At 42.3% G+C, this 72,089-nt stretch overlaps 2 long non-coding RNA genes across 4 annotated transcripts in view; both read left to right on the forward strand.

Annotated features, from left to right (window-relative positions):
* The first annotated feature begins 18,397 nt into the window (after positions 1-18,397).
* Positions 18,398-50,840, forward strand: LOC143135087 (uncharacterized). Its single transcript, XR_012988792.1, has 3 exons — positions 18,398-18,488; positions 18,577-18,631; positions 50,163-50,840. It is a non-coding gene; the product is annotated as an uncharacterized LOC143135087 (long non-coding RNA).
* Positions 50,841-69,990: 19,150 nt separating this feature from the next.
* The window catches only part of LOC143135088 (uncharacterized), a 2,515-nt gene continuing 416 nt past the window's right edge, over positions 69,991-72,089 (forward strand). The window contains exons 1-5 of one of the 3 annotated variants that reach the window (XR_012988793.1): positions 69,991-70,182; positions 71,005-71,096; positions 71,210-71,339; positions 71,454-71,519; positions 71,927-72,016. This is a non-coding gene — a long non-coding RNA (uncharacterized LOC143135088). Of the gene's footprint in view, positions 70,183-70,218; positions 70,693-71,004; positions 71,097-71,209; positions 71,340-71,453; positions 71,520-71,926; positions 72,017-72,089 lie in introns of those variants that run through there. The other 2 variants (XR_012988794.1, XR_012988795.1) reach the window with 2 other exon arrangements.

Here is a 72,089-nt window from a genome sequence, read left to right on the forward strand (position 1 = left end):
GTTAACGTTACCAAAGAAGGAAAGCAATCTTGCAACTAGCATAATGTCGCCTGCCCCCGAACTCCATCATACGTTTTCTGTTTGTAATGCCAATCATGTTGATTTGATGGCCACCAAGGCTGCCCTAACGTTAGTAGTTAAAGCGAATAATTTTTCAATAGTGCCATTTAGTTGATGGAGATAATTATTCTGGCGACTACCGAAGTTCCTAGCACACACTTGCTTTACAGTTTTGCTTCTACGTCAAATATTTGGTGCCATGTCTTAAAGGGGTGGTTCAGGATTTTGGACATAAGACCTCATTTCCAAGTAAGCAAGTGTGATATTTATCAGTGGAGACCGTTTTCAACACGTTTCATCCAGTCCTTGTAATTGCAGAGTTCGCAGGTGCTAGGCTAGCGCAAGTCAACGGTATGTGCTAGCCTGCCACTAAAGACAGTCTTACCCACTCCAAAGTACACCCGAGGCAAATTCCAGACAATCGATGTAAATCTCTGTGTTGATAGAATAGTGTAAGAAATACAACTACCCTCGCATCGCGTTGCAATAGTTATACTTTTGTCCCTGAAGTTGGTAGTAGTCATTTTGCATCTCAGCAGCGGACTGATATTACCAAGGCTACTACTAAGTATCCCCATTGGAGTGCGCTTTACTGTTTACTTTTCGGCGCAGTACTACTAACCGGAGCAAGTATAATTCCGTCGTGGTAAGAAACTAGTCCCTCAAAATGTAATGCGATCGTTGAAATGCAAGGATAGAATAATGTTAGAAATAACAGTATCAATACAGACATTTACATCGATAGTCTGGCGTTATAATTTATTTGCCTCGTGTGTACTGTGGAGTGGGTAAGACTGTTTTTAGTGGCAGGCTAGCACATACCGTTGACTTGCGCTAGCCTAGCACCTGCGAACTCTGCAATTAGAAGGACTGGATGAAACGTGTTGAAAACGGTCTCCACTGATAAATATCACACTTGCTTACTTGGAAATGAGGTCTTATGTCCAAAATCCTGAACCACCCCTTTAACACACCAATAGATAGCGTTAAAGTATCGCCATGCAAGACTAGACAACAGCATGCTAGTCATTGTGGCAACTGGCAAGATTTAAGATTGATACTGTTAAACAAAACTTACCGTGATATGTTTGTTCGGAACAAAATCCTTTCGGTTGATGTTCACAATCCACTTCTGACGAACAGCTTGGTCTTCGGCTCGCCCTGGGAATCTGTGTAGTGCTTATGTATGGTGTTACACAGGGGCAGGCTGTGTAATAACGGCGGGGGAACTTATATATTTTTGTTCCATATCTGTATTTTCCCACTGCTGTTGTAACAGCCGAACACACAACAGGTTCTTCCCGACATCGTAAGACAATAAACGAAGGGGGGAAAAGACGATTTGTTCAACTCCACAGGTAGCTATCAGCTATCACAAACGTTAGCGCCGACGTGCCTAACCCGCAGTAATGGCACTGCCCCCGCCGGATTCGTCTCAGCGCATGCGCAGTCTTGATCTCGATCTATGTTTCTTTTCTCAACAAGTAATGCCTGTGAATGCGGTGATGACGTATTTTGACAGTTGAGTCACTTGTGCGAAGTCGTACTCGTACCAAAGAAAGCCTAACTGTAAAGTTTGATTTCGTACTTGTAATTTTGAATTCATATTTTTTTCCATCCGTATTCTGATGGATAAAATACACACAATATATTTTATGCACGACTGGACTCATTCGAGAATTCACAAATATTTATTTTATGCACAACTACAGACAAATACGCACGTGTATCAAATCTATGGACACGAATATTTTGACAGCTATCCCCCTCCATAGTATTCAGTCATGGCATTTGTACTCCGCAATGCGCCTGCTAGTTTCCAACGCCTGATGTGTATCGTCTTAGCGGGTGTACAGAATTGTGAGGTGTACTTGGATGATATAGTGCTACATTCGTCCTCTTGGCCCAGTCACCTTGAGCTTATCCACACTGTGTTTCATCATCTGCAGGATGCCTCTCTGACCTTGAACTTGGCCGAGTGCGAGTTTGTTAAGGCTACTGTGACCTACTTGGGCAAACAAGTAGGCCAAGGTCAGGTACGTCCTGTAGAGGCCAAGATTCAGGCCATTGTTGAGTTTTCGATTCCCAAGACTAAGCGTGAGGTGCGCCGTTTTTTAGGGATGGCCGGCTACTACCGTAGCTTTTGTAGAAATTTTTCTGATGTTGTGTTGCCTCTTACAAACTTACTTCGTACCACTGCTGAGTTTGTATGGTCTGCGGATTGTCAAGCTGCCTTTCAAAACGCTAAGACACTGTTGTGCAGCTCTTCGGTGCTTGCAGCTCCAGAATTTGAATTGCCGTTAAAGCTTGAAGTTGATGCTAGCGGAACAGGAGCGGGTGCCGTGCTCCTTCAAGAGGGATCAGATGGACTTGATCACCCTATCTGCTACTTCTTTAAAAAGTTCTTAAAACACCAACTGAACTATAGTACCATCGAGAAGGAGGCACTAGCCCTGTTGTTGGCACTTCAACACTTCGAGGTATACATCGGCTGTACCGCAGCACCTGTAGTTTTACATACAGATCATAATCCCTTGATTTTTCTCTCCAGGATGAAAAACACCAACCAGCGCATTATGCGTTCGTCACTCTACTTGCAGGGCTTCAACCTGGAGATACGGTATAAGAAGGGGTGTGATAACATTTTGCCTGACACATTGTCACGCACTTATCAGTCCACATTAGCTTAGATTTAATCCATATTAGATATGGATTTTTGGTGGTGGGGGTGTTACGACCCTGTCGGTCTTGTTGTTTATTATTTGTGTTTGTTACTTCTGTTGTGTCTTCTTCCAGGCAGATTGGTGCAGCTGAGGGGTGGTGTGAAACCATAGACTGTATATATAGAACTGGACAGTGTGCCGTCTGTTAAGAGTGATGCGAGCGTTAGTCCAGAGCCCCCTGGTGGCTGGCTGCAGTACAATGTGTAACTCCGCCCATCCCCATGTATTTCAATGGCCAAGTAGCCAACTTTCCGTGTCACTTTTCTCACCTAAAACTATTTATTCGAAAAAATAGTTTTCAAGATGCTTCAATACACACAATTTTTCTTTTCTCGCTGAAATTATTACTTTTAATGTTATATAAACAAATCTAAAAAGGGCGTGTTTACACCTATGATTGACAGCTGGCTGGCTGCAGACACGATGCTTTGTCCATTATGTTTTACCGTCTAGGCTGCAGACACTACCACGTCATCGCTCACTTATTTTAACGACACCTCATTTCGACACATAATCTAACCCAAATAAGTGTTGCTGTTATTATCATTAGGCTATATCTTATCACAGTCTGACTAAATACATATTGATAGTAGAGCCCGACCGATTTATCGGCGGGCCGATATTATCGGCCGATATTAGGCATTTTCCAAACTATCGGTATCGGCATTTATAATGGCCGATAAATGAATATTTTAAAAATAAAATAAAAACGGACGAAACACCCTTCAACCATGTCATGAGTGTTGGCGTTGTATAGTTTGTCCACCAGAGGGCACTCTACACCGTCCCTGCTGGCAACACTCGTGTATAACGCGCCACACATCCTGCAACCTGCTGATCCAGCCAGAGTCGGGCAGAGAGAACCAGTTATCCGCGAGTGAGATCATCAGTGAAGTGTGTTCATGGTGATTTGGTCACGAGACATACATTGCTTGAAATAACAATTAAAAGAACATCCCCATCAGTTCTCTTAACTCAAATAAGCATGACAAAATTCGTGAAAACAATGTCCAGTTTTGCTGCTGGTAAATAAGCCGAGAGTGAAGAGGAATTAGCTAGTAATTACGTTACTTTGTTACAGTGTAGTTGACTGTCTGTCCTTTTAACTTTTGACAATGTGACTGAAGATGTATTTCTTTAATAGCGTGACAGTTATAGTAGTGAGACGTATCATCTCTCCCCAGCCTGTTATTTTGAAAGCGTATGTTTTACAATTTGCAGTATGACGTTATCCATTGCTAAATTAGGGCTCATCATAGACTAGCTAACCACAAAGCTAGCTAATTCCATGAATATCAGTGGAAGACCGCTAACATTAACATTAATGAGCTTGGAAACCACAACGAACTTATTCTGCCTAAATAAAGTAATGATTTATTACTAGTATATCTGTAGTTACAGTCCCTGCATTGTAAAATGTAAGTTAGACGTGCAAGGAGTGAACATTTAGACATAGAGAAAAAGTATCAAACGTAGCTTGTGCATAAAAGTTAGCTTTTATTTTACACGTGTGTGAAATCCAATTACGCCAAGTGTGCGTTTCAGACTGTCGTTCAGCCGCAGCATTAACGAGTTACTGGATTTAGATCACTAAATAGTAGGTTTTAGAAGGCAGGCAGCAGGGGCGGAGCTACGTGGTGGCCAGGGGGGGCCACGGCCACCACTGGTCAAGGCTTGGCCACCCTGCTGGCCCCCCCAGCTCCGTTCAGTGAAAAGTAAAAAAAAAAGATTGCTGCCGTTTTCAACGGTACTTTGAAAGGAAGTGTAGCCTACGGTTCTAATCAAATCGTGAGTAAGCCTAGTGCAGCAGCAGCAGGGGACAATTCAAGTCATCTGTTAAAAACACTTGACAGTAGACTACTACTTACTTAACCTCAGTGACAACAGGTGAGTTGATGATGACTTGGAACATTAATGTTAATAAAATGTTAAAATGTGACACGAATCATAGCAAAGTGAGCTGCGTTGGGCTGTTCTTGTTAGGTAGGCTCTGACATTGACGTGTGAGGCTGATCAAAAATAAGCGGATGCCCGCGGTAACGCTGTTACAAACATATTTTGATAATATTCGGGTGAAATGCAAGCATATTAGGCACATATCTCCGGATGGCTCCAATAAAAGTAGGCTAATAGTGTCTAGCCTAGGCTACTTTATAAAAACATAATTTGCTGACTGCGTGTGGTTCTTGCCATAGCTGGTCAGGCAGAGCAGGCTGCTGCGTTGCCTGAGTTCTTTGTTAGCCTACATTGCTCCGGTAATTGCAACGAGATGAAACCTTAACTGCGTGACAGAGCAGAAGTGGGGCTTTCCAACGAGACTAAACACTTGTCTGTGCGATCAAGTATGAAAATACAAAAAATCATGAAATTAAATCAAATTGCATCATATTTAGTTCACCTGCGCACCCACACTCTCGTTTGAATTAGGCTACTCGCGAACCCGTGATCGCATAGATATGGCATATCAGAAGAAAGAGGAGGCACAGGGCTATCCATTGGTACCAAGTATATCAATCCTTCTGGGCTTTAAAAACAGACAACGTGACTGAAAAATAACATCATGTACAAAAACCAACGCTGCACAGCCATTACTCTTGTTTGAATTAGGCCCTACTTACGAACCCGTGATCGGATAGATATGCCACGCATGTCAGATGAAAGAGGAGACACAGAGCTATCATTTGATACCAAGTACATCCTTCTGGGTTATAAAACAGACGAGGTGACATCAAAATAATAACTTCATATAGCTCGACTTACTTACCCCACGTTTTTGTGTGTTGTTGTGGTGGCAAAGCATGTTAATAATCCAACGCTATAATGTGTTTCTCTATGGCATAGCATGTTCATAATCCGGTTTTGAGATCCTAGCAAATTCCTACATGGCATCCAATTCAAGACTCACATTGCATCCCAATTTATTCGACAAAGAAACACCTTTTTCCCTTCACTTTGTTCATGGCTCATTGTTCTTGTTTGTGTATGGCACTTACAATGACCAGGATAAATGCTTCTAACTAAAGGTAGTGAAAAAGCCCTTAAAACAGTCTAGGGTTCTAAGGGTTAATGTCTTGATTCAGAGCCATGTTACTTACAGCCAAGTACTTGGAGTGGATAACAGAAAGAAATATAGTTTTGCCATCAGTATAAGATTAAATATCTGCATACCATATTTGTAGTATTTATTATTGTTCTTTGAGTTAACATCATTTGAATATGACTGATTAAGTAAGGTGCATTATCATAATGTACTTTTTATAGCATTGGCCTATTTATGGAAAATGTGTTGGAGTGGACAACAAACTGTTCAGGTTGTCTGTGAATGGACCTGTGTATTAGTGTTGGCTTTACACAATTTATTGCCATTATTAAAACAGGGTATCCTAATCTTCAAAACTTTTGAGTAGTTTTCATATTGTAGTTTTGATTCCCAAGTGCCACCCCAATAAAAAGTCTGGACCCAGCTGGCCCCCCCTATAAAATAATCCTGGCTATGCCCCTGGCAGGCAGCAACTGATGATTGAAAATGGTTTGATGTAGCTTGAAGGAAATAATTTTAAAAGTGCAGGTAAAGGGATAAGCACGCTGACATTGTAATTATAAGGTAGCTTATAAGGCAATAGGGACTAATTATTGCACACGCACACTCAAACATTTAAGAGTGACCTTTATCTTGTTTAATGATAATACAAATGATGATCATAGTAATAATGTCATCATTATTTTTTGTAATTTTTAAGTCTTATTTCAAAGTTATATTTATGAAGCTTAAGCTAAGTCTTTTAATACTGGTAACTTTGATTTGGTTGGTTGTTGTTATTAATTAAATATTTTGTTGTAATTATTAAATAAACAAGTTTTAAATAAACAAGTTTGTTTTTTAAATGCATCATCATATTATTTTAGTCAATACTCATAAATAACTACAAATAACTAATGTTAGGGAAATCTGTTAATGTTTTGTTGCACCTTTCTGCAAAAATATATATATATCGGCCGATATATCGGAATATCGGATTTTTAAATCAACAAATATTTGTATCGGTATCGGCCTTCAAAATCCTTTATCGGTCGGGCTCTAATTGATAGTCATACATTGTGTAGTTGTTTGTAAGAGACATCGTTGTTAGTTGTGACCGATTATTTGTGAAAAAAGATATGTGCTGTTCTTTCGTAGATGCTAAGTATATTAGCTCATAGCATTCTACATCATGCTAGCATTAGCCAGTTGATAGGTAAAGTAAAAGGGCTCTGCTATATTGATCCGAAGTGACGTTAGCCATAGTCACCATCATTTACAGTCCTACTTGTTTCAAATGGTATAACGTAACCAGTGATTGCCGCCATCATCGTTGCAAATTCATTTGAATACACTTTGTCACTGGAGAAGGCGATGTTAAGTTTCATTAAGGTTAGCTAACTCTTGCTTAGTTTTGCGAATGGCAATAAACGCTACCTAGCCTGCTACGTCGACAACCTCGGTCGGGTATGCCCATTTATGAATCAGCCCGACAAATAACGTTACTTGTGTTTTAGTGAACACATTATTGGACCATAGCTTAACGTGAGGAGGGATTCAAAGTTACAAATGGCCAATTTGCTTAGTATGCTCAGAACAGCGGTATCTGAAAATGCGTTAAGGTATCGTTGTTACCTGCGATTGCACTGCTGGAGAAGCATTTTGCATTGGTATGATTTGATCAGGTCTTGCCAGTGATGTGTAAATCCTCCCGTAGATGTACATCATATCAAAATAATACGTCTAAATTGAAAACTGTGACAACTCATTGATAGGCTCTCTCAGTAAGTCTGTAATTGTATGCCTCCACCACATGCTTGCTAGTCTTTCACCAGAGAGGGTGCTCCATCAAAAATGTAATACTGCAGCCTTCATGTCAGCTGTAAAAATATGAGAACATGGACCTACTACATCAGGATACTCTGTAAACATTTTACCCATAATCAGGAAGCTACTTTGCTGTTCAGTGTGTGACGTGTTTAAAGTGGTACTACGTTTAAAGAAACATTTTTATTCTTTGTTTCAAGTGCATAAGAAAATACCACATTATGATGATGATGGTTATGGTTACCCTTAACAAATACAAAACAATATAACACTTAAAACAGGGATCAATCAATAGCCTAATGAAATAAACAATGAAAATGAGGGGGGAAGCAATAATAAATGATAATGCCCATTCAATCAATAATATAATAACACAAACATGGTAAGACTACATTAAGGAGAATATCAATAATAAACTAGAGAATGTAATTCCAGGGAATTACGAGTGCATGAAAATGACGCTAGGACAGACATGGTGGTTGCACAGCTTAATAAAAGTTGATAGTTTAAAAGTAGACAGTTTAAAAGTTGAATGTAGATTGGGAGTTGATTACACTAGTTGACTGAAAAGCCCAGGCTGCCAAACAGTTGTGGGCAGAGGACACAATTGGCAGGAGTCATAACTGATGACGACAGTTGGATTGGCTGAACAGTTAAATAGTTGGATAGTTTAAATGGTTCAAATATTTCATAGGGAATTATTGTAGTGAGGACTTTTATTTTGAAACAGCTTTGGGCAGAGGAAACAGTTGACGGGAGTCATAGTTGATGACAACTGACAGTTGGAATAGTTGAACAGTTAAAAAGTTGGATAATTTAAATGGTTAAATAATTTAATAGGGGATTATAGCAGTGAAGACTTTTATTTTGAAACAGTTGTGGGGAGAGGAAACAGTTGACTGGAGTCAAAGTTGATGACAACTGACTGTTGCTAGAGTAGTTATGGTGGTTGCTATGCTGGTTGCTAGGTTAATGATGTTGGTTGCTAGGTTTCAATGGAATGTGGTTGCTAGGCTGTTGCTAGGGTACTTGAAGTCGTTGCTAGGTTGTTACTAGGGTGTCCATGGTGGCTACTATCAGAAATAAAGGAGTTACTACAGTGGTTTGCTAGTATAATCATCTTGGTTGCTATGGAAACTGACATAGATGCTTAATTTCAATGGTTGCTAAATTGGTTGCTAGGTAGGTGGTGGTTTAATATAGTAGGCTAGAGGCATAGTTGATGATAACTGACAGTTGGAATAGTTGAACAGTTAAATAGTTGGATAGTTTAAATGGTTAAATTATTTAATAGGGAATTATTGTAGTGGAGACTTTTATTTTGAAACAGTTGTGGGCAGAGGAAACGGTTGAACAGGATCTGTAGTCTTAAGAGAGCCAGATTGTATGCTTAAAGCCTGAGACAGACAGTTGCTGGAGGTGGCCGGAACCATATGGCTCTGGCCGGAACACTTGGCATAGGATTCTAAGTGCCCTATTGTGATGCCATAATCGCCAATGTTAAGTCTATGGGGACATTTTTAATAGTTTTTAATTAATAGTTCAAAAAGTATAAAAGTTACAAATATGAAAAATACATTCCCCACCTGTCCTAAGTAAGACCTACGTAACACAGTTTGAATGACGTTTCTACATTAAACGGTTGAAGCCGCATTAAACGCAGAAAAAGCGTTAGAAGAAGAACTAGAGAATGTAATTCCAGGGAATTACGAGTGCATGAAAATGCAAAAATGTCTGCTGAATAAAATATTGTTGAATATTGTTTAAAATATAATCCAAGTAAAAAGATGGAGGTCAGATAGAGAAAAAAGTTTGGTGGGGAGTCATAGTTGATGACAACTGACAGTTGGAATGGCTGAACAGAGTAGAGTTAGCCTGGCGGGGCCATCCTATATCATTGACATGTATAGTCTGGCATCGAATCATTCACCTCGCTTAATCCAAGGGGCGGGCAGAGAATTGTCTTTCAAACTGCCTAGGCATGCAATAGGCCAGCGCTACGACCATATCCGTATCCGGTCGGCAAAACGGCAAATACATCCTTCTTCGAAAGGAATGACTTAAGTGCATTGTGTTGATCTACTTTCAAAGAAAAGCACAAGTCCAACTCCTCCAAAGTTGACGCCAACGCCGATTCAAACAACCGCTCTTCGTTTGCCATAGCCACCTTCCTTGTTGTTCACCGTCGCAGGATGTCGTTATCCTGTTAAGCCCGCCTTAAGACTCTCTAACGAAATAGAGCGCTGTGATTGGCCGTCATCCACGGTGTTAAGCCAATAGAAATTCCTATGGTTCGATACTAGACGTACAAGCTGAGCAAATTAATTTGCCGCCGCTAGGGTGCGTCTAGATTTCTAGGCTAGAGTAGAGTAGTTTAAATAGTTAAATTATTTAATAGGGAATTATTGTAGTGAGTACTTTTATTTTGAAACAGTTGTGGGCAGAGGAAACAGTTGGCGGGAGTCATGGTTGATGACAACTCACAGTTGGAATAGTTGAACAGTTAAATAGTTGGATAGTTAAAATGGTTACATTTTTAAATATAGAATTATTGTAGTGAGGACTTTTATTTTGAAACAGTTGTGGGCAGAGGAAACAGTTGGCAGGAGTCATAGTTGATGACAACTGGCAGTTTGAAAGGCTGAACAGTTAAATAGTTGGATAGTTCAAAATGGTTAAATAATTTAAAATGGAATTATTGTAGTGAGGAGTTTTATTTTGAAACAGTTGTGGGCAGAGGAAACAGTTGAAGGGAGTCAAAGTTGATGACAACTGACTGTTGCTAGAGTAGTTATGGTGGTTGCTATGCTGGTTGCTAGGTTAATGATGTTGGTTGCTAGGTTTTAACTGTGAATATGGTTGCTAGGCTGTTGCTAGGATACTTGAAGTCGTTGCTAGGTTGTTGCTAGGGTGTCCATGGTGGCTACTATCAGAAATAAAGGAGTTACTACAGTGGTTTGCTAGTATAATTGTGTTGGTTGCTATGGCAACTGACATAGATGCTTAATTTCAATGGTTGCTAAATTGGTTGCTAGGTAGGTGGTGGTTTAATATAGTAGGCTAGAGGCATATGATAACTGATATGTCTGAAGAGTCAGATGATAACTGACAGTTGGAATAGTTGAAAAGTTAAATAGTTGGATAGTTTAAATGGTTAAATTATTTAATAGGGAATTATTGTAGTGGAGACTTTTATTTTGAAACAGTTGTGGGCAGAGGAAGCAGTTGAACAGGATCTGTAGTCTTAATAGAGCCAGATTGTATGCTTAAAGCCATAGATATATATACTGACTAGATGTCGCCTTGACTACTGCTGTTCATTGGAACGAATGCGTCAATCGAGACGCCATCTTGCCGCGGTGGCCCACTCCTATAATGCATTAACGTCAATCTGAGCAAAGATCTAGTGAAAATAAAATCACCATAAATCGTCAAAATCTCAAGCAATTATCTAGTTTTTTGGGTTGTTCCAACTCACAGGTATGCATTTATGGTCGAGTCTAGAGAAAACTAAGCTTTTGACGATAATAAAGATACATTTTACCCATCTAGCCCCATAGACTCCCATTCATTCTGCACTAGCTAGCGGCGGCCCCTAGAGGAACAATGAGTGAGCTGCAACCAGGTTCGATACAATGAAAGTAAACAGGCTCTCCGTAGACAGGCTCTGGTTGAGGCCATACCTCTCGTCACGCTTACTCGTGTAAGTTGTAATCTTACCAGAAGTTGCTGTAGATCTGTAGAACATTTACTTCCGTGCTTTAACGTGGTCTGCTACTTCATACGGCAGTCGTTACTTTTTTTAATCATGAGCCAATGCTATGGGCAAACGAGATGTAGCTTAATTCACAAATGACAAAGCCATAAGAAAAGTGATTTTCTTACATTTAAACAACGAAACAGAGTTTGCCATCATTGTGAGAAGTTCCCAAATTTGTCGCTAATCGCTAAAAAGGTTTTCTGTCGCTGGGGATGGCCAAACGTCGCTAAATAGGTAACACTGACAATACGGGAGAACTAGTTTAGAGCTTTAGATCCCCGCTACAAGATGGCGGCGGTGTTGACGCATGCTGAGAAGCCGAAGGCGACATCTAGTCAGTATATATATCTATGACTTAAAGCCTGAGACAGACAGTTGCTGGAGGTGGCCGGAACACTTGGCATAAGATTCTAAGTGTCCTACTGTGATGTCATAATCGCCAATGTTAAGTCTATGGGGAAATTTTTAGTAGTTTTTAATTAATAGTTCAAAAAGTATAAAAGTTACAAAGTTGAAAAATACATAGCTGAAGTCACCTAAGTAAGACCTACGCAATGCAGTTTGAATGAAGTTTCTACGTCAAACGGTTGAAGCTGAATTAATCGCACAAATACTTAGAAGAAAAATAAGAACTAGAGAATGTAATTCCTGGGAATTACGAGTGCATGAAAATGCAAAAATGGCTGCCGAATGAAATATTGTTGAATCTTGTCTAAAATATAATCTAAGTAAAAAGATGGAGGACAGATAGAGAAAAAAGCTGGCGGGGAGTCATAGTTGATGACAACTGACAGTTGGAATGGCCGAACAGTTAAATAGTGGAGTAGTTTAAATAGTTAAATTATTTAATAGCGAATTATTGTATTGAGGACTTATTTTGAAGTTGAAGTTGAGGACAGAGGAAACAGTTGGCGGGAGTTGTAGTTGATGACGACTGACAGTTGGAATGGCTGAACAGTTAAATAGTTGCATAGTGAAAATGGTTAGGTTATTTAATAGGGAATTATTGTAGTGAGTACTTTTATTTTGAAACAGTTTTGGGCAGAGTAAACAGTTGGCGGGAGTCGTAGTTGATGACAACTGACAGTTTGAAAGGCTGAATAGTTAAATAGTTGGATAGTTAAAATGGTTAAATTATTTCAAATGGAATTATTGTAGTGAGGAGTTTTATTTTGAAACAGTTGTGGCCAGAGGAAACAGTTGACGGGAGTCAAAGTTGATGACAACTGACTGTTGCTAGAGTAGTTATGGTGGTTGCTATGCTGGTTGCTAGGTTAATGATGTTGGTTGCTAGGTTTTAACTGTGAATATGGTTGCTAGGCTGTTGCTAGGGTACTTGAAGTCTTTGCTAGGTTGTTGCTAGAGTGTCCATGGTGGCTACTATCAGAAATAAAGGAGTTACTACAGTGGCTAGTATAATCATATTGGTTGCTATGGAAACTGACATAGATGCTTAATTTCAATGGTTGCTAAATTGGTTGCTAGGTAGGTGGTGGTTTAATATAGCAGGCTAGAGGCATAGTTGATGATAACTGACAGTTGGAATAGTTGAACAGTTAAATAGTTGGATAGTTTAAATGGTTAAATTGTTTAATATAGAATTATTGTAGTGAGGACTTTTATTTTGAAACAGTTGTGGGCAGAGGAAGCAGTTGCACAGGATCTGTAGTCTTAATAGAGCCATATTGTATGCTTAAAGCCTGAGGTATGAGCTACACCAGGCGTGTAAATGAAGCGTTCCGTTCGCGACGCGTAAAATCCATTTTAGATGAATGGTCTATTTTCGAACGTACGCCCCACTGTCACGTCTGGTGTAGCTACTTCCATTGATTATAATGGAAGCTAATTGTTGCAGCAGACGCAACGCGAACGGAACGCTTCAGTTACGCGCCTGGTGTAGCTTAGCCCTGAGACAGACAGTTGCTGGAGGTGATCGGAACACTTAGCATAGGATTCTAAGTGCCCTACTGTGATGTCATAATCGCCAATGTTAAGTCTATGGGGAAATTTTAGTAGTTTTTCATTAATAGTTTAAAAAGTATGAAAGTTACAAAGTTGAAAAATACATAGCTGAAGTCACCTAAGTAAGACCTACGCAACGCAGTTTGAATGAAGTTTCTATGTTAAACGGTTGAAGCCGCATTAAACGCACAAAAAGCGTCAGCGGAATAATAATAACTAGAGAATGTAATTCCAGGGAATTACAAGTGCATGAAAATGACGCTAGGACAGACATGGTGGTTGCATAGCTTAATAAAAGTTGATAGTTTAAAAGTAGACAGTTTAAAAGTTGAATGTAGATAGTTTAAAAGTTGTTAATAGACATATTTGTAATATTGTTTTACACAGGATTGTTTTAAAACCAGTTAATCTTCAGTGTCCCACCGGCAGAATGGTTACCCACCTCTCCCCAACATTCTAAATCAATTTATTAATTACACCATATTGCTATGTAGCATAGCTTTGACTCTTGGGAATCCAAAAATGACAACTTTTTTCATGTACAATCTGTATAGTGCTTAACATTCTCAGATTAATCTTATTATGCCTCAATTAAATTTGATCCAAAATTACCCCCTCCCCCTGCTCTGCTTTTGGTGCTACCTTGACCTCTGGCTACAGTGTAGCTGCAGCACAATAAGTAGATGCAACATATTGGGTACTGAAATATTCACAAGAATCCATAGAAATTGAATCTTCATGTTGCATTATCCAATATTAGTTGTACAGATGTATAGTCTATCTTACACACTCATTGAACCAACAAAGTATAGACAAACATAGAGACTTTTTTGTAATTATTCCATATTTTGTGTAGTCAGTCTATATCAGAACACCTGACATACAATCTAAATAGTCCACAAGAAACCTCAAAGTGTTGCCTTTCATTTGAGACCAGGATTATGCTTAAAGGGGGTCATGTGCAGTAAGCATTTGATTGTCATTATGCATTTTGGTTAACCAAAAGTCCTATGGGAAGTATCCATAGGCATTTAACAACGCATGGGCATACCTTGGCAAATAATGGTCTAAAGCACTCATATTTTCATTCTATAGGCTATTGATCTACTTTTGCATACAGCTTCACAAGACATGGTGCTAGGGTTCAGTGGTGTTTCTAAGTGATATCATATCATGTTCATATTTATTCTATGCTGGTCTCTAGACTTTATTCTTGCACTGTTGCACTGTTGGACTTAGTAATTTGCACCATCACCATGACACTCACTCACACAGAGCACCTTACCTTACCTTACTTTGCACAGAGAATCACAGGCTCAGTCCCTGCCTCATTGCAAGCGCCTCTTGATTAATCACCCACTATGTGGATACTGTTTAGAATTGATTTAGATTAAGTGTTATTTAGTATAATTTGTATTTTAGTATATTTAGTATATTCTTTATCTTCTACTATCCTTAGTTGTGTTTTTTTTTATATTATATATTTTTATATTATATACTTTTAATTACTTTTTTTCTGCTGTTAGTGAATGTGTGTGTGATGTCTGTATGCTATTGAGACCTTGAATTTCCCTTGGGGATCAATAAAGTATCTATCTATCTATCTATCTATCTACCAAGTGACCTAAAGGGCTGAAATGTGGTCAGTTCAGAGATGCTTGTAATCTGGCAGAAAGGAAAAACTATATTGTAGCCTCTGTAACTCTGTGTCAGTACATCACAGTTATTTTGATTGTTTCCTACAAAAACTACAGGTTCTCAGCTTTCTATAGAGGTCCAACATTTGATGGTAGGCCCCAAAAGAGGCGGGAACAATGCCCTCATAAATAGGCACAGTGCAATTTCAGGCAAAACCTTGACATTTGTATTGTGCACCATGTGGTTAATAAATGTTGAATGTAGATGGTTTAAAATGAATTTGAATGTAGATGGTTTAAAAGTTGCTGATAGACAGATTGGTTAATAGACAGATAGTTTAATGGATATTCTCATGCACTCTAATAATAACACACACAAAAAAACTTGCAACCAGGAGGCATCTTCTTACTCTTCGTTGTCCTAAAAATATGCAAAGAAAAGAAATGGGGAAATTATTATCTATCTTTCTTGCAAAAACAGGTACACAGCATGACTACAGTGTTCAACATTTAAAAGCTACCCATATTACTTCACTCTTCAAGCATCAAGGTTGTTAGATATATATATATATATGGGCTGTCAATCGATTAAAAAAATAATCTAATTAATTACATAATCTGTGATTAATTAATCGCATGCATCCATTTTTGCTATGAACATATCTTAAAAACAAGTTTGGCAGATGAGTGAATTTAAAGTTCAACGTTTCTCTCTTTTGATGCTTTTGAGCATGATAAATGCAAATGACTGAAGTTACCACTCACTGTCAATGACGTGTGCAGAGTAGGCTACCCTAACACCAATACTAATGTGTAGTATACCCCAAATTATTTAGGCTATCCTTTTATGCCCATTCAAACATGTTGTAGATTTTTATTCACGTAATGACTAGGTTGTTGCCTTTTCTATCCAGTAGGTGGCAGTCCAGGATAAGAAATAGAGCAGTTCAAGAAATTAAACTAAACAGTAGGAAAATGAGACAAAGGGGTTGACCCCCGGTCGCTCACAATAGCCAAGACAAGTGTGAACGTAGTGTGTGAAGTTATTGGAATGGAAATAAATTTAACCACCTTCAACATACTTTTGAAGACATTTTGTTTCAAGTGTGCAACAAATGTAGTCAATTTAGGCTGGTGGCTAGCATTAATACCATCAAGAGGTGTGCTAACTCGTAGGCCTTTGGATTGTTTTGCATTGAGATGCTACAAGGCAACGGAAATTCCTTACTGTAGAAATAGTAGATTGATGCTCCTGTCAACAGTATTGGTCTGGAAGTTCTTTTTAAAACGTAGGCTAAATATTTAATTCACAGCAGTGCTTTCTTGTCTGCCTCCTTCAGTCACGATCAGACTGCACTGGGTCAAAATGTCACCATGAGATGCGATTAATCAGCCCTAAACACGTTATTTCTATAGGCCTAATTAGTTAATCGAAATGAACGTGTTATTTTGACAGCCCAAATATATATATTGTATAATGTATAATTGTATAATGTATAGAACGCATGGTCATTATCGGGTAATAGGTCCCAACAGGGCGAACCGGACCCTGATGTGCATTATGAAGAGCCGTGTATAAATAAAAAATAATTCATGGAAACTGTGATGGCATAGCCTTACAGGGAAGAGCTCCCGTGGGTTTGCCACCAAGTCTCCTCTTAATTGAAGTGGCACTGTAAGTGGCAGGCGGCACACAAATTGATCCAGGGTGCCTCTCCACTCAGTCGCATTGACTTTGACTTCGGCCCCTGTTTCAAGGTACAGGAGGAACATTTCTTCCTCCTCCCACGCCGCCAGGATGGTACAGTCTACCACGGCTGGTGAGGCTGATACAGGCTATAAGAGAGCAGAACAACATTACTATTACAGAAAGAAAAAAAAAACAAGAAAAAGAATATGAAAAAGAAAAAGAAAAAGAATTTATTCCATACTCCGGGTTGTTGGTGGCCCTTAAGTGGCTGATGGCCACCCAATCCCCAACGCTGACTGGAGAGAGGAGGGTAGCCTCTCTCCAGAGCACCACTGGCAGGGTAATGCCACCCTGAGTTATTGTCAGGTCTTTTATTGGCACACCTGTTCCGCCCACCTTTACCTGCCTTGGCATGTCAACCTGGTAAAGAGATGACAGACAAATTAAACCTATTAAAAAATCTACCTTCCCTTACGCAACAAAACTATATTCTCAATATATGACGTGACAATATATTGACAATATTTTTCATGTGTCTTCATATATTTGTGATATTGACATAGTAATATATATCATAGATATATTATATTATATATATATGTCAGTTATATATTGCAGAATACAGTTTCAGGTGTAGAAAAGGTGGCACAGATCTGGTACCCACAGTGATTACAAAATAGCAATTTAAATACACTCACAGATGCCACCTGTCCCTCCACAGTAATAAGGCCTTTAGCATGCCTTGCCTCATCAACACAATTTTTTTGGCTTGGTGGATCTAGGAGCTCCTCTGCTGCTGTGAGGAGCTCAGGCCTGATGGCTCCTAAATCATATGATTTATATATCTTGGTGTTTTGGTTCCAAAATGCTTTTTTTTCCCTAAGAGCTAAATTGCGGAAGACATATGTTCCGGACAATTCGACTGAATTCTTTTTGTCCTCTGGGACATTCAGTAAAAAAATATTTTGTGCATCACAGAGAACTCTCTGCTGCGTTTCCTTCCATTCCGCTGTTATTGTTTCAGCAAATGTGAAAGATGTTGCACACAATTTCTCCTTTGCTGCCACACATTTGCATCGGACCGCACAGTCATAAGGTGAAGTTCTTTTCTCCATCTGAAAAAAAGCATATAACAGAGTAAAATACATGAGTACTTAAATCAGAATTTAACTAAAGATCAATGTGATTTCAATCGATATTAAACCACAGGAAACCACTAATAATGTGGTCAAATATTTGGGAAAATCATATCATCCTTGATTGTGATTGGCTGAATCGCGTTCGATGCCATTGTAAAATGCAGCACCCAGGGATGGACAGTATTTCTAATACATGTATTTAAAATATGTATTTCAAATACAAAATACTATTTTGTAATTTGTATTTTATTGAGATGATGAAAGTGCCTTTGTATTTTGTATCAAAATACTTCAGTGTTGTGTAATTGTGTTTAGCCTAGGCCTGCTAATGGTCAGGGATGGGCAGTATTTCTAATACATGTTAATACAATCAACATGCGATGACTTTCAAATTTCACGAGTCAATGTTTCATTCTCAATAAAACATAGACAACATATGAAGTTTTGAAACTCTACAAGTATATGGGATCTACAGACTTTTGGGGCAATGATTACTTGCAATGATTTCAATGGGGATTCATGTGATTGGTAGTTTAAAAACATGACGTCACCTAAACGTCAATCGAGTAGCCTACGTCGTTCAAATTTCTTCTCATTCCCACGAAAGTTTCACGGTGGACAGCAACAGAACTACTAAGCTGTGGTCGATTTTGCTGGACATCCTCAACAATGTAAGTTTAAACTACCGTTGGTGGCATAACGTTATATTCTATAGACAGAGGAACTCATAACTAACCAAATGCTTATAAATTCTTGCAGTTTGGTAACCGGTTTGACAGAGTTCAAGAAGACATGGTGAGGAACGGAAGCTAAGGTATGTGCAAAGCGATTTACTGGTAATGTAGCACACATTCGATAGCATGGACCGACATGTCCTGTGACCAAGTCCGATATAGCCAATTGGTCACTTGATCGCCGTTACTATGCTAGCTCTGAAATTATCGTAGGGCTAGGCTACTGCTAGCTGCTTTACAGGTCTCGGCAACTTTTATTTTATTTAGCTGCTGAGTCCATTATTTGTGTTATTTGTGCACTGCGTAGATCAACGTTTTTCGCGCCACCACGTTCTAACCTCGTGTACCATTAGCACTAGCTGCTAGCATGCTAGATCCAAGTCAAGAGCATGCGACAAGAACGTTAACGTTAGGAGCCTTCTTTATCAAGTTGCCAGTTTAACGGTAGCAGCTAATGTTAGCACTAGTTTGACATGGATATGGTTATGGATACGCTTTTGTCCAAAGCGACTTAACAAATACAAAACAATATAATACTTCAATTTAACAGGCAACAAATTAGAATGTTGGTCAAACTATAATAAGGAGAATAGCAATAATAAACAACAATGTCAATTAAATCAATAGCCTAATAAAATAAACAATGACAATGAGGGGGGGAAAGTAATACGTTTAGTCAATTGTTACAAGTTATTTCACCATTAATGTCAGGATAGCCAACTGTTATAACGTTAGTCTTACAGGGTCTAGGCAACTTCTTTTTATTTTAATTTACTGTGTCCATTATTGGCATTATTAATTTTAGATTCATTGTTTGCTGGGCGCTGTGTCGTCAACGTTTTTTCGCGCCACAACTTTAAAGCTTGTGTTGCAGGTTAAACATCACTGTTGATTAATGGGTACATAAAGCACTCAATATATGTATATCATTTTAAAAATGTCTCCAAATGGTGTTAAATGCCAGTTTTTGTTGTTTTTAGCATTAGCGGGTTTTTTGTACGCAATTCGGTGATGACGTCACTTTGGGGACTACTTAATCTGCACTTCATTCATTTCAATGCATTTCAATGGACATCGCGGTTACACTTTCAACATAAAGTTTGTATATTTACACTTCGAATTTCGTCACAGCATTTATATCACAGCTACTCTATGATCTACCAATGGTAATAACGGTGCCTGATATCAATTTAGTATTTTTTTTTAATTTCGGGAGGTCTCGTTTTGGAGGGTATATGTTTTACATTAATTCCTATTGGAAACGGTCGCGGTTACACTTTCAACATAAAGTTTGTATATTTACACTTCGAATTTCGTCACAGCATTTATATCACAGCTACCCTATGATCTACCAATGGTAATAACGGTGCCTGATATCAATTTAGTATTTTTTCTGAATTTCGGGAGGTCTCGTTTTGGAGGGTATATGTTTTACATTCATTCCTATGGGAAACGGTCGCGGTTACACTTTCAACATAAAGTTTGTATATTTACACTTCGAATTTCGTTACAGCATTTATATGACAACGACCCTATGGTCTAACAAAGATAACAATGTCTTCCGATTTTAGTTTAATGCAATTTTCTGAATTTGAGAGGCCTCGTTATGAGGCTACATAATGCACCTATTCAGTTCAATGTATACTTATAACATTACGACACTTTTTTTGTTACTGTCAGTGAACAGCACCGAATGAAAGTCAACATGTTCTTTATATCTACTGATAGTGATCATGTCGTTAGTTCAGATAAGTAGGCTACCGGGCAAACTTAGTCAGAAGATCAGAATATGAAGCATCATGATAGCTAGCTGGGCTAACTTTTTAGTCCCACCTGTGAGCCACCCCAGTTAGTTAGCTTCTAGCCGCCGCCAATTAGGCTGGTCGTGTCTTCAGCATGAATATTTTCGATAACTACTGCTCGTGATTGATTGCCATTGACATCGTCAGGGTACGGCTTACCAAAGAGGGAGATAATATGGGCAAGTCGCAGTTGTGCAGGTGCTTGTGTGGGCTGTGCCGTCCCGATGGAAACTGTGGTGGAGAGCTGCAATAACTAGCCTAGGGAAGTGAGTGCATTTTGGCCGCTGGTCGAGGAGCTCCCCTGTGACCAGCATAATGACATGATCTATCTAGCTATCTATCTGTCTATATACATCTATAGCCTATCTATTTATCTATAATCTGCGCTATCTACTGCTGAACAATCCCTTACTCGTCTCTCTTTACTCCTCTCTCGTTACTCTCAAGGGTCTCAAGGTGGGCTTTGGTCTGTAGTCTCCCCAAGGTGACGTAATGCAATGCATTGTGGGGGAAAGGAGAATCACTTCAAATGCTGTGAAATAGTACCTGCTTTTTCGTATTATATTCCGTTTTGTGATACCCAACAACATCAAATACAATGGATAACAGTTTAAATGTTTATTATCAACATCAAATTGTGCAAATTCGTTGGAAAATGAACCCTGCGACACGGCCTTTAAGCTCCTGTAACAGTTACAACGTTAGATCCAAGTCAAGAGCATAGGACAAGAACATTAGAAAGAGTGCACGCGACAGCGACTGGCGTCTTCATTTTACAAGTTGCCAGTTTAATGGTAATTTGGCATGCCTAACCTTAGTCAATATTTTACAAGTTAATTCACCATTAAAGGGGTGGTTCAGGATTTTGGACATAAGACCTCATTTCCAAGTAAGCAAGTGTGATATTTATCAGTGGAGACCGTTTTCAACACGTTTCATCCAGTCCTTCTAATTGCAGAGTTCGCAGGTGCTAGGCTAGCGCAAGTCAACGGTATGTGCTATCCTGCCACTAAAAACAGTCTTACCCACTCCACAGTACACCCGAGGCAAATAAATTATAACGCCAGACTATCGATGTAAATGTCTGTATTGATACTGTTATTTCTAACATTATTCTATCCTTGCATTTCAACGATTGCATTACATTTTGAGGGACTAGTTTCTTACCACGACGGAATTATACTTGCTCCGGTTAGTAGTACTGCGCCGAAAAGTAAACAGTAAAGCGCACTCCAATGGGGATACTTAGTAGTAGCCTTGGTAATATCAGTCCGCTGCTGAGATGCAAAATGACTACTACCAACTTCAGGGACTGTGGTGATTTTATCTAGACATAATAATAATACTTGTGTGTGTGTGTGTGCTGGTTTATTGGAAAACATTCCATTTACTATAAAGGTGTTGTTTGTGCAACTGTTATGCAACATTTACTGGAAGTCATGAGACTGAGCTGTCAAAGGCTAAGAGTGAAAGTAAAAACAGGGCCTGGGAGAGAAAGGTGCTTACCAGAAGGGCATAAATAGAAGGGGCTAGCAGAAGAGGAGATGCAGGGACCTTCCAGGGAGGGGAAGTGAAACCAAAGTTGGGATGACACATAGAACCAAATCAAAACATACCCTGCCTGGCAACAGATTACACATAGAACTTGATCACATGTATTCTGCCTAGCAACACACATTTTTTAATGTTTATATGAGAAGGAGTTTCCACCAATATCTCAAGTCCCAAAACGTTCTGATTGGCTAGAAGGGGCCTGGTGACGCTCCTGATGATAGGAACGCCTCTCAGGCCCCTGAGAGCATAAAAGAGAGAGCTCAGGCACATTCAGATCAGATCTCATCGGGGTAGCAGCTGCAACTCATCACTCTCTTGCCTGACGGTTCAGTCCTGACATTGTTTGGATTGTATCATCACTGCAATACGGTGAATAAAGGATCAACAGTCTTCAGCATTTCTCGTCTTGGTGTTCTCCTTCGGGTCTTTGACATCAGAGTGCTAGTTGAATTGGAGGTTTCGGGAAGTGGATAATTTCCACGACAGATCTGGAGGTTCCTACCGAGATTTGAAAGGATTCAACAGGGGAAACAGTTCCGTCCCGGGTGAAGCAGACTTCTCCAGTGCAGCTCTCAGGGCCCAAAACAAGGTAAGCGTTTTGCTTATTATTAGGAGAGCTGTACTGTGGGAGTCGGTGGGTAGGCCGGGAAGGGGTGTTTTACCAGAATCCTCAAAAGAATAGTGGAGACACAAGACAGAGATTGGGTTGTACCGTTGATCTTAAAAGCGTTTTGTGATTGTGAAAACCGGTTAAAAATAGTTTTCAAGGAGAAAACTGAGTTAAATGGCCATGTAATGATTTCCAAGGAGGAAATCTAGTTTTCAAGGAGAAAACTGAAATAGTGTTTTAATTTCCAAGGAGGAAATCTAGTTTTCAAGGAGAAAACTAAAATAGTATTTTGTGTAAAGGGAGCACGGGCTGCCCTAAAATATATGTGTGTCTCAGAGAAAAGAACGGGTTAATAGGTAAACTGCAATATTAGCTGTGAGTTAAAATGTGTAAAAAACCGTCCTGAACAAAAAGGGTGATGAACAAAACATATTTTATCATAATTTGTTGTTGTTTCTGTAAAAGCTGAGTGTGCGCCGTTGTGTTTTGTTTTGTTGCCTGGGCATGGGCCCACAATAGATGCAAGACAAGTACACATACACATTTGAGGTAGAGGAGCTCGGCGAGGGAAGGAGGATCGTCACACTGACAGACGGGCGTCAGACTCACATAATCGAAGCGGCTGCGGTCATTTTCATAAGAAGGTTGCACAACAACCATAGTCTGAACATAAGAAGATTGTTGCAGCTATTGGAGGTTTTTGCAGATGCCCCCCCCGAGCCCCGTGCTAGAGCAACGGTGCCTAAACTTAGGATTGTGAGAGACCATAGGCCAGAGACCCTAGGAGAAATCCTTTACCGCCTTGAGGTTTCCGACGATTCAGGTGAGGGAGAGCCCGACACAGACTCCTCAGAGGAGTTCACTCCAAACAGTAGTGTGGGAGAGATAGAGGTAGACATTGGACAGGGGGAGGCCAGTGCCCCACCAGAGACAGGCTACAGCAGCTTAGGGTCAGAAGAAGAGGGGCGCCAGGAGCCAGACCAGGGGGGTCCAGTGAGAGCTCCAACTCCCTATCCAGGTAACACCGTATCCCACCAGTTGATCCACAGCCCATTCCGTATAGTCAATAGCCCAGCCACTCCCCGATATAACCCACCACCCTCTGTAAGCTACAGCCCAACCAATCCCCAGTATAGCCCAAGCCAAAGCCCCACTGTGTCTCAGCCTGAGCAGGAGCCAGAGCAAGAGAGAGAGCAGGGAGAGGTACACGGCCCGGCTGAGCCCCAGTCAGTGCAGGATATAGAGCGGGAGGTGAGGGAAATAGTTGGCCGAGACAGAGGTAGGCTGGCCAGTTTTATGAGAGGGTCTTTGTCAGTGTCAATATTCTGGAACAAGGAAGGAAACAGCAGGGACAAGTATTCAGTTCACATTGATCAGTTTGACAAATACGGAGGAACCCACTCCAGGCTAGGCACCCGCGTAGCGCCATTGGCCCTGCAGACAGTGATAGAGCAGGTAGGAAAGTTTGTGGGGGTAAACACAAGGCCAGTGGTTGACCAGCTCTTTGCCCCACCTGAGGGCAGAAAGCGCAAGTTTGAGAGAGATTCTCCAGCTACAAGGAGGAGAAGGACAAATAACTAAGGGAAAGAAAAAAGGGGGAGGTACTGCTGCAAGACCTCTATAACGACTGCTTAGCTGAATAAAATTCCATAATGGCTGCTTAATAAAAACTTGTAATCTGCTGATTTTTGCTTAAAAGTGAAAGGTTTTGTACTTGCTTCGATAAATAAAAGAGGAAATAAAGCCAATAAATGTACTTTGTGAAAAATAAAATAAAAGGTTAAAAGGATAATTTTGAGTGAAGAAATATTATTGGAAGGAAAGGTAAGGGCTTAAAGTCCCCACTGATGAAATAGCGGTGGTAAAATAAAGAGGATAGTTATAATAATAGATAAAAGTAAGAATTTAGAGAGAATAGGCAGAGTGACGCCCACAAATAGCGAATGAACTTAGAAAGTAAGTGGCATATCACTTTCATTCGACAGCGGGACAATAAGTGGTGCATATTCACAAGAAACCGAGAGGGCCTTGTGAGCGGTGCATATCGGTGCCATAGTTACACAGAGCTACTAGAGAAAGTAGAACATCTGATAGGGAAAGCTTACCCATTAGAATTAGGAACGCCTATGGACACAAGGAGTGACGATAGCGATACATCAGATTAGCAAAGCTCAGAAACTCAGCGGCTAGGTCCAGGAAAGACTTTGAGAGTATATGGAACATCAGCAACAAAACGTAATCTGGACCATAGATATCACTGAGTACGGCGAACACGATTGGAAAATAAGCATCCGAGACCGAGAGGATCAGGAACAAGTGGGGTACGTAGGGCGGTTCCCCTTTGGGTGCAGATTCCCTTTCAGGTGCAGATATCGGGACGAAATAGACGAGAAGGCAACACTTCCCCTGGTGTATGAGCTGACCCCTTTTACCCTGCCACAGGAAGAACCGGAGGGAGCACAGCCCCAAGCAGCCGGGAGTGAGGAAGGGGCCACATCTGGCGGCTCGGAAATAAAAGAGACGTGGACAATAAGGGTCGCCGAAAGCGGGAACAGGGGGTGGAGCGTGAGCGCCATAAACGATAGAGGGGAGGTACTCGAGGGAGGAAGAGCTGAACTAAATACGGTCCTTGAAGATTGGGGAGAAGTAAGGGACACTATACTATATACGGTAAGCGACCTTCGACTGGACTGGGAGGAAAAGGACCAGAACAGGTGTCAGAGAGAGAGAGAGAGGCAAGACAGAGAGGACTCCCTCAAGTTCAGCCGAAGGGAAGAAGAAGACAGGGAGTTTGAAGGAGACTACTTCAAGTCTATATGGGGCAATAAGGTCTACCATTTCACCGAAAACGCTGACATCTAAAAGGAAAGTGACACATCAGACTAACAGAGACTCAAGAGCTCCGTGGACAAGGACAGAAAGGATTCTAAGAGGTGTATGGAACAGGGACAGCAGAGCGTGCTCTGGGCCATAGATATCGTTGAATACGACGAACACGACTGGGAGATAAGCGTCAGAGACGGAAAAGGCCAAGAATACGTAGGATACGTGGGTAAAGTCCCCTTTAAGTGCAAATTCCCGTATAAGTGTAAATATCGAGACGACATAGACCTAAAGGCAACGCTTTCTTTGTTGGGGGAACTAACCCCTAATAGCCTGCCAGTGAGGAAGCAGGAGGAACCACAGCCCCTCGCAGCAGGAAGAGAAGGAGGAGCTACATCAGGTGATCTGAAAATAAAAGAGAAGTGGACGATAAGGATCTCCGAGCACGGGAGTAACGGGTGGAGCCTGAGCGCAGTGAACGATAAAGGAAGGACATTTGAAGAAAGAAGAGGCAAACTAAATACTGTCTTCAAGGAGTGGGACGACGTGCGGAATTCTATACTATACTTAGTGAGCGACCTACGGCTGGATTGGGAAGAAAAAGACCAGAACAGGTGCAAGAGAGAAAGGGAAAGACAGTACAAGAAGGACCATCTTCTGTTCTGCACGGACCGGGAGGACATAGCAGAACAGGAAAGGAGAGACTACGGTTTGGACCTCTAAGAAGAATGGCGACCAGAGTAATGACACCCCTGGAGGAAGTAGTAAAGGAGAATGCCATCGCTGAGAAAGACGTAAAGAGCATCAACCACAAATGGTTCCTGAGATACAAAGGAGACCACACAGCATGGCCAAAGGAAGGGTCACTCAACCCGACGATAATTGCGCAAATGAGAGAGAAAATCATGAACTACAAGGGCTATGACAAAAGCACACGGAGGCAGGAAAAAAGAGAGAAGGAATTGAACACTCTGGAGGCCTTCGCTAAGATATCTGAGAGGAAGAGAAGGCAGAGGGCCGACCAGAGTGACACACCGCCCGACACTCCACCCACAACGCCCATTACAGAAAAGTGCCCCCAATTACAGCACGCAAGAAGAGAGCTGGACACTCTGATCCAAACCTCAGAGCCAGGAGCTCCACCCATGGAGGAGCTACGTCCTCCCCCATACAGGGAAAAGGACAAACTATACCCGGATGTGCCACGAGAGGAAGATAACGCGCGGGAGATATTCCGACGCTTGGAGGAGAGAAACCCGCGGGCCCTGGCGATGCAAGCACCAGTGTATGGACCACAGGCCCCAACAGTGCACCTGGCAGTACAGGCCCCGCTAGTGGTGAAAGGAATCACCCTGGAAGGGTCCTGCGCGGAGGTTTTGAAAGAAATAAAAAGGATTAGATGGGAACAGGCTAACCCCCAGTCAAGACCATCAACACCCCAACCGGCGTCTGCACGACCATCTCCACCATCATCCCCCACCGGGACAACAATCCCAGAATACCTCCTGGAGGGCACAGTGCCGGACGGAAGGAGGGAATTGACAGGAGGAGAAGAGGCTACGGAAGAGCAGGTAGTAAGCGACTTCCAAGCGAGCACAAAAGGACATTGGGAGACAAATGGACCTCCAGTAACCAGCCCCCAAAAGCCCTATTGGGAGAGCCAGAAGACGGGTGCGGGTGACCCGGAAGCTGAAAGGAGCGAACCCCCACGCCTCCCAGACCAAAGGAGGGAGCAGGCCCCTGGGGGGAGAGAAGAAAGACAGAAACAGTGGTTTGAAGAGCTGTGGGACCACCTGGAGGCAGTCATGAAAAAATGGATGAAGGCCAAAGGGGAGGAGGAGAAAGGGGCCCAAGATGGAGAGGCCCTGGAAACCCTGGCCTGGGTGAGGTTGCAGGTGGACAAGGAACCTGTGATGGAGGGGTGCAAGGAGCTATGGCGGAGGCTCAAGGAATACATCCAGGCATGCTGGAAGGAGGTGGAAGAGGCCGTTAGACAAGCAGAAGACAGACACCGAAGAAAAAGAAAGGAGGAACAAGGGAGTGAAGAACGGTATGAGAGAAAAATGATGAGAATGGAGGAAGGTCTGAAGGAGTTGAAAGCCGCTAAAAGAATTGGATCAAAAGAAGGAAAGCTGGCCGAGGAGATTATGGAGGGAATAATAGAGGTGGAAAGGTGGGGAGACGGAGGGGCAGGCCCAGGGAGCACGCCAGAGCATGCCAAGTATAAAAAGGCCTGCAGGGAATGCTGCGAGAGCCTAAATAGAGAAATGACAGAAGTCCTGAAAGGAATGAAGACCATGGTAGCGCAAGAAGAAAGGGAAGGAAGGCTCAGAGAGGAAGAAAGGAAGAAGGATGAGGAACTGAAAAGAAAACAGGAGAGTAAGAAAAGGGAAAGCTATCAAGAACCCAGACGAGAGCCCTCCGAGAAAAAGGGGGCCCGCCGACTAACCTTCAAACTATCCTGCAGTCCAAGTACGATAGCGGAAGACGAAGAGGAAGACATGGACGGAGCAGACAGCCAGGTTGGCTCAGGAGAAGACTATGAGTCGGCGGAAGATGAAGAGGAAGGACTGGGTATCTTGGAACAGTACCTTGTAGAGCAAGTTCAGAGAGAACTGCCACAGGTCCCGCAAGAAGCGGACCCCGCAGTGTGTCTCGGCTGCGGAAGAACATTTAGAGGAGAAAAGGGTGTGAAGACCCACCAGCGACAAGTAGAGGCATGCAGAGGAAAGGCCGGAATGCTCCCAATGATGATCCCACCAAGTGTACTCGCCACAGGACTGTTCGGAATCAGCAGGATGAAAAAAGGAGTGGAGAAAGGCCTGGACGAGATCAGAAAAGGGGTACGGAAGGGACTCAACGAAATTGAAGGGGGGGTGAAAAAAGGCCTGAAAGAAAACAAGAAGGAGCTGGAAAAATTGGAAAAGGAGGGAAAAAAGGAGAGAGAAAGAACCAGAAGAGAAAAGGAAAGGAGGGAAGCCATCCCAGAAGAATCGGATGAAGAAGAGACAGTGGTGATGGCACCATTGATAACAAAAAATCAAACGGCCCACTACCAGCCGTGGACCCACTCAGATGTGAATGGCCTCATTTCGCGACTCCCTGTCCTGCATGAGGGTGCGGGCCGATGGATAAGTCGGCTAGAATCAGAAACTCAAGGCCGAAATCTGGCCGTGGGAGACATAAAGTATCTACTCGGCCTGATATTGGGAAAGGCGGACACAGAGGCTGTACTGGAGAGAGAAAACCTAGGGCGGTTAATGAATGCCAACAGGGATGCCCTGTGTTTCGACAGTGTCCGAAATGATGTATGGAAAGCCTTGAGGGCAGCATACCCCAACCAGTACAGCCCCTCAGCCGTCTGGATAGAGAAGCTCAAAGATAGTGATAATCCCGCAGCCTTCGTGGAAAAGGCAGCGCAGGAGTGGACGATAAGGATGGAACAAAGGCCAGAAGATTCAGGACCTCTCACCATGCAATTCAGGAGAGCGGTCATGGACGCCCTGCCAAAGGAAGTGAGAACACAGTTGGAAAATGACTGGCGCGTGGCAGCCATGCCCAAAGAGGAATTTAGGCTGGCAGTAGTGCACCATGTAACTCTGTACAGACAAGGGAAAGACAGGGAGGAGCAACAAGAAAAGGAGACCATAAGGAAGCTGACCCATGTGCAGCTCCAGGAAGCAAAGGGGGCAAAGAAGGCAGCCACCCAAGCTCCAGTGATGCCCACTGCAGCCCCCGTCCCACAGCCACAACAACCAGTGGCACAACAACCAGTGGTACAACAACCCATGATGCAGCAGCCAGTAATGATGCAACCACAGCCTGTGCAGCCCATGATGCAGACATGGCAGCAAGCGCCATATGGACCCCCACAACAACAGCAACAGGGACAACAATGGTACCAGCCAAGAGGCAGAGGAGGATCCCGCCAGGGAAGAGGAGGACAAGGCAGAGGAGGCTATGGAAGAGGACAATACCAAGGCCAACAAAACCAAGGGAACAACATTGAATGTTGGATATGCGGAGGAATAGGCCACATCTCCAGGAATTGCCCAACAAAAGCCAGAGGCCAGAACAACCAAGGAGGACAGGCAAACCAAGGACAAATGCAAGGGGGAAATTATGCTCCCCAACAAGGGAGAGCTCCACAGCAAATGCAGGCACCCTCTGGTCCAGTCTCCCCTTACGGGGGAAGCTGGAATTGACGAGGCCCAGAAAACCCAGGGGAGGGTCAGTTCCCCGCCCTGACAAGGGGAGCTGACGCAGAACCAATGCTGCAGGTTCTAATCGAGGGCATGGAGGTAGAATGTTTAGTGGATACAGGGGCAACGTATACTTGTCTTCACCCAAAAGATGCCCAACACCTCCCCAGGTCTTCAGGAAAGTTTATGAAGACAGTGGGTTTTTCGGGGAAAACGCAGCTAATTCCAATGACAGCCCCAGTATCAATCCAAATAGAAGACAAGGAAATCAGGATACCAGTCTTAATAGCAGAACACACGCCCGTCAACCTATTGGGACGAGATGCGCTGTGCAACCTAAGACTCCAAATTGAGTGTTCCCCAACAGGAGTACAGATAACAGGACTGGCAACCCAAATGGCCCTAAGAATAAGTGCCCCATCTCAAACTGAAACTCACCAGGTCTACTGGATTGGACGATTGGAACCAAACATAGAGCGAGTGGTCTACAACGAGCATGCCTTTCAAATAAACAGCCTTCATGCTCAGTTGAGGACGCCAAGATGCCCTTTTCACTGCACGATAAAATTCGACCAAACGCCAAACAAAGAGAGAGAAGAAAAATGGAATAGGGAAGTGGGTAAGTGGGGACGCATCCCACTTGACATACGCGCACTAGTGGTGGCCAAAGAAGGAGTAGCCGCTGAGGTGAAATTCGTGGAAGGATGGGATCTAGGCGTAATCTTCAACATGCCCGGAACAATGCCACACATCACCCTGAGAGTGGCCAGAGGTCACAGAGCAAGAGAAATGGGCCTAGTAATGCTCGAGGCCAAGTGCATCAAATGGAAAGATACAGGGAATGACCGACTACAAACGGCCATAAGCTGTGAAGGAGAACCAATGTTCAGGATAAAGTTGGACAGACCAGTCACCGTGTGGGGAGTCCCACAAGTGATCGAGATCATGGACACAGAACCGCAGGAGAAAGAGGAGATACCCTATGCTAAAGGGTGTCCATATGGGAATCAGTTCTGTCTCTACCGCCTATTCCCAGGAGCGGGGCGCCGCTGCTGGGACAAAACGAGACATGTGCCATTCAGCAAAGAAGATGCGGAGTGGAGCACATACATGCGACAGCTGTCATGGTGCCCCAAGAAAAGGGCAGCACAACCAGCAATACACTCCCAGGAAGGCCATCAGGGCGGACAAATGGCCTCGGAGGAGGTTCATGACATACCCTACGTTAAGGGATGCCCCTATGGCAACCCATACTGCATGTATGGCCTACTGGGAGGAGCAGGATATCGATGCTGGGATAAGGAGAACCATGTGCCCATCAACAAATCTGACCCAGAATGGGAGGAATACAAGAAGTACTACATAGACAATGAGACGGATAAAAAGACAGGGAGGCCGGGACCGACCCCCTGGAAAATGATGATGCTACAAGAAGCGACAGAGACAGGCACCGAACGAACAGAGAGAATATTGAGAAAAGTGCCGCCTGTGGTATGGTCACAAGGAGATGGTGACATAGGATTGGTCAAGTCAGCAAGCCCTGTGGAGTTCAGACTGAAACCAGGAGCGACGCTGCCTTTCCAACCACAGTACCCCATTTCAGCAGAAGCAGCTGAAGGAATAAGAGGAACAATTGAAGACCTCCTGGGAGCAGGAGTCTTAGAAGAAGTCCCAAGTGCAAGGTGCAACACACCCATATTTCCTGTACTAAAGGCAGACGGAGTGCGATGGAGAATGGTCCAGGACCTCAGACCTGTTAATGAACGCATCGAGGACTATCCAGCGGACGTCCCACATGCTAACGTACTGATGACCAACATCCCGGCGAGTGCAACGACGTTCTCCGCCATTGATCTGGTTCAAGCATTTTTTACGATACGAGTGGCCCCCGCAAGTAGGGAGTTCTTTGCATTCAAATATCAAGGCAAGACGTTCCAGTACACAAGGCTCCCACAAGGGTTCAAGCACTCACCGCACATTTTCAACCAGGCGCTAAAGGAGGACTTAAAACACATCGCGTGCCGGAGCACGATTCTGCAGTATGTTGACGATGTCTTGGTATGCTCACCGGACCAGGAAACGTGTGAGAAGGATACAGTCTACGTACTGACCGTTCTGGCCGAAGGGGGGTACAAAGCGTCAAGGAAGAAGCTGCAATTTGCACAGCCCCAGGTGATCTACTTAGGTCGCCGAATTTCGCATGGACACAAGGGCATCGCCCCAGAACACATTGAAGCAATTACCAAGGCACCGAAGCCAAACACAGTGAAGCAAATGATGTCGTTCATTGGACTCATAGGTTTCAGCAGCGACTGGGTGGAACGCTATGAACAAAAAATAGCCCCACTACGAGCCATGATCGTGCAAGCTGGAACCAGCCACCTGAGGAACCGCCTCACATGGACAATGGATGGAAATGAAGCGTTTGAACGCATCAAAGGAGAACTACAGCAAGCACCTGCACTTGCACTGCCGGATTACGGAAGACCCTTCTATCTGTACGTGTCGGTCAGGAAGGAAACAGGAAAAGACGCGTACATGACCGCGATTGTGGCACAGACACAGTGTCATGGACGCGGCAAACAGGCAATCGCCTACTACAGCTCAAAGCTGGACGCGGTGGCCCAAGGCTACCCACCATGCTTCCAGGGTCTTGAAGCAGTGTATTCGGCATACGTCAAAGCTTCCAACATTACCATGGGATGGCCAGTGGTGGTACACACCAGCCACGCAATAGCGCAGTTAGTGGAACAAGGGAAGTTCTGCGTGACGCCTCAGAGGCAGTTGAGGTACTACAATCTGTCACTCTGCCCAGATGTCACTATAAAGGCATGCGACACGGCAGGAAACCCGGCGGATCTCATCCCGCTTGATTATGAGGGCGAGCCACATGACTGTGTGGCGGACTCAATCGCCTTCTCCAAGCTGAGGGAAGACCTGCAGAGTGAGCCGTTAGGACAAGGAATCACCTACTTTGTGGATGGCTCTAGCCATAACTATGACAACAAGACGCATGCAGGATTCAGCGTAGTGCAGATGAAAGGTCCAGAAACCTTTGTGACAGTTATGAGCGAACCGTGCACACAACCATGTTCAGCGCAACTAGCTGAATTAAAGGCGCTGACAGCAGCATGCTCTTTAGCAGAAGGGCAGGATGCAACCGTACACACAGATAGCGCCTATGCCCACAATGTTTGCCATGTGCATGGCGCTCAGTGGAAACAGAGAGGGTTCAAGAAATCGGATGGGAGCCCAATTCAGCATCTAGAGCAGATTCAGTTGTTGTTAGCAGCTATGATGCGTCCAAAAACACTCGCAATATGCAAATGCAAAGCGCACTGTAAGGGACAGGACTACATTACCCTAGGGAATGCACAGGCAGATGAGGCAGCAAAGGAAGCGGCGTTAGAGGCTAGGAAGTTGAATACAGCCCCTAAATCCCCACAGGATAACGAGCCGCACAAAATACTGCTTAACAGGGCAATACACAGTATGCCTTGCCCTACAAAATGCCCCTACCCCTACAATACGTGTATGTGGTGCTCCCAATGGTGTGATGACGACCATGAGCACCAGGTAGATCCCGCCTGTTGCGCGCTATGCCAGAGGGCCAGTTGCCCTGAGTGCTGCGACAAGCCTTGTGAAGCCAGATACTCACCGAGCGTAATTGATCGCTATTTCACAGCAACCGACACAGTGATACAAGCCCCAGTGGTCCGAACCCTGCCTGACGAACGAACCTTTAGGATTGTGGATCCTTTACTCACGCTTAGCGCTATTAAAGACGCACAGAATGCAGCGCCGCAGGCCGAAACATTGTTATGGGAAGAGAGGGGCGCGTCGAAAGGCAGGAATGGGGTGTGGCGAAGTCATGACGGAAGGGTGGTGGCCCCAAGTGGGCTCCTTGATCTCCTCATTCATGATGCGCATGATGTGGATCATTGCGCAAGGGGGGAGGTCAAGCGGCAGATACTTGACAAGGGGTTCTGGGCCCCATACCTTCAAGATCGCATCAATTACGTGTTAAGAAATTGCCACACTTGTGCCACACACAATTACAGAAACAACATAACAATAGGCATAGGACCACGGCCCCTGGGACACGTGCCACTCCCAGAGGGACCGTTCAAACACCTGGTGATGGATTACATCGACATGGGTCGAACGGTGAACACGTACAAACACGTACTGGTAATAATATGCCGCTACTCACGATGGGTAGAAGCCTGTCCAAGCCGAGGGCAGGACGAGAAAACGGTGATTCGATTCCTAGCGAGGGAGGTGATACCCAGGTTTGGGATCCCAGAAATAATCAGCAGCGACAATGGCCGAGCGTTTACGGCCAACACATGGAAAAAGATTGCACAGGCGCTGTGCATCAAGACTCGGTTTGGTTGTGTTTACCACCCGCAATCTCAGGGGATGGTCGAAAGAGCGAACGGAACGCTGAAGAATAAAATAGCGAAGATCGTCCGAAGCGCGCACGACGATCCAAACCTGCCAAACCTAAATTGGGTTGACGCACTACCAATCGCGCTGATGAAAATGCGTTGTGAAAAAAATCGAACCACGCATCTGACCCCGCACGAAATGGTGACGGGGCGGGCGATGCCCACGCCACGGTTCAGAGGGGATCAGAGGCCCCCGCTGGAAATTCTAGAACAAGAGGTGAGCAGTTATATTAAACAGCTTTCTCAAGTTCACAGGGCAGTTTTCAACGAACAGAAGAGAAGAGAGAGAGCGCGGGAGCGGAGGACTGAGCCAGGACCGATCCAAGTGGGAGACTGGGTGTACCTGAGGGTGTTTAAGAGATCGTGTCTCGACCCCAGAGCAGAGGGGCCCTACAGAGTGACCCAGGCTACCCCCCGGGCGGTAAGAGTGCAAGGATCAGATTTGTGGTATCACCTTAACTCTTGTTACAGGGCGGTGCCACCAGAAGGAGCAAGAGGTCCAGAGGAGTCGGAGGACGATGATGGGTGGATGATGGTGGGGAGGATGATGGTGGTGGGGAACAAAGGGGAGGACCGAGTACGCGTAGGAGTACGAGGCGGAGGATACTGCCGGCTCCTGCTGATGGCCCTGGGCGCAATGTACCTAGGGTGCCTGCTGTTCTCCCTCCCCTATCTGTGCCTACAGGTGCTGGCGATGCTGGGGCCGAGCCAGGCTCGAGGAGGAGAAGGCGACATCCACCTGAGATGGGAGCCACTCCCGAATCCCAAGTACCCAGACCTGCCACAGCCTCAACCAGCGGTGGTCCACCAGCCGACCCTACAGCCCGCTCTCATGCCACGGACACACCCGACCTCACAGGAGGCGACGCCGAAGAAGCGCCGAGGCCGGAAGAAGAAGCACCGCCATCGCCACCATCACACCAGCAAGGGAACGACACCATCGACTTTGGGGACTTCTACGCCGACTGGGATTATCCATACCCAGCCGACGCCCCTGCCAACGACCAGAGTGGAGCACAGCAAGCTGCCGCAGAAATGGCCAAGGCCCTCGACGCACTCAGACTACCCACTGTCCATACGCCTCCCCCCCGGACACCTCCTCAGCAGGGCTCGCGGCTTCCTGCGGAGCCTGTGGTGGAGAGGCCGACGGACTCAGGGCACGACACGGGCGGCCCCCACTCCGGGGATGACCGCCCAGGAACCAGCCAGGAAACAAGACGAATTCTCCAGAGGACCAACTGGGACAGTTCCCCCGGTACCCATTGGACTGGAGGCTTCGAAGAGGCCCTTGACTGGCCCCTCCCGGGCTCCCCAGAAAACGACGAGAGCGACGAAGGGGGTGCAGACTGCCACCCCCAATGACTCTCTGCGAGGAGATGGAGAGGAGCTGCTCAAAGACAGTGCCCTAGACACGGACAATATGTTGTACATAGAAGGATCAGGAGATGAGACACACACACCAGAACCAGAAGCATCGGGAAGTAACGAATACATCCCGGTGCTGGACAATGCAGTGACTCAAAGCAAAAATGAGAGCAAGAATGTAAATAGTACAAGCATGCTTCCCAAGGTCTTGGAAAAGGAACAGGTTAATGGGACTCAAACCAAGAACAGAAGGAAAAGATCCACGGGCGCTTTGGGCGCCTGGGAGAATAATTCATGGATGCAATGGGCCAAATACACAGCAAAGACAGTAAAACCAGAAGGAGGGTGTTACGTGTGTTCGGCGGTGAAACCAAAGCTGACAGTGCTGCCAGCACCAGGAACTGGAGAAGAAGATATAGTGCACCAAGAGTCAGGAAGGCAATACGAGGAAGACAAACTCTCTCCTTTCGGATGCCTTGTACGATTGGGAAGTGAGGAGCTACGGAAGGGGTGGATTAGTATAGGCCCCTTATATGCAGAGCAAACAAAAGGGAAAGGGGCACACAAGACCCAAGAGAATGAGGCAAGATGTAGAAGAGACTACCCGGGCATGGGGGCCAGGGTAGAAAGGAAAACCCACCACCTTTATGAGATACCAGAAGACGTAGGGTTTGAATGCTTTGAAGTACACCCCACTGAAAGCACAGTCAGGGGGGGCGCGAAGGATGTAGGAGCATTTGAAGGACGCTGTGCAGCAAAGTGGGTCCACGAATCCAACAGCCTCTCGTTTCGCCTGGTAGAAAGCAGCGACAACGGGAAGAGGATTGGAGTCGAAGTAAACACCACGATGCTGAGCGTGAATTGGATGTACGAGCAGGATATTCCGCTGGCAGACTTATGGTGGGCCTGTGGAAGACGATGGGGACTGCGAAACACCCTTCCAAAATACTGGAGAGGAAAGTGTGCCAGGGTCACCCTGGCCCAGCAAACCTACATAGTCCCTTGGTCAGAACGCAACTCAACACTGAACTCAACCGGCCCAGGGGCCAACCAGCAAACGCCGATAAAAGGGAACCAGAGGAGAAGCCGAAGAGACGCTGACGATGGAGTGTATATGGACGTATTCGGACAACCCCACAACGTCCCGAGACAGTTCAAGGCACGGGACGAGGTACTCGCCGGATTTGAAGCCGCCCTCCCCTTCTACGGAGCATCCGTAGGCATCGCCAAGAATGTTCAATGGATCAACTACATCCACTACAACGCCCTGCGGTTCATGAATGCCACTATAGACGCGTTCAACGCGTTTGACAGGAGGTTGAACGCCACCACAAAAATGGCAATGGAAACCAGGATAGCAGTGGACTGGATACTAGCAAAGGAAGGTGGAGTGTGCGCGATCGTTGGAACAGACTCGTGCTGTACGTACGTCCCAGGTGAAGGCGAGAACATGGACGACTTCACAAACGCAATGAAAAGACTCAAGGCTGTGAACAAGGAAGCCCACGAGAACTCTGGAAAAGGACTGACGTTTGATGGAATCCCGGATATCTCAGGAATCTTTGCCCCTGTAACCCGGTGGTTGACGGACACCTTTGGGTCGTGGGGGGGTAAGATTGTAGCATTTCTGGGGAAGTTATTGCTAGGAGCAGCCTTAGTGGTAGGAATGTTTTGCTGTATTACTCAATGTTGTGGAAAGGTTTGCTCAAAGGTGGTTGCTAGACAGCTCGTGGTCCAGAATGTAATGATACCATGGGATGAGGAGGATGAAAGTGAGAGAATTCTTTTAGTGCAAACTAGTGTGGGACGAATAATGGAAGACGAGTTCAACGAGGGTCATGTAATGGAGAGCGACTTCCTCGCTCGAATGCTGGAGCAGGAGCGGGAGCAGGAACAGGAGTTTCCTCCCCCGGAGTTTCCTCTCCCGGTCATGTACGAGTAGAGGTGGGGTCCTGCGAGTCACCCATCTCTACACATACACACTCACTCACACTCACACACGCAACACTGACAGGTAATTCACAAGACACATGCCTGCACGCCCAGGTGACAGAGTAAAAAGTAGGGTTATGGGCTGTGACCTGACACGAATAAGTCGTACGAATAAGTCGCATTAAGTAATCTTGATTCAATTTTATATGAGGTTTAGCCCTCAACTGCAAGGCCATCCAAACCCGGCCAGGTATAACCAAGGCTTGCTACTAGAAGCGCTCACCTCACCCCAACTTACCGTACGTCGGGCCTGGCCCGCCTAGTGGTGTGGCAGGTGTGTGGCGCGGTCAGTGCTCAAGGACGGGTACGACCCCAATGGCCAGCAGGGGCAACCTAAGGCAGAGCATGGCGGCCCGTCCCCTCGGTGTGGCGCGCCTGCGGCCGGCGCGCTCACCCGTTCTCACGCTAGTGTGAATGCCCGGAGGAATCCGGAGGAGTAAGGGGATGACGTTGCGAGTAACAAAGGGGGGTGGTGCGTGGTGCGTAAAGGCCAGACAAGGGCCATATATACATCATTTACATACTCTATATAAGAATTTACTTAAGGAGCCATATACCTGGGAGAAGGATGGGTGAGTGACGAGTGGGATCATGAAGTTGTTATGTAACTCCGATTTGGCACCGATGGCCGTTGCATGAAAATTCTTTTATGCTCAAAGTGACTAGCACATTAGCCGCTTTGGGGACAAATCCGTCTCGGGTCCTAGCCATATGTTCATAACAAGGAATTGGTCGTTCTGTCACCTGCTCTGGGCGTCCAGGGCTCTTGATTTATCATTTACTCTTATATATAAGGTTTGCGGAATAACCTTGCGCCCGTAGGGTATAGATGAGTGACGGATTAGGCCGCGCCAATGCCTGATACCATACCTAGTGCATTGAGTGCCATGAAGCATGGGGTTTTACTTAACCTCGTGTGCAAAAAGTGACTGGTTGAAATATATGAGGTTTCAGGTCACTTTGGGGACGTATCCGTTTCGGGTCCCAGCCATTTGTTTTAGTCGATAAATGGGAAGATTTCACAACTCGTTCTTACGAGTAATTGGTCCTTCTGTCACTTGATCTGGGCGTTCGGGGTTTGCTTACCAATGTTATTACTTACTCACATAAGGGCAGTGATGCCGACACATTCCTACTAGTTCTTACATAAGGTTTAAGGTTTCATGTTTAACATTAGGTTTTTAATAATAAACGCTATTCCCCTGTAACTTGCTCATGTGCATCTAGCCTGAGGTGTCGCGACTATATATAAGGGGTCATGACACACTCCTGTGTTTAAATACTGCTTATGCTGCATAGTGAGGCTACTTTAGCCTCAAAGGGGGGAATATGTGGTGATTTTATCTAGACATAATAATAATACTTGTGTGTGTGTGTGTGCTGGTTTATTGGAAAACATTCCATTTACTATAAAGGTGTTGTTTGTGCAACTGTTATGCAACATTTACTGGAAGTCATGAGACTGAGCTGTCAAAGGCTAAGAGTGAAAGTAAAAACAGGGCCTGGGAGAGAAAGGTGCTTACTAGAAGGGCATAAATAGAAGGGGCTAGCAGAAGAGGAGATGCAGGGACCTTCCAGGGAGGGGAAGTGAAACCAAAGTTGGGATGACACATAGAACCAAATCAAAACATACCCTGCCTGGCAACAGATTACACATAGAACTTGATCACATGTATTCTGCCTAGCAACACACATTTTTTAATGTTTATATGAGAAGGAGTTTCCACCAATATCTCAAGTCCCAAAACGTTCTGATTGGCTAGAAGGGGCCTGGTGACGCTCCTGATGATAGGAACGCCTCTCAGGCCCCTGAGAGCATAAAAGAGAGAGCTCAGGCACATTCAGATCAGATCTCATCGGGGTAGCAGCTGCAACTCATCACTCTCTTGCCTGACGGTTCAGTCCTGACATTGTTTGGATTGTATCATCACTGCAATACGGTGAATAAAGGATCAACAGTCTTCAGCATTTCTCGTCTTGGTGTTCTCCTTCGGGTCTTTGACATCAGAGTGCTAGTTGAATTGGAGGTTTCGGGAAGTGGATAATTTCCACGACAGGACCAAAGTATAACTATTGCAACGCGATGCGAGGGTAGTTGTATTTCTAACACTATTCTATCAACACAGACATTTACATCGATTGTCTGGAATTTGCCTCAGGTGTACTTTGGAGTGGGTAAGACTGTCTTTAGTGGCAGGCTAGCACATACCGTTGACTTGCGCTAGCCTAGCACCTGCGAACTCTGCAATTAGAAGGACTGGATGAAACCGCCGTCATGCTATCCGGCAAAAGATTCTTTGGACGCCGCTATTTATGGATTTCCGGCTCCCATTGACTTACATTGAACACATGTAAACAAAACGTCAATTATGTGCTCAAACTAACGCCGCTGACTACATAACTACATAATTGTACAACATTTATACAACAAAAATCACAGAATTTGGATCAAGTAATGTGGAGAAATCTTATGCAAAGTGTCAACCCCTAACAATGTGCCCATTGCCCAAATTTATGGTCGACTAATGTCGAATGTCAGAGTAATGACATTGAAAAAGGTACCTTAATGATACACTCCAATTTATAAAGGTACGAAGTATAAAAAGAAAAACACAATTTATCAGATAGATTACCCAAATAATTTATTCGAGGGCACATCTATTCCCAGAACCATAATGGGTGTTAAATATTCCACAACCGCTAGATGGCAGCATGACACAGCACATAAAGTACACCTACGTGTCGCTGCGACCTGAAGGATGGCGTGGTTGAATATCCACTTCTCCTGCACTTCGGGTCTAATAGCGGGTGAATTGTATGACCACCAGATGACGCCATTTCACTGCACCTCGGGCCTAATAACTTCGTTTAAGTAATAAGCCTCGAGGAGCCGACGGTTACGGTGTGTTTCCACACAATGAAATTTCGCGTCGCTCTCATTGAGGTTGAATGGAGACGAAATTCGCCCTAGTTGGGCGAAATGAAAGCGAATCGCCGAGGCAGGCGAAACAAAGTTGGCCAAAGTTTAACTTTATTTAAATGAGGACCATTCGAGAACCAATCAGGTCCGCGTCTTTGTGTTTGGAGGCGGGAGTTACAAAAAAGTCTGACCAAGATGGCGGAGACTACCTGAGCTGTAACACGAAAATTTGTATGTGATTAAAATTAGGGATGTCCGATATTGGCTTTTTTGCCGATATCCGATATGCCGATATTGTCCAACTCTCAAATTTCGATTCCGATATCAGCCGATACCGATGTCGATATGTGGGTTATTTTTCCTCAAAACTAATTTAGGTAACATCACATATCTCCTGTTGTGGAATTAACACAACATGCTTAATGTTATTGTGATGCCCCACTGGATGCATTCTTGAATGCAACAAGGCTTTCCAAATGTTAACATTGTCTGTGCAAAATAAGAAAAATACTTCAACTTAATTTAGGGAAAAAGTGCCATGTTTATTTTTTATTTTTTAATTGTCTCAAACAAGAGTTTGGATTACACTCTCCCTGAGATAATCTTGACAATGCCCACAACAAATAGGGTAAATTTGACTTCTTCACAAATTATAAAACATTGTACCTGAACAACTATGTGCAACATAGCAGAATGTAAAGCCAACTAAAATAACAGGCATAGTGTATGACAGGCTACCCTTTTTCTGTGTTAAATAAGCCTGCATTTGTAGGATGCTTCATGAACTGTTTCTTTAACTAAAACTCAATCACCTTAATTGAATGAATGCACAAATATGAGTCAATTACAATGTGGCAAGCAACTATACTGCACAATTTTGAAAACATTTGTTTGAGCTACAAAAAATACTTCAGGCTTGAGGTGAAGTACATAACGGGCCATACCCACAATCAGGCTGGGAATTTCACCATTTTAGGGGCAAGGCCACTTGGCCTTCAGTTGGGCATATTTGGTGGGGGGCACAAAGGCCACATGTCAGGGCACCAAGGCCAAAGTTAACTATACAGTAGTAGGCTATAAAAATGATCAAAGTTGTATTCACTGCAGTAGACCTGCATCACTGTATACAAAAACATAAAACATGACATATTACATATAACTGTAAATCATCTGATCATCTAATATTTTCAGATATCTAGGCTATATTTAACATTTATTTTATATTTGGCCTGTTATGAAATCATGTATTGAACAATTTAAGCACAGCTCAGCTTTAAGAAACTCAAATAGCCTAGATGCATGCTTAGCATTTTGTGATCATTAAGGCTACTTTCACAAACTCTTACAGTCAGCTGTCCTCTGATTTACCGATATCTAGGCGACATTTGTAATATTTGTTTTGTATTTGGCCCGTTATGAAATAATGTGGAACCATTTAAACACAGTGTAAAACTTAAATCCCAAGTTTGGAGACATCCATGTATGTTGAAATTTACTGCAAATTCAAAACGGGATTAGTCTGGAACGGCTAACTGTACAGGGGACTGATTTACACCTTTCTGTTCGGTAAGGTCTGCTGTTTATTCTGATATATGGTTTGTCATATGTTAAACGAAGGGATCTGAAGTATTCCACCGAGATGAATGGGTAGGGAGATGGACGCAAAACCTTCAGTAGAATATATGATTGAATGATATTATTTACTTTTCTCGCGAACCGTTCACCACAGCAATTAGCGGCTAACATCGTTTAAAAGCTGAGAAAAAGCTCTTTCGTGTGATACTTGTGATGTCTGTGTGATGAGTAGGCTACTTCGCGAGTAGTTCAACTGAGAAGCATGGGTTAATTTGGACGCACTTTCTTGCGCTGTCACTTTCTCCACTGCGTAATTTGGCCATAGGCTATATCGCTATTAGTAGGACGCAAAGCAGAATATTTAAAGAAGGGGGCACCAAGGCCACCGTGGCCTGTAAACCTCTGATTTTCAAAGGGGCGTCACGGCCAACTCAAGGGGCTACGACGGCCATGGCCAATTCCAAACCACAGACATAATGTTGAAACAGAGCGAGCAAGTTTGTTACTGCAGCCATCCACGCTTGTTTGTATGCTTCAAGACGCAGCTTGATGAGGTCATCATCTGTGCGCCGGTAAATGCTTCAGGAGCGCATAGGCACTATTTGGGTGTAACGCAAGCATTATTTTATCGGGTTTAAGGCAAAAAAAATCCGATAACGATATTAACAGATATTACATTTTTATGCTAATATCGGGCCGATAATATCGGTGGGCCGATATTATCGGACATCTCTAATTAAAATGTTTCTACACGAACATTGGCACTTGTATCAACACGAATTGTGGTTTATATGCCACACGAACTTAGTCAGAGCACATACACCACTAAATAGACCACTATATATGTTAGTTTAAGCACTCGATCTTTTTTAGCTAGCTGACAGGCGAAATGCTAGTATTTTAGGACATTGGATTGGATTGTAAACCTAGCTAGACAGCTAGGCTACATGCTGCAACACAGGTATGAAATATATTATGTCTTATTGACCTTGTTGTTTCTATGAACATGAATTGTTGTTTATAGGCAACATCAACTTAGTCGAAGCATAAAGACCCCTGGATATCTTCATTAAGTACTTAAACGTTGAATTAGCTGATTAGCCTAATTAGCTCACTTGCCACCACTGGCTAGACACTGCAGTCAAAAGGTTAGCGGTTTTGCCGTCACGCCCCCGAGGCGACATTTCGCTGGCCGAAAATCGCGAGGTGTTTCGCTGTGTGGAAACACACCGTTACACTTGTTTTAGGGGCGTTGTTAGCCACGCTGCGCCAGCCGGGTAGGCTACAGAAGAAGCCCATAGGCTACAGTCGCGTGTATTTGTGGTGATTTATTCCATGTATTAACAAAATAATAATGTAACATTAAAGAAATAGCTTACATAGATGAAAAAAAAACAAAATAATTACACCAAAAAAGTAAAGAAGCTTTATCATTGATATATAAGCTTACTGAAAATCAAATATAGGCCTAGCCTACAATTGTGTTCCACAGACAATATGTCCTACAGATAATAACAACAGTAAGAACATAGGCACAAGTCATGATGACACGTCTCATGTTGGCCTATGACTACATAGCCTAGGCTACCAAGCATGTCTGGGTCTGCGACAGTGAAATAGCTCCAATATTAATTGTGTCGCCAATGAATATATGCTAACATGAATCTCATCAGTCACCTATAGATAAGGGTTAAGCTATAACATATGTAGGCTATAATGTACAAATAGGGTCATATCATATAATGTTGACTTATTAAGATGGGGGAGAGAGCTGAACATATTACACTGAACTAACTGTTCATTGTTGAAAATCAATCAAAAGTTTGTAGTTGATCCGGATGTCATTGGTCGCAAGGACTGTTAATGGGTGTATCCACAATTGGGACCTTGTTACAAGTTGGTCTTTCAGCTGCTAATGCAATCAGTGGCCGTCAGAAAACATGTTAGACAACTGAGGAATGAGATGCCACACATAAAATGTACAGTCAAACAGAACGCACAAACATCAATGGGAATCCACCAAACACTGCAGGGAACCATGCTATTGTCAATCAGCACTTTGCCACGCTAAATCAGACCCTGCTTATGTTTGTGCAGAGCAGAACAGATATTTGTAGATATGATGCAGGACCTGTTAAGAGAGATTGGCAGCTCAGTCTCCCTCATATTAGTCCCTACGGTGAACGATGTAATAGCATAGTGCTGCTGCTTCTGATGTGCAAGACAAGACAGGGTATATATTCATAATGTGACAGGCAGCATGTATTTATCATTATGTTACAACCTCTGCACAACTACTATTGATGTTAGAAGAACAAAACAATACATCTTCAAATGTTCATTGCTTATTACATGTGTTATAAAAACAAAATCCTTGTCTGCTTTCTGTGTTTTTGCATGCACCTGTCAACAGGGGTGTAAAGACATATTTGTTCACCATGCACTTAGGCTGTTCTGAGTCATTGTTTGTATGTTATAGTATTTGTTGATTTCCATTTATTGCCCATTGATATTGCATTTACATTATTGTTTATTATTGCTATTCTCCTTATTAATGTAGTGTCACCAACATTTAAAATAATATCAACTGACATTGTTATTCATAGCCATATTTATTCTGCTCTTATAAGGTAATACAGTGCACATATTTATATTTCATTTATACTACTCTAAACCACCTTCTGAAAATCAACTGTATAGTACTGTTTCACTGCACCATATTTCTTGACCTGTCTCACCACCTGCCTATAGGCTACTTACACCACCTTACTTACAACACTTTGAAGAGCCAAAAACAAAGCTCAGCACACCTGTTCTGTGCATCAGCAAAGTTGGAGGGTTAATTTATGAACCATCACTTCTAGCTGAAACATCACTTCTAGTAGGCTACATGTGACGTGTAGGCTAGAAGAGAAGTCTTTATTGTCCACTACTGGGGAAATTCATCGGCAACACTTTATTTTAATGTGTTGCTGTTACAGTGTCTACCTAATTAGGTACAGTGGTACAACCTGTGTAACAACATGTACTATCAGGTACTGTACTATCATTGTACTTGCATTATGTATTTGTGGGTACCTACATAGGCTATAGTTGTTACATTGTAATACTGAGTGCTTTTACAAAACTTTGCCAATTTGCCTAAATTTTCATCAGAGGCAAAGAGCTGACCTGAGACCTGCTGGATGGGGTAAATCTGGTCATGATAGATTTGATATACAAATCATTCTTAGCTCCAGTCAAGGCCTCATTGTCTTCAGTGTACATGTAACAGCTGTGCTGCAGTACAGTGGAATAAACCTATTAAGTGTACCAGTTAATTACTTACATGTACATATGACATGTATGTTGTGTCTTCGATGTCTTGGAACAGTTCTACTAATTGACATGTACTGTGTGGTGTAACAGCAGACACGTTTCAACACATCAATTACAGGATGCATGACATCATTGACAGGATGTATATAATATGTACATGTAAGTACTTAACTGGTACACTTTATTTGAATGGGTTTATTCCACTGTATCAAAAGAGTAATAAATAACACAGTTGATACATGTACTACAGTATGTAGGGTAATGGCAGACATGTTCCAAGACACCAATGACACAACATGTAATGTAATATGTAATTGTAAGTGGGCAATTCCACGGAAAATGGACTTTTTGTCACATCCATAACGCCAGTGAAATGCCTTGGCATTTGTATGATGTGAATGTTACTATTCATTTTTTGTGCATTTTTTGTCATGTACATTCTTCAGCCAAAAATAGCAAATGCTCAAATTTCATGTAATCATTCACATCATACCATACCATCACATTTTATTGGTGTTATGGATGTTAGGAAAAACGTAATTTTCAATGGAATTGCCCAAGTACTTAGTACTTATGCCACTGTATCAAAGAGCAATAAGTGTGTACCAACACAGTTGATGTAGTGAATTAGTAGACCTGTTCCAAGACATCGAAGACACAACATACATGTCATATGTACATGTAAGTAATTAACTGGTACACTTAATAGGTTTATTCCACTGTATCAAAGAGTAACAAGGTTGTAGCAGCACAGCTGTTACAAGGATACAAGGAAGTTTATTCTCACATGCATATAGTTACTCGAAGTAAGAAATGCAGTGAAATTATGTCTGGTGTCAGCCTATTTGTGCATTTATGGGGGGGGGGGGGGGGGTGCAGTAGAAGAGGGGTTTAGTAGATTAAGTGGCAAGGGCTGCATAAGAAAGGTGGGGGAGGATTGGGGGGGGGGCACCAACAAGGAGCACCCAAGAGCAAAAAAACATGTACACTGAAGACAATAAGGCCTTGACTGGAGCTAAGAATGGCTTGTATATCAAATCTATCATGACCAGATTTACCCCATCCATCAGGTCTCAGGTCAGCTCTTTGCCTCTGATGAAAATGTAGGCCAATTGGCAAAGTTTTGTAAAAGCACTCAGTATTACAATGTAACAACTAAGCTTATATGTAGGTACCCACAAATACATAATGCAAGTACAATGATAGTACCTGATAGTATATTTGTTACACAGGTTATACCACTGTACCTAATTAGGTAGGTACACTGTAACAGAGACACATTAAAATAAAGTGTTACCTATATATATATATACATACACACACACATTACATACATACACATATAAATGTAGCGTGACAAGTGTGTTTACATGCAGCACTAACTGTTTACAAGCAATAACTTCAGTTCAGTAAAACCGACGACCTGTCCTGTATTGCTCTCTCTCTCTCTCTGTATATATATATATGCACACACACACACACACATTACATACATACACATATAAATGTAGCGTGACAAGTGTGTTTACATACAGCAAACACTTCTGTATTGCCCTCTCTCTCTCTCTCTCTGTATATATATATATGCACACACACACACACACACATACACGCATAAATGTAGCGTGACAAGTGTGTGTTTACATGCAGCACTAACTTCAGTTCAGACCGACAACCTGTTCTGTATTGCTCTCTCTCTCTCTCTCTCTCTGTATATATGTATATATGTATATGTGTGTGTATATATATATATATATATATATATATATGCACATACACACATACACATATAAATGTAGCGTGACAAGTGTGTGTTTACATGCAGCACTAACTTCAGTTCAGACCGACAACCTGTTCTGTATTGCTCTCTCTCTCTCTGTATATATAAATAACACACACACACACACACACACACATATATATATATATATATATATATATATATATATATATATTCACACACATACAGTATATCCATGCATATACATATGTATTGTATGTAGTATTGCATTACTAGCCTATTCTAATTTGGTTTGTTCTATTGACATGGAATGAATGAACAGGCACATGTGACTATGGAGTAGGTCTACTTCACAATTCAGATTTTCAGATGGTGCGTTGTGGCTGACAACGGCCCTAAAATCTCGAGTGTCTAGGTTTATTGCTGGTTCCTAGTTGCTGTAGTGCAATGATGTCATCTGCTGGCCGTGCCGCGCAATAGCGCCACAACATATGTAATTTCGCTGGACATTACGGTAAAAATCTTGTTTTTCCTTACTAATATTCGTGTCATCCAGCAAACATATTGCTTAATTCCTTTTGACATTTCGTTCCTTTATAAATTGTAATGTAATATAAAGGTACGTTTTTGAATGTCATTACTCTGACATGTGAGGGATAACGGCCACCGACGTGACCTGTTATACGTGACTCATGGACAAGGGGAAATGCCATTAACTCGGCGTCACGCAGCGGCAATTTTCTTAATATCGGTATTTCTCCACATTACTTGATCCAAATTCTGTAATTTTTGCTGGATAAATGTTGTACAAAAATGTAGTTTCGTATCAAAGTGGAATGGTTGTTGTCATAAGTCAGCGGCGTTAGTTTGAGCACATAATTGAGGTTTTGTTTACATGTGTTCAATGTAAGTCAATGGGCGCCGGTATTCGGCCAATGGCGGCGTCCAAAGAATCTTTTGCCGGATAGCATGACGGCGGTCTGGATGAAACGTGTTGAAAACGGTCTCCACTGATAAATATCACACTTGCTTACTTGGAAATGAGGTCTTATGTCCAAAATCCTGAACCACCCCTTTAATGTCAGGATAGCCAACTGCTATAGTCTATGTGACTTAACAGGGTCTAGGCAACTTTTATTTTATCTTTCTCTGTCCATAATTGGCGTTATTAATTTTAGATTAATTGTTAGCGTTGGGTGCTGCGTTGGTCAACGTTTTATGCGCCACTACTTAAAGCTCGTGCGTTAGCTATTAGCAGCTAACGTTAGATTCAAGTCAGGAGCTTGCCACAAGAAGGTTAGAAAGAGTCGCCAGTTTAACGGTCATTTGACATGTCAAAGCTTCAGTTCTTAAGCTAACGTTAGCTGCTACATGTTATTTCAACATCGCCAATCACAACTGCTAGTCTATGTGACTTTCCGGGTCTCGGCAACTTTTATTTTATTTTAATCTGTCCATTATTGGTCGGCGGATTCCTAAAAAAAACGCTATCAGCCCATAAGCATAGCATAACTTGTCTAAAATATCGGAAATAAGTGCCCCACTAGGCCAGCACTACCTAACCCAAGTGTGATAAACAAAATCGGATATTTCAGGCAGTAAAACCTTTGTTAAGAACCAAACCAGATTTTGTTCAAATCCACGCACCTATGGCTAACGTTACTGAAATGTAAAATTAATGTATCAATTGTGATTTTGAAGTATTAACGTTAAAACATATCGTTGTTTAGAATTTTCGAACGAAAGGGGCATTTGATAATGTTAAGTAGCATAGAACAGCTAGAATTTGCAAACATTATCGGTAACGTAGTCTACTTAGCAGCTATAAACACTAACATTTAAACTAAATAACGTTACCTACTTCAACTTAACTTACCTTAGATGACGATGGTCAATATTTATTGTAGCAGCTATATAAACAAAATAAAATAAACGAACTACAATACACTACAAATACTACAAAATATACACTAAAATATTACAACACTTAAACTATTTTTTTACTTACTTAAACTATTACAAACTTAACTACTAAATACACTAATAATAATATACTACTAATAAAAATCTAATAATATTATTAATAAACGTAATAACTCTTTCTTTCTTGTCTCTGTCTCAAAACCCACAAAGGCAACTTAGGTAGTACTGGTTATTTAAACGGGCTATATTGCGCGAGACATCCAATGCCTAGTTCTGGAAGATTCTGTCAAGTAGGCTCCAAACAGAGCCTTGTAGATTGATCTACCTCTGGCTCCAACCAGTAGACTATGATGTTATGGTTATGGGATTTGGCAGACGCCTTATTTGTCCAAAGCGACACACCAATACAAAAACATATTTAACAGGGAACAGATTAGATTGTTGGTCAAACTATAATAAGGAGAATAGCAATAATAAACAACAATGTCAATTCAATCAATAGCCTAATAAAATAAGCAATGAAAATGAGGGGGAAAGCAATATATCAATAATAAACAATAATGTCAAATTAATCAACAGCCTAATGGAGGGAAAAAACAATATTATACAAACCATAATATTGTATAATAACATAATGTTAGATGTTATTATAACTATATATATAATATTGTTATTATATTGTAACTATGCTACAAAGTCAGGAATGGCCATGTCCTCCATTAGTGTTGTCCAAGGGGCCAGGGAATGAAAATGGAGTGTGTGTTGTCCTTTTTGACACTGACAGCTGTAGTAGTACTGAAAGATTGGATTGGTCTGGAACGGAGTTGAAGTTGATGTGATGCACAGCACAATGGATGCTGTCTATGCTGGAGTGGTTGAAATTTGTGAGGGAATTTCTTTTTTTACATGTGCTTGTAATGGTGTCATAAAGTAAAAGGATTAGAACGAGACAATTAACAAATACAATAAAAACAAAAACTGGAAATGGAGCCATCAACTATGTAAGTGCATGCACATAAATGTGCAAAATAAGAATTAGCATAGACAGCCGATTCTTAATGTAATGTGACATCGAAAGGCAAGCTTGCATTAACAATGATTGATCTCCTTATTGCCAATTAATGCACAGGCTGCAGAGGGCAGCATTGAGGTTACTTGGTCACTCCTCACGTCTGTTGTAGAAAGCTACAGGCTGAAAAACAACACCGATTTGTCAAACTCAGCTAGCTAGACACTGTTCCTGTACATTGTTCTTGTATAGCTGTCCTCAATTTTACTCAACTGTTTCTCAGCATATGGTATGTGTGTTAAATCTTACCTTTTTTCCTTTTCCAGGGTCCGAACTGAAGATGCTGGGATCCACCATTTTGGAGACTACAGGAGGCAACAGGACATCTTGACAACCCTGACTCAGCTGCACGTCGGGGTCCGGTTCGCCCTGTCGGGACCTATTTCCCGATAATGACTGGCGTTCTATACATTATCCCTTAATACACTGCATATATCTATATCATTCTAGCAAACTACATTTTATTGTCTTTGTACAATGCCTACCCTGTAATGTGGTTTGTTTGTACACATCACTTGAATTCATGAAACAACATTTGAAGTAAAATTCATGTCAATAGAAAGAATTGTCGGTTTGATTTATTAATATGCTCCCTGCATATGCATTTAAAATGAATGATTAATCAATTCAGTATCTGAATATATTTAATTGCTATTTTTTTAACTAGGTCAGTTTGTGGAAATTAAGAAATTATAATGTAGTTCGGGATGGTCAACATTAATCTCCAGTTAAGCATTTTTGTGAGAATTGAGTCATCACTAGGTAGTAAATAAACAATACAAGCCAAAGTTATTTTTTCTGGCTGGAAGATAGTTTGACTTAAAAATAAAATAAACAATATCTGATTATTCATTATTCATGTGTTCTGCTTTCCATAAGAGCGCATCCTATTTGTATGTTATATAATTTCACATTGCTTTGTATATGCTGCCACCTTGTGGTCTTTTTGGGGTAACTGTTTAGTAAAGTACTACTTCCTGTCGATACTTCGTGATTCATTTTTCAGTCTGCCACGAGTTAAACACAGATGAGGTCTCAACAATTTCCCTTTTAACGTGTGAGCTTTGGACATTGTAAGTAGATAATTTGTGTTAGAGTAATGTTCGTCAGATATCTTTGATTTTCGTATTTTCGTCACGTTGAAATGCTATGTGCTATAGCGATATGTGTTGAGCTAGCAGCATAGTGCTAGCTGATCATGTTGTAGAATACAGTGGGTCCCATTTGAAGTGGTCACTTTATTCACGCTTTCCGTGATTAATGTAGTGTGAAATGTATTACAACGTATTACAACTTATAATGTATAACAACTTATAACGTATTACTGAGGTTGTTTGGCTCATTGCAACTTCACTGGGGAAATATTGTTTAGTTAAAGTTCAGGTTAAGTTACTTTCCTCCTGATTTATGCATGGGTTTCTGCAATGTATTTCCATTCTGAATGAGGTAAAAGGTGTCAGATTCAGGAGATCAAGTTAAAACACAAAATATAGGATCATGATAACTGTAATATGTTTGTAGAACACCTGAATAGGCACAGTGCTGGAGATCAGAAATGAAGATATTGTCCAACAATGTGTTTTTTTCTGTGGTAGCAGTCGTAATGAGATTTGTGAAACCCCTAGACTGAAATGAATCAAAGATTGGCTTCCTTCCATCAGCCAATAGGTTCTCATTGAAATCCCCACAGACAATAACTGGACCATCAGCCATAACATGTAATGAGTCCAACAAATGACAGAGATTTGGGATGAATACATTTGTGCTGTAATCTGGTGGTCTATAAATCACTGCAATTAGTGCTGAAACTGGGGCCACCACTTTCACTGCCAGGAATTCAAGGTCAGTCACTCCCTGCAGGTATGGAACATGGTGGGCTACAACATGGCTTTTCACAAACACTGCAACTCCCCCACCATTCTTCTGTGCTAGATGAGTAAGAGTAGAGTATGACACATGCCTGTTGCGCTTGTACATACGATAGTTCTCCAGCTGGATATTATCTGGGACACAGGTTCCAAAAAGGTGTGTTTCAGTGAAACATAAAATGTCTGCAAGGCCCATTTCATGGTGTTTCTTGACATCATCAATATGTGCTGACAGTCCCTCTGTGTTATGATGAATTAGTTTTAGACACGATGATGTGCTGACTGATGGGAGACAGTGGAGAAGGGGCATTGCATTTCCAAAATGTGCTTTTTGCATATTTTCCAAAGAACGTGTGATTTCTGGATCAGAATAAATTTTGTTTTCATCAAAATCAATGATGCGTAGGCCACGCAGTGAGGTTGTTCTGCTTAGGGCCACATATGCCATACCTGGTTCAAAAATTCGGTTCAGTGAAACCACAGCAGAGTCTCTAGTCATACCTTGAGCCTTGTGAATCGTCGAAGAAAAGGACAGAACTAATGGTAGCATTAATCTCCTGACTCCTTTCTTGCTCAGAGGTTCCTCTATTCTGTCAATGTACACCAAGTTATCTGGCTGTCCTGGTACCTTGTTGCGATGTCTCTGGCCTGCATTTGGACTGTCTAGTTCAATGCCAACCATCGTTACATCTTTTTTGCCATCTTGGACTTGATAAACAATCTTAGCAATCTTTCCAAATGAGCCATTTACTAGGCCATCTTCCACATCTATGTTTCTGATCAACATCACAGGGGCACCTTCAGCGATGTCTAGTTTATCAGGTAACTCTCCTTTACATCCTTTAACAGGCTCTCTCATCCTTGCCATGCGTCCAGTTTGAGGATCTTTTCTGTAGTCATGGGCTTCGACATTGACCAGTTCAGAGTACAGAGCAGAGATGGTGTTTGCATTGTGTTGCTGTACTTCTTTATTAGTTGCAAATAGATGCAAGATGTCTTTGGGACAGTCCTCAGCTTGACATATGGCCTGGGCAAGTAGAGCTCTGTCTGCTTCAGTTAATGCCTCTCCCTTGCGTTTCACTCTTAGCCTGTTGAGTAGTTCAGCAAATGGCACATCGTCTTTTTGACGCATTATTTCTGTGAGGGTGACAATTTGAAACTGATCCTTCCAGAAATCAAGAACGTGATCCTCGTATTCACAGAGAGGTTTAGCTTTGCCTGGTGCAGGGAGCTGGAAGAAGTCGCCAAAGACCATTACAGAAATTCCCCCAAAAGGTCTCTTACTGCCTTTGATTTCTTGTAGCCTCCAGTTAACATACATGAATAGTGGTTTTGATACCATGGACACTTCATCAATGATGATTATCTGAACATTGGACAAGGTTGCTCTCACTTCATCTCGACAGTTTCCAAGGCACTGGTAAGGTGGTTTAAGGCTTCTCGGTAGTTTCAGGACAGAATGCAGTGTCTTGCCAGATATGTTAAAGGCTGCTGTGCCAGTAAATGCGGTGAGAAGGACAGTAGGCATGGACATGTCTCTTTCCTCTGTGATGCAGGGTAACTTGCGGAGTATCTTTGATGCCTCTGCATAGATGCATTTGATAAGGTGTGATTTGCCTGTTCCAGCTCCACCAGTGACAAAGTGTTCATTTATTTCCTCTGGATTTATTTCCTCACGCTCTGAAACGCACTCAAGACGAAGAAGCTCTGTCTCAGGTGCAAGTGTTGTCCATGCATCTTCTATAGGCCCATTTTCTTCCAAGTTCTCAACAGCTTTCTCAATTGCATCACTGTTCTTTTCAAAGTGTGACCTGTTCTCTTTGACAATAGCAAATACACTCTCAGGGTAGTCTTTTCCAGGAAGTCTTACTGCACCTGATGTGTAAAATGACTCATATGTTGGAAAACCTGTGGGTTTCAATTCTGAATTTGAACGGTGGGGTAAATACAGCTTGACTAGTGTGCCATAGAATTTCTCTGGAGCTTTTTTCACAGAAAATCTGGCATATCTGATGATGGCAGGCTTTCCAGTGGTGCGCTTCTGAATAAATCCCATTTCATTTAGAAGTGGTAAAACTTTGCTTCCTTTTTTCTGCCTTCCATACACAATTCTGTAAGTGGAAGCAAACTCTGCCATGCACATTGTTGCAAACTCTGGTGTATCAGGTCTGTTTTTGTATTTGTCTCCCATTCCAGACATCCAAACATTCTCTGATTCAGGTATTCTGTCATTCAGATATCTCAAAGGGTCACTCATTTTTAAAGCATCATCATCAGTGGGTATAAATATCACACTTTGAGAGCAAGACTTGAGTTTTAAGCTACAGACTCGTGCAACAGCCTCTTGAACACTGACCTCTCTGTTTTTGGAGTAGGCTTGCATGATTTGTTTAATTTCCTCGGAATCAGATGTAGTTGACTGAGAGGTATCAGACACAACTCTTTTCAGATACTCACTCATTTCGTGTTCCGCTTTGGAAATGTATGACAAGATGTACATGATGCAAGAATAAGGGTTCAGGACAAACTGAATGTCCATGTTAGCATCCCATGCCCTTAACAAATGTGGGTTGTAGCCATTTATCCAGCTGTCCTTTGGTTCACGTTTCATTACTAACACACTGGCTGTTGTTAATGACTCAACACAGTTTAGGTATTCCTCATAGGTTAGGTTGCACTGTGCAAGTAGTTGTGGGATGCTTTCAAAGGATGCAGTTGGATTATTCAGCAACTCCCATACAGGCTTCTGGCCTTGGTCGGGTTATGAATGTGTTCTCAACAGGCTGTTTTGGAAACCCAAACCGACAGTGCTTATTTCCCTTCTTACATGATTTGGAGTGTCTTTTGCTGTGGGTTTGCACCTCTGTCACTATTTTGAAAAGTTCAAGATCTTTGTCAGGGTCAGGTAGCTGGCACGTTATGTATTTATCCACAAACTCACACACTTTCTCATCAGGATCCTCCTCAAATACAGGTGCGTTCTTACACCAAACCAAAAGATGGATATGCGGTGAACCTCTAGCTTGAAACTCCACCCGAAAAAAGTAGTCAATGACCTCACCGATTGGCTGGCTTGGTGACAAAATCAAATTTCTCATCAGGGCAGCAACACGCTTATCAAACATACGCATGGTAGTGACAGGGTTGCTGCGTAAAATCTCACATTTTGAAGCCCAGTCAAGCTTAGAGAAGTCAACCTGTTCGCCTTGTTGTGCCTTTATTGTTTGTATAACCTCTGGCCATCTCATTTCGGCAGCACTGAACGTGACAAAAAACGTTGGACAGTTTAGAGTACGTAACATCGCATATAGGTCACGTAGTGTTCTTTCCCAGTATGCAGGTGTACCTCTCAAAGGTTGCATGAACCGAGTGGCATCTCTGTTGCGTACCAATTTTTCCACCTCACGTTTGTCTTTGAGCATTCTTGCTGTTATTTTGCGTCCATCCCGTGTCATAGGTTTTCCTTTACGTAGTTGGATAGACATTGAAGACTTGGCCAAATGCATTTCAGTGATAAACTGTGCAAAGAAAATGTAATTGGAGTCGAGAGCAAATCGATTGTCAATAGAAAAGAGACGTGCATTGAAATATCTGCTTGGCGATAATTTTATGGGTCTTTGTGTTTCATCCAAAGTGTTCACTCCTGTGGGAAACTGTACTGGAAAGGCCATCGCTTCTAGTTTGGGAACTTGGAAGAAATTAACTGGTCTGTTTCCTTCAGCCGGGGCCACGCTAAATATTCCTTCACCAAATGTAATCATTTCCTGTGCAAGATCAGCTGGCTGCAAACAGGAGTCTATTGAGCATGCACCATTCTGCTGACATGTGTTCTGCTCAGGTGAATCCTGGTCATCATTTGACTCATTCCTTTCGTTATTAGGCTGAATGCAAGCACTGTTAGTCTCTGAATGTCCTGTGTCAGTCAAATCACACTCATGTATTGCATCAGTCTGCATTAGATCAATTGCCTCTGCATCTGTAATGTCATCACTGATGTCATTTTCATCTGCCATATCACTTGTTTCATCCTCAAAAGCAGGTATATCATGTATAGTTATGTCTCTGTACTCTGGATGCATCTCTTTTAGTTTTGATAAGGCACAAAGCACTTTGGACATGTCAAGAGTTTGGAACTGGTAATGTCCTGTATAATTCATTCTTCTTTTCAGCTTGACTTTCAAAAATTGAGATTGGCTGCTGGGTCTAGGCAAAGCGTTGACTGTTGCTTCAACCTCTGAAGGAACGCACACAATTCCACCATGTATTAATTTCTGCTGGCCTTTGGGAAGACTGATTATTTTTGCAAATGGTATATATTTTGCTATTATGTGCCTCTCAAGTATATTTAGATTACAGAGCTCTGGAGGAATTTGTGCTAGTTCCAACAAATTGATGGCAGAAATGGGTGGAAATTGGCCTGTTTTGAGGTTTTCGTGACAGCTATGACAAATCCACTCTTTCTTTTGTTCTGGTGCACAACACGATTCAAGTGAACTGGATTGATCGCTGCAAGTATGCACATATATATGTGCATACTTGCAGCGATCAATGCATCGCTCAACCATGTCTGGGTTCTTTTGATAACTTGAATGTTTACACTGTTTTACCTGATTGTAAAACAAAGCTCGGTGACACACTGTGCACGCGAAGGTAGGACCATTCTGTACATCCATTCGAAAAGCTACAATGGCATTATGGAGAGGAGTGCTTTCTGTTGGTGTTGACTGTTCGATCTCTGGTTCTGATTGAATTCCAGATAGACATGCAAGATTACGGTATTTCCGCTGTATATTTAAGGCACAATGCATTTTTTGAAGCATTTTCTGAAATGCGTTATTGGAACACTTCTTTTTCTGTAGGCTTAGATAATAATGTCTGAAAGAGGGGTAATTTCTGTATCTGTTCCTTTTTTTTCTGCCTGTATGTTGGATGACTTGCATAGCGATGTTTCATGGTCAACTTCTGTCTTGAACGAAAATTAACATTGTGCAAGTATCTCTGCTGAATGTAAGCCTGCTGCCTCAATCTAAAAGCCGGGTCACTTGAATAACGCCTCCGTATGTAAGCCTGCTGCCTCAATCTAACAGTCGGGTCACTTGAATAACGCCTCCGTATGTAAGCCTGCTGCCTCAATCTAAAAGTAGGGTCACTTGAATAACGCCTCTTTATGTAAGATTTCTTTTTGTGTTGAATAGGCCTACTGTTTGCATATCTCTTTCTTTCATACTGCAGTTTATTCATCCTATTACTTTCATAATATTTTTGTTGTCTGATTTTGTGGTTCTCACTAGGCAACATTTTGTTTTGAGCTTTGACAGCTTTTCGACGTCTGCGATCTTTTGCACGTTTAGCTGGCTGTGAATTCACGGAAACAGCTGGAGCCTGGAACTCTGCAGGAGCACGTTGCACATTGTCGGTGTGGCTTCCTTGTACATCATTACACTCAGATGTAGGTCTAAATAACACCGGCATCAACTCATAGACCCATTCATCAGATGTATCAAAGAGGGCCCAGAATGCAAACACTCGATCAATCAAATCGCTCAAATGGACAAAGGTTAACATCACAGCAGTACCATAGTTTGCTGGGAATCCCTGGGATGTCCTTGGATGTGGATCAAAAATTCCATATCGATCATTGTCTTTAAACAAGGCAATTGTTAGGCTACCTACAGTGAGCAGTGCAAAATTGACATCATTTGACAAACAGTGCAGTCTCTCAGACAGCCTTAAAAAGTCTGCAGCAGCATCAGGTCCATCTTGTCTAAAGTAACCATACCGTGACAGGCACTTCTCAATGTGAATCATCTGTCCGTAGATCTCAACACTATCGGGTAATTCATCAAGAGCCAAGTGGTCATATGCTACATTGCCTCTAGTGCTCAATCTTTCCTGTACTTCACTGTACATAGAGTTACCTTTTTGCAAAATGTAGTCAAGATCATCACTGCTAAGTTCAGTTCTGTAAGAGAGAGTAGCGAGAAATACCAGGGAGTTGCAAGTGCACTGCTTGCCTTTGTTGTTCCCGTACCTCAAATCATTTTGACTATGACTTGCTTGAACATAGTTGTCTCTCTGTTCCAACTCCACGTCGGCAATACTAGTTACCTCATTTACCTGTTCTCTCTCACTTAGCTCACTCTGGTCAAATGAAGACTGGCATGGTGTTTCAACTTCACAGAGGTCTAACTTTCGCCAGCGTTTTTTCTGAGCCTCTGAACGACGACCTTTCCTTGGCATGTCTTAAAATGTTACTACACCTGTAGCATGCAACTGGATGACTATAGGGTATCTAAGTGCAATATAAGCTGTACAACAACTTGGCAGTACAATTACTTACAGATTAGACAGTGTTGTTTAACTCCTCTTACAGGTTATACACAGTAACTGCTTACAGGTGAAACAATGACACTTATGAGTAAATGTAAACGGTGCAGATTCAAATATTGACACACAATATTCAAAATGTATTCTTTATTTTAGTATTCTGTTACAATTATTAGGCTGGATGTCGGAAGAAGAAATTATAATAACTGATAATTATTTGGTCAGGAATAAACAAATGTCTACTGAAGTTTAACACTTAATTTCAGAATTTGATACCAATACAATTGTGCTCAAAACTTAATCTCTAATGCTTAAATTCCAGCAATTTATCAGTGGTAATTCTGAATAGGCAGCACTGGAGTGGTTATGTAGAGGTCACACTTGATGATGGAGGCAGCCGTCAAGGTGGTAGTTATGCAGAACTTGGTTGGAATATCAAAATCTTCACACAGCACAGCAGGTCTTGCAGGACAGCTCTAAAAACAGAGCTAACAGCACAGATAACTTTCACAGAATAGATTATTCAAATGTATAAATGTTTGAAATGTATGATTTACAGATATAGTCCACAGATATACTGTACTTCTCTGTATGAATGGTTCCCAGGTGTAGTTTTCAGTATAGTTCAGTATAGTTCAGTATGTTCTCAGTATAGTTCTCAGTATAGTTCAGTATAGTTCTCAGTATAGTTCAGTATAGTTCAGTATAGTTCTCAGTATAGTTCAAGTATGTGCAGCAGGGTATGTGCAGCAAGTATGTAATCAAACAGTGTTAAGAATTATTGTCATCAATATGTCTGCAGGTATGTAAGTAAGTAGGTTCTGTTGTCAGAGATGATGTCAGCAATGTTGTCAGTAATGTATCAGTTTGTGCATAGACAAGACAGACAGTATGTAATCACAGTATGTGCATCCAGGTATGTGCAGCAGGTATGTAGTCGGACAGTGTTAACCCTTTCGTGCCCGTGCCGAACATTCCATTTTTGGTGCTGGATGACCTCCTCACACAAAAAACCTTATTTCTTGAGTATAATACACACCATCAATGGGATATACATACCATTGTAATCAGAAGGATCAGTTCTATGAAATGGTGTAAAATACATATGGTAATGTTGATATAGTAATGAACAGTATTTGAAAATCCTCTCCAAATGTATATCCGGAATTTGTCAAAATTTAATTTAATTCACATAAAAATGAATTTTCATCATATTTCTCTACAAGATAGAGAAAAATATAGAGTGTATGAAATGTTCAGCAAGTTGTGGGCTATTTAACAAAAAAGTCTGTATTGGAATATCATTAACCCTTCAAAAGTTATGATAATTTTAGTGATCAGTGTAAAAAAATGCAGGAAACGGGATTTAGAATGTTGACAGAATTCACATTCACTTTCTCACCAACAACATACAAGTATGCATAAAAACTAATAATCAAGTCAGAAACAATGGTTTAGATGTATTTGGTCTATAAGAATAAACCATTTATTTGTATATAAGCAAATGCTACAGTCAATAAGAATGACATTAAAAAAAACATACTGTACCTTACCAGTAATACAGGAAGTAAGTATACTGTATTCATTGAAGACCATTTCGGAAAAGAGACATAAAATACATTTGATTCAACAAATACAACTTCCTTATATAAATCAGTATAATATGAAAATGATATACATATATAAAATGTATTATTATTCATGAAAAGCTAGGAATACAATCAACATCACTCAAAACTCAATGTGTTCTAAACATTTGAAAGTGGATTACATACTTAGAACAAGCCTGTGGAGAATAAACACATACACACATATACACACAAACTCATACCCACACACACACACACACTTACAGAGGAGGATAGGGAAAGGTGGGGTGGGGAACCTGAAGGTTGAACACAGAAGAGCTATGACTCATTACTAAACGCATCCCCTTTTGCAGAATGACAAATCTGACAGCAATTTGTTTATCAATAAATCAAATTCGCCTACCGTTACACTCCAGGGCCATACAAGCTACTTTAGTTTTATTATGTACGTTTTTTATAACAAGCTCCTGCTGTACAGGAATATGTACTTGATGGAAAGACGACAGAGTAGTAGTTGGAGCAGCTGAAGGTGAGGCTGAAATTTCAACGGAAATGCCTACCAGCTGTTGTGATAGATTTCCTCCAAATTCTTTCTGGTTGTAGCTACCAAACCTAGGTTCAACACCAGATTCTGCATTGCATTGTCAAACTTGAAATAACAAGAAGCTACTGACAACGGCAATGTCAATGGAGAAAAAGTGCTTTCTGGTATTCTGCGTTTTTTGGAGTACAAAATATGTATTCATCATTTGGTCAATGTCCCCTGATCCCTGCCAAGACTTGGTTCCCCAGTAGCAATGGATATTAGGGAGGGAAGTGAACCCCCATGTAAATGATCAATCCCAGAAACCTGTGAAACTCTTCTGGGGTCTTTGTCCCATGCCCCTGCACTGTTTGCATACGATGGCCTACTAAGCACAAGCTCCCATTCCTTCCGGTTGGTAAAACCACATATGCCTGGGACAACAATGTGAGTAAAAAAGAACATAACAAGTCTATTTCACACAGTTTTTTAGTCTGCACCATCCTACGCACGGCACATAAATCTATACCTTCTTCCTCCATCCCCTCATGGTCTTCAGCATTGTGAGCGCAAGCTCATGAGCAGTCAGCTACCTCTTCAGGCTTGCGAGAAGGTCTGTGTAGGTCTTGTCATCCTCCATCTGAAACAAGAGCGAAATCATACAAATACCTTTATTAATGTAAAAAATAAAATCACAAAACTACAGATTTGTGCATGTATGCACACAAAAGAAGAGGTAGCCTAAACTATTGAAGCATCCTCAGAATATACTCGAAATGTCTATGAAAAGTCATTGTATTACACATGGGTTTAGCTACCCTAAATCTGATTGCCTGGCTGGCATCAAGATAAAGACAGATTACATTTCACCTAGTAACAAACAGCTGAAATGCAATAATGACATTTCTGACAGAATATGTGATTTCACATCATGTTTTCTATAACTAAATATTGAGAGGAGCTGTGCTTCATCTATTTCAAGTCATGCCATCTTAGAAGCACGTCTGATGTTTGTCATTTAGAAGTTAGCAAGCTAAAATAGTTCACTACAGACTGCACTACAGATAACAACCGGAGGAAAGGTAATAAGTTAATTACATTTCTGACAGAATATGTGATTTCACATCTTATTTTCTACAACTAACGTTACATATTGAGAGGAGTAAAAATATCGCTCAACTTATTTCATGTAAGAGAACGCAACTTAGAAACGCGGCGCCCATTGATTTATTCAGCTTTGGTTTGCTATACTGTCTTGCCAATATAATGCTTACCTAACAAGCAAATTGGTACTAGAAAACAAACTTACCTACAGGTTATATACTAACAGGTTTTTAAATGAAACTGTCAAATGAAAATAACTGACATCAAAAGCAAACGATAATATTGCAAGCAGTTCAGAATTATAGTTAGCTAAAGTTACGTGACGATGCACTAGCGCCCGCTAAGCCATAATGTTGACGCTGATGAGAAAGCATATTACTGTCAAATAACATGATTTAAGGACTTCAAATTAAGATAAACCATAACTAGAACTGATGTAAAAACAATATTACCTCAGTTTATCCAGCTGTGTGGTTTCCAGTCGAGGTAAACTCCAACTTAAGTGCAGGTGGCATCCGGCTGTCCACGTCAAATGCACCGACTCAAGTGAAAATATTTTTTCAAGACTCATCTTCAAGTATCCAAAACATTTCGCGCCATAAACCCCTTAACCAATCATATCAAATTGAAGCTTATGTTGTCAGCATTACGGGGAAGATTTCAGAAATAAAATCAGTAATTGGACAGCTGAGATATTAGACGATTGGCCATCGTTACTTTTGTAACGAAATTAGAACGGTCGGGCTCGTAAGGGTTAAATATTCTTGTCATCAATATGTCTGCAGGTATGTAGGTGAGTGGGTTCTGGTGTCAGCAATGATGTCAAGTAATGTTGTTAGTGTGTATGCGTGTAGGGTGGACAGACGTAGACAAGTGTACACAGGTGCGTTCAGACAGACAGACACAGAGCCACAGGTAGCACACAGACACCACTCTGGTGGTGAAGGCTGGTCTGGAACAAGCCTACAAGAAAACAAACAAACAAATTACACACTTCCAAAACAAGGAATGCGTACAATTACTCATCACCACTTAAATATCAGGCCATGTAGTTTCCCTATCAAGCAGTACTAGAAATTCAAGACGCTACATCACTTCTTCGTTGTAGAGTGAGCAAAGCAGCATTCATTGTTCTATTTGTTACAGTAATAGGCAGGTGATCGTGATATAGGTTGGTGAGTTAAGTGAAGTAACTAATTTTGTAGGTGGCCATCAATTAGATTTGCTACCTTTGATGGGATAGAAAATTCCAAGACTGGTGCTATTTTTTAGTAAAATGAAAACCACCATGAGTTGTTGGTGCTGATACATGTGACATTTAATCATACATTGAGTTTGGAGGATTGACCATTGTGATATTAGCAAAACAGCTTGAAAAGTCAACTAACTTAACTATCTTGCTAGTTCTGTCAACCTCCATAGATTAGGACATGCCTTTGCAAAGTGGGAAAAAACTCAAGCCCATCAAAAGGCCAAATTAACATTAGAAGCCATTATCTCTCATTGACTAAGTGTAGCAGCATAGCTGGTTTAGCTGTAAAAAAATGAGATTCACACCTGAGACGTCACCACCACAAGGCAACACCACAAGGGACTGAGGGAAGCCGCTGTAACAATACAATGCAACATTAAATATGTTAATTTAACAAAATAATTATTATACAGTGCATCAACTGCCTCAGGGGTTAACTTCTGACAGCTAACTGTGATAGAGCCAAGTGATAGCCCTGCTTGTAAATCTCTGTAGACTTAAGTTCTTTGAGTGATTGGGTAAATTATGCTGCACGTATGGCTCACTTAACTCATTGAGTGCCATGCGTTGAGTGCCAAAAACGTATTAGGTTTTTAGCTTTTTTTTTAAATTACGAAACAAGACACTCTAATACACCTTATATGTGATTTGGGGAACTCTGTGATGAATAGAAATGAACTATATGACGATCGTGAAACTCATGAAAACGGACAATCTGGACATTTTATCATAACTCGGTTGCCGCTTTGGGTCGAATCAGTGACGCATGCACGTCAGGTCAAAACCAGCCCATTTTCGTGGGTCTATCACGAGTAGGCCTGTCAAACTCGATTCCTTTTAAGGATCCGGGTTATTCTGAGTCACTCACTAAACTGATCCGGGTTGAACGAGTCACTTGAGTCACTTGAGTCAGTATTGCTAAATCGCAAAGAAATTCAGTCCTACGTTCAAGCAGTGCAGTGGGGTGCTTCATTTCGTTAAGTGCCTTCTCATGTTGGATGTGGATCCTCCATGATTTGAAACCAGGTTTTTGCAGTACTTGCATTTAGCCTAAGAGTTTTGCTCTCCTGGTCAAAGTGCATCCACACATTGTTCATCTTTTTGGTGCTCATGTTCAGAAACTTTGATCTTATTGACAGAGAGGGTAGCCTATATAATAATTAATTATTTGTTGTTGTTTTGTTAACAATAGAAAATGTGCCTAGGTCTAATGCTACTCTGCTACAATGTTTATTACCACTACTATACTAATAGTAGGCTACTAGGAATCTATTCTAATACACTGTAACAAGATTCTGTGATTTTCACAGCATCACTGCTGTTTTTGGGGAAAATGTGTACTGTATTTGTGAATACAGTATGTTGCTGTGGTTTCGCTATGAATTATGGTCAAAAATGGTCAAACTACAGTAATAAAAATTTGCTGCGAATCATAACACAGAAATCTGACTCCTCCCTCACTTGTCAGCTTTTTGAAAATTTTGAAAAAACATGGCGGAAAATCAGTTGGGGTTTTCTGTTTTCTTTTTGCACATAAATACAAAGTTAAGCTCCCAGATAGCAAGGTGACATTGATATTATGTTGATTTTCCATCCAAATCATCATTTTGAAAAGATATTGAAAAGTCATGGATTTATGGTTTACTGGGAAATTTTGACGTGGTGATTGAAACGTGCACCGTGCGACGACGTTTGAACTGTCCGGCGGGAGATCATTTTTGAGCAACAGTTCAGTCAGTCAGACCAACGGTGTTCAGCACTCTGACAAGTTCGCAGCTCCACCTTAATGGTAAGCAAGCATTTATTTATGTAGCTGCTAACGTTAATGTTTCATTGTGAAATTGTACTACATTAAATTCGGGCATGTGTACAGTCTATGTACGTTGTACTGTCTAACTTACAACTCATCCATACTTGTTGGATCAACTAAGTAAGTAGCAGCTAACGTTAGGCTAGCTATCATAACTTAGCTAGTTGCTGTTGCTGTGACGGTGGCATTAACGTTAATGTTTTATGTTACGTTAACGTTATGGCAGTCTCATTTATATTAGGCCTACCTTAGTTCTCAGTAAGTTACAGTTTATTATATTCATATAATTTATATTAAACATTCACTAGTAGTGCTAGGCCTAGTATGTTACTGTCACAATGTTAGGCTTGTAACGTCGGCGCAAAAAGACAGTGTTCGCGTTCTCCCGCGCAGGGGATCCTGGGATACGAGAGCGAACATTTGGGGGGTTTATGTCGTTATTCTCCTTAGTTTTGTGTGTAATGTTAGCGTCTTTATTGTAACATGTTTCCCTTTTAGTTCTCCCTCGTGTGTGATCCTTTTTGTGTGGGAGGCTGCGTCCTCCCCTGTATGTGTAGTGTGTGTGCGTGCTTGACCTGCCCTGTTTGCATTGTGTTCTGTGTCTTGGTCTATCTGTGTCCCGACTCTCGTTCCCAGTGAATAAACCTTTTGATTGGACAACTGTGTGGTTCGCTATCAAATCATTACATTGGTGTCAGAAGCGACTTTCGAACATGGCCTCCACTCAGCGGGAGCAGCTGGGAGCGGGAGACCTCATCACTGGGTGGAGGCCCACGCAAGGGGATGCAGAGAGAGCCCTTGTAAGGGCTACTAAAGAGCTCGGGGCCTTCTATCGCTACTGCCGATGGAGGAGAGGAGCTTTCGGTTGGAGCTGCCTGCGGCCATGGGAGAAGTTCTTGCCGGAAGAGGAGCCTGAAGAAGCGTTCGCGGAGAGGACGGCGATGGCCTGGGCGCTGACTCCACGGCGAGCCGCGACGCGTGAGCAGAGAGGGAGTGCGGCGAGGAAGAGGTTCCTAGACGATGGACGGTTGGCGGAGCCGCTGAGGGCAGCGAACTCACGACGGTGGGGCAGCTTCGACGGAAGGGCCCTCTAGTGTGTGACTGTTTTGGTGTGTGCTTTAACTTTTGGGTGCGTGTGAGGGGCACCGTGCAGTGCTAGGCGCTAGTTCTAGTTGGCCTGTTGGCCGGCGCCTTTTTAAAAAAAAAAAAAAAAGAAAAAAAAAAGTTCGTTGTGTGTGGAGTTCGATAACACGACCATCTCGGGGGTCGTGCCTTCGCCGAGGCCGCGAAGGAGTGGAACGGGCCGGGAACAGAGCAGTACGGCTCTGCGAGATGGCAACACGAGGAGGGACGCCGAAGACGGTAGCTGCAGCGGGAGAGCTCAGCGCGGTCCGGTTGCTGTGGAGTCGGTGCCTGTCTGTCCTGGTCGGCGACTCGACGGAGCGGAGTGGCGTTGGCGCAGCTTCATCTGGCCCCCCTCGAACCCCGGTGCTTGGTACAGTGTCGACGGTTGTAAGGCCACCTAGGGCCCCGTCTGGAGAGGAGGAGTGCCGCGGTGTCACGCCGCGGAAAGTGCAGCCTGAGGGCGGCTGCTGAGAGGGAGCTGGTGACGAGCGGGTCGGCCACGTGGCTGCTAGCACGCCCGTACTGGATTGCTAGCAGCGTGGCGCCCGTTGAGTGAGCTCCTGCGGCATGCACCCCACGTGAGTTGGCGGTACTGTCGCACTGAACTGAGTGGCGGGCGACGCGCGCCGACGTTAGCATGTGGCTACCTCGTGGGCATTGCCGAGGACGGCAATGGCTTGTTGGGGGAGCTGTGTAACGTCGGCGCAAAAAGACAGTGTTCGCGTTCTCCCGCGCAGGGGATCCTGGGATACGAGAGCGAACATTTGGGGGGTTTATGTCGTTATTCTCCTTAGTTTTGTGTGTAATGTTAGCGTCTTTATTGTAACATGTTTCCCTTTTAGTTCTCCCTCGTGTGTGATCCTTTTTGTGTGGGAGGCTGCGTCCTCCCCTGTATGTGTAGTGTGTGTGCGTGCTTGACCTGCCCTGTTTGCATTGTGTTCTGTGTCTTGGTCTATCTGTGTCCCGACTCTCGTTCCCAGTGAATAAACCTTTTGATTGGACAACTGTGTGGTTCGCTATCGAATCGTTACAGGCTGAAGATGATGTGTTGCTGGTTAACGTTAACGTGGAGGTTTAGCTGACTTATGTAACGTTAACTCCTCGTAATCATGTACGGTTTTGTGAGTTTAATAGGCGAACTTTAGCAATATTGATATAAGTTAACTTTAAGTCACATCTGACTATCATTAACCGTTGTTCGGACGAACATCGCGAATGGCTGTTGCTGCAAGCAAACATCATCAATGAGCTCACCCAGCTGGCTAACGTTAAATATACCTTGCGAAACTGAGTTATGCCAACAGCATCTTCAGCCTGGCATTTTGACAGTAAACTCAAAAAACATACAGTATATATATAAATGATTATTCTAAAGTTTCACTTGTAAGTAGCCTTCAGTTTCAGTTGAAAATTGTTATCTAACACTGTTTATCTTTTCTTCTTCTATTTCTGCTAGGTGCTGCTTCACTCTGCTACTGGTGGTGGATCAGGCTGACTGCAACCGTTGGTCTAACGTTAGGATGCAGCACACGAGAATTTCTAAACGGAAAAAAGTGAATAAATGTACTTGCTTTTCAAACTGATAACAAGTTGTCAATGGTTATTTATGCAAGTTTGTGTAGCCGAAACCATACCTAGGCCTAGCCAAATTTATCCTGGCTGTAGATAAAGCAGGATATGAATTTCCCAAAATTACTGTATATAATATTACAGCACTGGTATTACTACTGTACTTAGTTACAGTATGATCCATAAGTACTGTGATTAAAAATACGGTAGACAATTCAATGCTGTATACATTACAGCACTGGTAGTACTACTGTAGTTTGCATTTACAGTATCAGGCATAGGTACTGTGATTTCATATACAGTAGGTGTACTGTAGAGTGAAATACAGCAACTTGCTGGTTATTTGCTGCCAGCAAGTTGCTGTAAATTTTACGTTAAACTTTTTACAGTGTAGGTATTACTAGGCAACTAATATTATTAGCCTATTAATCATAGATATATATATATATATATATATATCATGTTAGGTAGCCTAATATAATATAATATAATATAATATAAAATAGCCTAATATAATAGCATCAAACTCACTCACCCACTCACGGGAAAGAAAGCAGTTTGAGCCAGACTGTTTATTTATTGTCTTAACCTAGCCTTTGCAATTGACTTTCAATGTAGACATAGAAACAGGAACGTAGAAATGCCCTGCAGTGAATAAATTATTATTATTGTTATTATTATTATTATTACTACTACACTACTACTACTACTACTACTATTCTCATTAGGCCTATTATTATTATCACCTTGACACGAGTAGAAACTAGGCTACTTGCTCGTCTACAGATCCACTCATGACAATGTAGCCGGCTGATTCGACTGACTCGCACTCATAACAACATAATGTAACTGGTCCGCCCGACTGATCCAAATGACCCAGGTAGGCTAGCCTACTCAAGCAACTCCATACAGAGCTTGCAATGTTTCGGACTGTCTTAGCGACCTAATTGCATTTTAAAGTAGGCTATGCGTGCAGAATATATGTTATTTCAGAAGTGAAAGCATGGCTTTTATTATGGATTTTCTTTTAACCTTGACGAGGAGTTACTCGCTCCTCTAAAGATCCACTCATGACAACGTAGTCGGCTGATTCGGCTGACTCGCACTCATAACAACAACGTAACCGGCCCGCTTGGCTGATCCGACTGGCTAGCCTACTCTCCATACAGAGCTTGCAATGTTTCGGACTGTCTTCGCGACCTAATTGCATTTTAAAGTATAGGCTATGCGTGCAGAATATATGTTATTTCAGAAGTGAAAGCATGGCTTTTGTTGTGGATTTTCTTTTAACCTTGACGAGGAGTTACTCTAAAGATCCACTCATGACAAAGAAGCCGGCTGATTCGGCTGACTCGCACTCATAACAACCTAACCGGCCCGCCCGGCTGACTCGACTGACCCGGGTAGATAGGCTACTCAAGCAGCTCCATGAGCGTGCATCTGCACGACCTAATTGCATTTTAATATGCTACATCTATACACCAAATCTAATTATGTCTAGGCTACATGCAGAACATTGAATGTTATTTCAGAAGTGAAAGAAATGGCTTTTGTTGTGGAATTGCTTTTCACCTCGAGGAGGAGCTGCTCGCTCTCGCAGATCCACTCATGACAACGTAGCCGGCTGATTCGACTGACTCGTACTCAACGTAGCCTAACCGGCCGGCTGATCCGACTAACCCGGATTGCTACTCAGCCGCTCCAATCTGAGTCCCATGGTCTGTGAGTCTGCAATGTTTCCGGCTCTGCGGGAAGTTAACCAGTTATCTCGGACTGCCTGCTCACTCAGTCGCTTGAGTTGATTTGTGGAGTTGTGGTTGCCTACGAAATTGTTAAATTTTTGGCAGCTACGATGGCTAGGGCTAGGAGGCTATAATGTTGCAAGAGGTTTGTGCGTGGCGCTGTTTATCGTTTTAGATTGAATTGCAGTAGGACTCAACTGATCCGAGTTAATGATACTAGAGACTCGCGACTCATGGGTTAATTTAAAGATACGGGTGAAAGATCCGAGTGAATCACAACTCAAACAGGCTTAATCACGAGGTGGCAGTCTCGCCAGGTCTCACTGATCACTTCCCGGAATGTTTACACGAGTAAGTAACAGGCAACACTTCATATTTCATGAAAGATGTTTATCTCCATTTCTAGAAAAAAAACAGCGATTTTGATGAAAACTAGCCACTGTTTAGCTTGGGATTTCTCAGGAACGGAGGCGTGTAGAAATACACGGTTTGCACGCACTGAGAGCTTAAAGTCTCACCTTTTAATCAAGCTATTGTACGTGTTCATAGCTATAACACAGAATATGCTGTGGCTGTACACAAATCATCAGCAATGGTCTAGATTGCTGGCACTCTAGGACAAAGCTCCCGAAAACAGCTTGGCATTCAATGAGTTAAGGTTGATAACAGCACTTAATGTCAAATTCACAAAGATGTGTTAATTGTTGATACAAACATATTTATGTATACTTACTGTCTTGAAGCAAGCCTGGAGTTAGTTTGTTTTCTGTAAATGAGAGACAAAAGGGAAAAAAAGACATAAAGCACAAATCTCATTCAAATTTCATATAATAGAGTACCGAAGCCATGACGTAGCGTTGCCAAGGCAGCAATTTCACTGGATCTAAACAGATCAATCTAACCATTGAAATCACCATTAGCGGTGGCTTTCTTAATCTATTTCAATAATTTTACAATATTTCTAAGATGTTAGTATTAGGGCTGTCAATCGATTAAAAAAATTAACCTAATTAATTACATACTCTGTGATTAATTAATCTAAATTAATCGCATATATATTTTTTGCTGTGAAAGTATTTTAAATATTTAAATTCTACCCACACAGCAGTAGACTCCTAGGCGGATCCGCCTTCAAGTCGCCAAACCCGCGTGACTGTCGCATTCGTTTTGGTGCCGCACAGAGGATCAGCTCCGCCTCCAGGCGGCTCCGTAAATTCTACTGTCAAACAGCGGGTCCTGAGTGGACCCATGTCGGATCCGCGGGCGCGGACGCGCCTGTACTGTAACGGTTGAACATGACTGTACACCAAGAGCCGAGAAGAGTCATACTAGTGGATATTTTCTTTGCTGGGACACGGTTGCGCTGAACCCTCTCGAGTAAGTGATATTTATTAATATATTGTGACATTCACAATAGCTAAACATTGGCCTTTGTGGTTTTATACTTAAAACTTACTTATCATGTTTATTGATTATAATGACGTTGTTTGATATTAGGACTAACGTTAACGTTAGTGCAGACGTTTGTAATTTTGAGCAACAGGCTAAGTTAACGTTATTGTTAGCTGTGATGCTCATATGAGTCTGTAGCCTATTTGATTTAAAATGGGTTAGCAATTTCGGCAGAATATGTTATGGTAGTGTGATTTAAAAAACACACATTGTTATTTAACGTTAGTCTGGTCTTGTCTGTTTTAATGTGTTGCTGTTGTCCATAGTCCATAGTGCTACTATGCTAGCGGCATACAGCTGCTAGCTAGCATGCTGCTAGGCGCAATTGCATAAGTTATTGCTAATGTCTATTATACATATATATGTTTGAGATCACGTTTGCGATGCAATCCTTGATTAAGCTGATACATTGGCACTGGTATTTCAGTCAATGAAGTCAGTGAAGCACTCGTCTGCTATGAAAGCTACCTAGCTACAACTTTAGCATGTTGACTCACTGATAATGGTTTAGCCCTAGCTTCTAGCTAGCTGTGCATTAACGTTTGCATTTTGCCAAGTTTGGTCTCATACGTAACTTAACTTTAGTGTCCTTCTGCCATCTTTGTAATGAAAGCCTCGGCATTTTAATCACTGTTTAAGTCGGTTCAGACAACTAATGGGTATTGGCGTCTGTTTGTGATTTATTATGCTAACGTAACTTAACTGTATGGAACTTGGTCCCCATCTTCTATTTTGTTTGTTCTGCAGCGTCAACTTTTATCGGCTGGATTCTACCATCTAACGTTACGATTGCCTCTGTTGGGTTCGCTTGATGAAGATACTTTCTGGGTTGTTAAAATGTAATGTGAACACATTCCCGTAGCATTCCAAAATAGACCAGAGATGCTTGTACTATATGTATATTTGGAAATTTTGGGATTGCAATAACCATAATGATATGGTTATTTAACAGCCATCGTTTCGGGGACTCTGATGAGAGTGAAGAAGAGCCAGTAAATGGTGACTTTGCATCTCTGAGGTACCTTCCAACTCGCCTGGTATATCAGTTGAAGCCTCAAACCTAAGCCAATTGCACTGGCAAAGTAAGTAATAATCTCTTAACATTGAAATAACTAAATCATAATATTAATATTAGAGATATGGTTAACATTCTTAGTGCTAAAGACATTCCCCTCTCCTTGTATCTATTCCTCCAGCTCCACCATCTTGCCGAGTGCCAGGCAGCAGAGTCACTACCCCTCAACCTGGAGAAAACTGTTAAGGTAAAGACTGATCTCTGAAATAAAATTGAATACAGTGGCCCCATCTATATTAACACAGCAGTAGTCACTCTATTTCAAATCAACAGATTGCATCTGCATTACCATCTCAGATTTTCTGCATACTTCATACATTACATAAATCTCAGCCAAATATTTTGTCAGTTAAAACATCTGCATTCATGCAATATTGCCTGAAAAGTTCATTCATTATTATCAGATTGTATTGAAACACATTGATTTCAATGTCAATCCATTCATGGAGTTGATATAGATAGTGCATACCAAAATGTTAAAACATACAAATTCATGTCCAGTATGACCAGAGATTTGTTTTTGTTTGCCATTGTTTGGCCCTGTAGCTCTCAGCCTACCATGGTTAACAGATCACAACCATTTCTCTCCCTTAGCACCTCACCATTAGGCAGGACCGCAACACTCTTCACCACCTCAACTCCCTGCACCTGCACCCGCATTTAACATACGGAGAGTTACTCAAGGTAGGGACTGATCTCTGAAATATTAGTGAATAGAAAGGCCCCATGTGTATTATCAATGATGACTACCATTTAA

Source organism: Alosa pseudoharengus, unplaced genomic scaffold (assembly GCF_046254945.1).
Source record: "Alosa pseudoharengus isolate Yale_2024_CS ecotype anadromous, Long Island Sound unplaced genomic scaffold, YU_APseudo_1.1 YU_APseudo_1.1_scf_2, whole genome shotgun sequence".
NCBI lineage: Eukaryota > Metazoa > Chordata > Actinopteri > Clupeiformes > Clupeidae > Alosa > Alosa pseudoharengus.